The sequence below is a fragment of the Lissotriton vulgaris genome, chromosome 1_1 (assembly GCF_964263255.1).
Source record: "Lissotriton vulgaris chromosome 1_1, aLisVul1.2, whole genome shotgun sequence".
NCBI classification, from domain to species: domain Eukaryota; kingdom Metazoa; phylum Chordata; class Amphibia; order Caudata; family Salamandridae; genus Lissotriton; species Lissotriton vulgaris.
The window spans coordinates 281,576,277-281,648,365 of record NC_141685.1 but is presented as its reverse complement, the minus strand read 5'-3'; the positions used below and the strand labels follow the sequence as shown (position 1 = coordinate 281,648,365).

Here is a 72,089-nt window from a genome sequence, read left to right as displayed (position 1 = left end):
TACTCCATGTAAAGACCAGGGGCCAGACTTACAAGAACTGGCGCATCTCTGCGTATTAGCAGAGATGCGACAGCTACTTTGCGTGACAGAAAAACGAACCTTGCGCCACCATGGATGCGCCGCATTTACAATGCGGTGCACCGTGGCGCAAGGATAGACAGATGTGTGACGCATCCTTTGTCGGAAAGGCAATGCATTGTTGAAGTAAAGTCGTAAGCACGACACAACTCCAGCAATGGTCAGGAATGACTATTCCCATCATGCTGCGTCACTCCTTACACCTGCTTCAAGCAGGCGCAACGTTGTAACACAGTGGTGTCATAAAAGAGACTCAGTGAAATTTTGTAGATTTTACTGTGTCACTTTTACGAGGCTTCCTTGCGACGTAACGCCCACCCGGCATACATTACACCTTGGAGCATGTACGCCAGAGTGGTGTTTGGTTTGTTGATGACAGATCTCAAGCAGGGCGTGGTCGTAGTACTTATATTTGCATATTTTCTGTGCAATGCCATCAACTTCTTTTCTTTCGTTTTCTGAGGTAAATTGTCAATTTTAACTTCTGTTAGTACTCTCAGATCTTTCACTCCTTCCCATTTTAATCAAAGTGAATATATAAATTATGACCATAATAAAAGTAGGTGTTAGTCCTACGGCGTCAAATTACAACTTTACATGTTAAGAATTTAGCTCTTTACTATTTGTCTAGAAGGTTCCTCTTAAAGAGGAGACATCTATTGATGGTTAATGAAAGATCTGGATAAAATCTTTTGTTCTTATCTAAACTGAAATAGATTGCTGAATAGTCATACTGCATTAATTAAAATGTTATTATATTCTTTTCATTAAGAAGCGCGGTATACATTGAAATTTGTTTTGTAGATATTGCTAACTATCCGCCTGATTCATCATGCTCCCGTTTTGCGAGGCCCTAATAGCGATTCATAGCGAATCGCTATTAAGGACTCGCAAAACAGGATTCAAGTAGGAATATGCAATAAAAATGCGATTCCTTACAATTCCTTATTTGCGATTAACTAATTGCTAATCGCAAATAAGGAATAACTCGCCATTCATTCCTATGGGCCAAAAGGCCCATAGGAATGAATGGGGAGTATTCCTTATTTGCGATTAGCAATTAGCTAATCGCAAATAAGATTGCGATTTGAAGGGTGCCAGGGGTGTCCACAGGACACCCTGTAGCACCCCTCAAATGAAATTTCACACAGGTGTTGCACACACACATGTCCAAAGGACATCTGTGTGCACAACATGCTACTTAGAAAAATGCTTTTAAAAGCATTTTTCTAAGTTTTTGCTATTTACCGAGAGGTCTGACCTCTCAGTAAATAGCGGCCCGAAATTGCGAATTAGCAATTTAAAAATGGTTGATGAATTGCATTTAAGGAATCTCAAATAGAGATTCCTTAAATGTAATTCCTCGCAATTTAGCGAATTAGCAATTACCGATTTTTGCATTTGGGATGATGAATCCCAAATGCAAAAATAGCGCTCGCAAAGGGCCAGATTCTCAGAATCTGACCCTTTGCGAGCCGATTTCAGCTTGATGAATTAGGCTGTATGTTAATGAATGGGAGATGTTGCCAGTTGATTTTGTAAACACAAACGAAAACAGCCAGTCTTTTCCTTGTTTGCCGATCTTGCACAATTTTACCTTATTTTGAAAGCCTGGATCTTTTAGTCCATGTAACTTCCATTCTAGATTTGCTGCTCAATAGAATGCTTTGTGAGAAAAAGTCTCTCCAGGCATATATAAATGATTACAACAAGCTTAAAGTTAAACAAAACAGACTTGTAGAGTGTAAAGTAGTGATGAAGAAACAGTGACACTAGTGACATGGGCACTTACCTAACTGACCACAAGTTAGAGCACCTGGTACTTTTTAGGTTCCACCTGCACAGCTGTGCTTGTGAAATCTATTGTTTATATTATAACCTTAAAAAGGGCCTTTCATCCCTAGCCTCTCTTTCCTGGCTTCTGTGCTTGCCCTTTACTTTTCCTCCAATCTATTGGTTTTATCATGTTTCCTGCATTTACAAAGGCTTGTTTCTTGTCTGCTTCTCTTATCAGTTTCCGTGGCCAAAATACTTTTAACATCTGCTTTGGTGCCACTCTTTTTTCAGAAAGTCACCCTCTTTTCTGCTTTTTCGTCTTAGAAAGTATATATATAGCATCTGGAGAAAGTGATTTGCCCAGAATCATAGGATGTTGCGCTGCCGAGACACAAACAGGGATCACCAGCTCTCGAGTCAGCAGCTCTGGCCACTGCACCACATCCTCTCCACTCCTGTGTTACTTGTCAGGGAGGTCCTTTCTTTGTCCCTAGCGATGAGTGAAGAAAACAGCATTAAATTCATCACACAGTCCAATCAGATGCATTACCAATGCTTGTATTGACAGGGTCACCTAACTGGTGATGCCTGTGTTGTATGTGTGTTTTTGAACACAATTCTGCTAGGGAGGGGCAGATAAATGACATGTCCAGTAGAACATCTGTCAAAAATTGGATTATTGGTGCATTCTACAACACTTTTTTCATTATATATTGAAATGTCTGTGTCTACTGAGGGTCAAGACACTCAGGGGCATATTTACAAGCTCCTGTTTGCTGCAGGAAATTCACTTTCGGTGATGGTCCGGCGGCGCACACTGCAGGGCCATATCTACAAGGTCATGTAAAGCCACCCTACGTGGATTTTATCATGGCCTTGTAGATATGGACTGAGGCAACGAACCTAAAGTTGCTGTGTTGCTTCACCCTGCAATAAGAAGGCGTGCCATGGGCATTACGGTGGGTGTTCCCACGTAACCCCCATGGTATTGACTTACGAGAAATAAGAAAGCTGGGAATACGTCAAAAGGCTACAGGGGAGGTGTAAGTGAGGCGCAAAGAGGAGAAATACCTCTATTTCTTCTCGCTTTTCCTTTTTCTATGTGTCCTGCATTCTTCAGCACACATAGAGGAAAAACGCATCTCGTAATTGTTTTTGTGCAGGAAGGTGTCTCTTCCTGCACAAAAACAGTCATCCCTGCAATGCAGGCACCCTTGCACCATGGTGCAAGGGTGCTTGCGTTAGCACATGGCAGCCCATTGTGCAGCAGCGCTGGGAAAAGGACAGGAATGCACGTATCTCATAGATTACTGATTCTGCTGGTCCTTTTCTTTTGACTCAGGGCAGCGCATTAAGACTTTTTGCGGCGCTGCCCTAAGCGCCAAAACCTCATAAATGAGGCCGTTAATTTGAAGAGCTTGGCCACATTTATAGCTCATTGTCTAAAGTTCCTCTCAAAAATTCACCTCTCCCCCTGCCTTGCGTCTCCCGCCTCCAATAAAACATTAAGCGGTATATTTACATGGAACGAAATTGAGAGCTGCGTTAGCATTCTTGGTTTAATACCACGCTCCGCCACTTTTGGAAATGCACGACCAAGGTATTTACAACAATACTCTGCAGCCCTATGTTTCCGCACACCCTGCCACAAATTACAGCTGCCTAGCCCCAATGCAGGCACCCTTGGACATAGTGCAAAGGTGACTGCTATGGGGGAATGATTGCTTATGTGCAGAAAGGGATACCTTTCTGCACATAACCAATCATGCATGGCGTTTTGTTGTTTTTATATGTGCTGCATAATTCAGCACACATAGAAACATCATAAAACGAGGTGATGTAAAGCATTTCTGCTCATTACTCCATGTAAAGACTAGGGGCCAGACTTACAAGAACTGGCGCATCTCTGCGTATTAGCAGAGATGCGACAGCTACTTTGCGTGACAGAAAAACTAACCTTGCGCCACCATGGATGCGCCGAATTTACAATGCTGTGCACCGCAGCGCAAGGATAGACAGATGTGTGACGCATCCTTTGTCGGAAAGGCAATGCATTGTTGAAGTAAAGTCGTAAGCACGACACAACTCCAGCAATGGTCAGGAATGACTATTCCCATAATGCTGCGTCACTCCTTACACCTGCTTCAAGCAGGCGCAAGGTTGTGATGCAGTGGTGTCATAAAAGAGACTCAGTGAAATTTTGTAGATTTTACTGTGTCACTTTTACGAGGCTTCCTTGCGACGGAACGCCCACCCGGCATACATTACACCTTGGCGCATGTACGCCAGAGTGGTGTTTGGTTTGTTGATGACAGATCTCAAGCAGGGCGTGGTCGTAGTACTTATATTTGCATATTTTCTGTGCAATGCCATCAACTTCTTTTCTTTAGTTTTCTGAGGTAAATTGTCAATTTTAACTTCTGTTAGTACTCTCAGATCTTTCACTCCTTCCCATTTTAATCAAAGTGAATATATAAATTATGACCATAATAAAAGTAGGTGTTACTTAGTCCTACGGCGTAAAATTACAACTTTACATGTTAAGAATTTAGGGGCATATTATCAACAACTAGCGATAATTTTTGTCTCTAACTTGTTTAGAGACAAAAATTATCGCCGCACAACGGCGATTTTTATTGCAGATAAACCTTGCTATTAACAAGGTTTATCGCAAATGCGATAAAAAACGGCCGAAATGCATGAATATCGCTGAAAAGTCAGCGATATTCATGCATTATCGAGCAAATGCTCTTAGCCATGTTATCCACCTCCCATTGGATAACGTGGCTAAGAACTGCTCAGAGCAGGTGTTACCTTTTGGAGATATTCGTGCTTAGCGCGAATATCTCCAAAAGTTGGCAATAGGAGATAGAGATGTTAGGGACTGTTTCCAGTCGCTAACATCTTGGCACGCCCACTTTGCATGTCATTAGTGATAAATATTACTGACATGCAAAGCAAGGCCCAAGATGGTTGCTATCTCCTATTAGCTGTCACTAACTGGTGTTAGCGACAGCTTGGTAATAGGGAGATAATTTTATCTCCGCTTTCTTGGCTTTTAAAGCCAAAAAAGCGGAGATAAACCCCCTTGATAATATGCCCCATAGCTCTTTACTATTTGTCTAGAAGGTTCCTCTTACAGAGGAGCCACCTATTCATGGTTAATGAAAGATCTGGAAAAAAACTTTTGTTCTTATCTAAACTGAAATGGATTGCTGAATAGTCATATTGCATTAATCAAATGTTATTATATTCTTTTCATTAAGAAGCGCGGTATACATTGAAATTTGTTTTGTAGATATTGCTAACTATGTTAATAAATGGGAGATGTTGCCAGTTGATTTTGTAAACACAAACGAAAACAGCCAGTCTTGTCCTTGTTTGCCGATCTTGCACAATTTTACCTTATTTTGAAAGCCTGGATTTTTTTAGTCCATGTAACTTCCATTCTAGATTTGCTGCTCAATCGAATGCTTTGTGAGAAAATGTCTCTCCAGGCATAAATAAATGATTACAACAAGCTTAAAGTTCAACAAAACAGACTTGTAGAGTGTAAAGTAGTGGGCCCTGGGCCCACTCGTTGAAGAAACAGTGACACTAGTGACATGGGTACTTACCTAACTGACCACAAGTTAGAGCACCTGGTACTTTTTAGGTTCCACCTGCACAGCTGTGCTTGTGAAATCTATTGTTTATATTATAACCTTAAAAAGGGCTTTCATCCCTAGCCTCTCTTTCCTGGATTCTGTGCTTGCCTCTTACATTTCCTCCAATCGATTGGTTTTATCATGTTTCCTGCATTTACAAAGGCTTGTTCCTTGTCTGCTTCTCTTATCAGTTTCCGTGGCCAAAATATTTTTAACATCTGTTTTGGTGCCACTCTTTTTTTCAGAAAGTCACACTCTTTTCTGCTTTTTCGTCTTAGAAAGTATATCTATAGCATCTGGAGAAAGTGATTTGCAGGGGAACCACTTGCTGCTCGAAACGCCACGGACCCTTGGATCACGGACCTCTGCTGATTCCCGCCTGCTGACCGCTGCTGCTCGCCGGACCCGCTGCGCGGGTCCCGCTTCGCGGTTTGCAGAGTGTGGACTTCGCCTGGGGCCAGAGGGACACCGGCAGGGCTGCGAGGGTAGAGCGGGTGGACTCGGAGTTCCAGGAGTCCCCGCGCGCCCGTGTCAGCTGGGCTCCTCTCCCTGCCGGCCGCGCCCCCTCCTCAGCTGTACTTAATCACCTCCCTCTCTAACATCAGAGGGAACCACTTGCTGCTCGAAACGCCACGGACCCTTGGATCACGGACCTCTGCTGATTCCCGCCTGCTGACCGCTGCTGCTCGCCGGACCCGCTGCGCGGGTCCCGCTTCGCGGTTTGCAGAGTGTGGACTTCGCCTGGGGCCAGAGGGACACCGGCAGGGCTGCGAGGGTAGAGCGGGTGGACTCGGAGTTCCAGGAGTCCCCGCGCGCCCGTGTCAGCTGGGCTCCTCTCCCTGCCGGCCGCGCCCCCTCCTCAGCTGTACTTAATCACCTCCCTCTCTAACATCAGAGGGAACCACTTGCTGCTCGAAACGCCACGGACCCTTGGATCACGGACCTCTGCTGATTCCCGCCTGCTGACCGCTGCTGCTCGCCGGACCCGCTGCGCGGGTCCCGCTTCGCGGTTTGCAGAGTGTGGACTTCGCCTGGGGCCAGAGGGACACCGGCAGGGCTGCGAGGGTAGAGCGGGTGGACTCGGAGTTCCAGGAGTCCCCGCGCGCCCGTGTCAGCTGGGCTCCTCTCCCTGCCGGCCGCGCCCCCTCCTCAGCTGTACTTAATCACCTCCCTCTCTAACATCAGAGGGAACCACTTGCTGCTCGAAACGCCACGGACCCTTGGATCACGGACCTCTGCTGATTCCCGCCTGCTGACCGCTGCTGCTCGCCGGACCCGCTGCGCGGGTCCCGCTTCGCGGTTTGCAGAGTGTGGACTTCGCCTGGGGCCAGAGGGACACCGGCAGGGCTGCGAGGGTAGAGCGGGTGGACTCGGAGTTCCAGGAGTCCCCGCGCGCCCGTGTCAGCTGGGCTCCTCTCCCTGCCGGCCACGCCCCCTAGGTCACCCTAGTTTACTTTAAAAGGAGCTGTGTTCCCCGCTGCGCGGGAGCGCGCGGGAGGGCGCCGGGAGAAGCCCGGGACAAGGGCGGGACCGTCCTAGGCCGTCCGAGGCCGGAGGAGGCCGGGCTGGGCCCCCCCTCTTGATATCTTCCTGCACCTGAAATTAGGATATGCATACGCCCCCCCCACGGGAGACTCCCGTCAGGGAGGGAGCCTCCTGCTCTAGGACACTGGACAATTATTTTAAAGCCAACAAAGGTGACACTGACTCGGAATGTTCACTCGAGCAACGTAGGGTGGAGCGTAGGCGATCCATTGAATCCATGAAAAACAGGCCATTGTCAGACATCACCCCCCACCCCACTACCCAGGAAGTAGGCGCGCTATCCTTTAGCTTAGATATATCTACAATGGAGGACTTCCCTGCTTTATTAAGGGAAGATGCTACGACCCAAGGGTTACCATCTGAAAAAATCATAGAGTCAGCCTCCCTAGAGATCTCCCACACTCCCGTGGATCTGATAACCCAAATCCAACCAGCACTAATGGCCAATAAAAATAAGCCCAAATTAAAAGTTATGGCTGAGATACATAGGCCCCCACCCAGTAAACGGGCACGGAAAACAGCGGGGGGACGGGGGAAATCTAAAACATCACATCTGGACTTTGGCAAGAGTAAGACTAACTCTATTACATTGACTACGAACACGGAGCTAGCCCCTCCACCCAAGCTCTTAAAGCCCAGTACAACCCCCATCTCCAAAGAGTTAGAGGCTAATACACCGAATACTAACCACCCTCTCTTTGCAAAGGGGAGCATTGAATTTTTACTCCGCTCCCTCCTGCAGCCTATCACGGATAGTCTCAAAAAAATTGAGATCAGGCTCACCTTACTAGAGACTTCTCTTACCACTCTTAACTCCCTAGTAAGTAAACAGACAAAACCAGCGGGAACCCAGTTCCTGGGCGGGGGATCCACTTCAACAGAAACTGCAGCTAATGTTAGCAAAGCCCCACTTAAAAGCAAGCCACCAGCAGCCCCTTTGCAACCTCTTATGTCTGTGCAACTCCAAGTACAGCATAATAATCCAGGCAACAGACCCATTGATCCAGCGGTTTTAGCTCCACATAGCTCACAAACGGAGCCCACTGGAACAGACCAAGACCGGGTCATTGATCTTCCACCAACACCAGGCTGCCCAACTCTTAGACCACGAAGGCCAGATCTCCCACCCGAGGCCAATAGATTAGTGGTGGTCTTAGCAGGTGCCCCCCATCTAAGATTAGGAGAACATGAGGACTATCAATCCCTCAAGAAGAAGGTAATTAAATGGCTAAACTGGAACCGACCCCTGCCCTCTCACTTTAACAATGAAATCATTATGGTGAGGAGGGTGCCATGGCTGGGGAAGACCAGGAAAACCATAGTGGGGGATTGCATCATGGTAACCTTTAAAGATCCAGGCACGGTTCGACACATCTGTGAAGGAATGAACCGATCCCTCGATTCCACGATACAAACCCTCCCAGTATCCTTTTTCTTTCCTCCTATCCCTAGGCACCAGGTTCAAACTTATGACAAATGGACAAGGGTGGACTATGGATACAACCATAAAGGCTCTATCCATCGCCCATACCACCAACCACCGGATACACCCTTTTGCGACTTCAATCGCTTTAACTGTCTTAATGGGCTAGATGGGGTCGACTGACTGACCACCAGTAGTTCCACGCCAGGGGAACCGGACTTTCGTGGCCCTTCGGACCCCCAGATGAGGTCCCCCGTTGCAATCCCTGGCCCACCAAATGACCCATTCACCCCAGAACATGGCCAAACTGAGTTATTTAATTCTGCCACTGATGGAGAAGCTACTGAAGAACGAATAGCTGTAGTTCCCCCCCCCAAGGGAAAGGGGGAGTCTGGATCCCGGGACTCACATGTTCCCCCTGCCGTAACACTCCCAACCACAGAACATTTGAGGATAATCTCCTGGAACATTGCGGGATTAACTAATAAGCTGGAAGATCCCACATGGGGAAATTACATAGAAACTGGCGACGTATGTATGTTCCAGGAAACCTGGGCCAGAGAGGACTGTGAGTATCCAGGGTATGCATCCTTCTATATCCCAGCCAGGTGGGAAGGCAAAGGCCGACCGTCAGGGGGTCTTACGACATGGGTAGCTGCACATCTGGGTTGTGTGGCTACAAGGCTCCCATGCGGCTCCGATGATATCCTCGCGGTCACACTGACATGGCCAAACAAAGTCACCCTCCTTCTGGTCAATATCTATTCCAGGCCCATGGGAAAGGCAAAAGAATCACCGGCTTTTATTGAACTGTCAAACTTTTTATCTGAACTGCCAATTGATTCCTTCTACGTGGTGGGTGGAGACTTTAACTCCCACTTTGAGCCACTTCCCGGGCTCCAGGAAGGTTTTTTATCAGAAGAAGAGGAGAGGTGGGCTGTACCAGGGGCTGATGTGACACCACCGAAAGCTTGGACCCCGTTAGCATTACAAATCATGGCTCTCACGCTAAGGTATGGTCTTAGAGCGTGCAATGGGCGAACTACCTCGGACATACCAGGCAAAACCACCTATAATCGTCTAGGAAGGGAGTCGCACCTAGACTATATTTTGATCCAACTGTCGAGGTGGCCATTAATACAGGATTTCAGGGTTACCGTTAGGGGGGATAGTGACCATAATGCACTCGAGTTAGACCTCGCCCACCCAGCACCGCAGGGTCTAGCGACCCAAGAGGTAGGGAACCATCTCTCTCTCCTTATAGATAACACCAAGAGAAGAATTAAGTGGGAGCAGATGGTCACAAACAAGGATAAAATCCCTCAGCTTTACAAAGAGATCACCCCAATCCTAGAAATTGTTGGGGCCCTCGATAGTGTGGCTAACCAAACGGACATAAGGTGTAAATTGTCTGACGCCCACAAAGAACTCATAAAAGCGGTGGTACCCCATCTGACGTGTAAAACACAAAAGTCAAAAGCGAGGCCCATAGGCAAAACACAATGGTACAACAAAGCCTGCAGACGAGCTAAAACAGAACTGCTTGGAGTTATTAAGGAGGGCATGGGAGGGGACCACCTTAAGCAGTGTAGACAAGCCTACAAGAAACTTCTCATACAAGCTAGGATAGAATGGGAGGAAAATCAGTGGGAAGTGCTCACAAAGGCCCTAGCAGTTCAAGACCAACGACTGTTCTGGAGAATAGTGAATGGAGGATCAGGGAGTCTTCGTTCGGCAGTGGAGCCTAACATAGCGCCGGGAGTGTGGCAGGCCCACTTCGAGTCGCTATATAGTGCCGAACCTGGAGAAATTCCTGCGAGAATTGAAACAGTGAGCCAGGGCTTGCAGGCGGACCAAATAACACTGAGTGAGGTAACAGCTGCAATCTCAGGCTTGGCTGCGGGGAAGGCGCCGGGGCTGGACGGCCTGCCGGGAGACCTGTACAAGCAGGAGCCCACCGTCTGGGCACCTTACCTCGTAACCCTTTTTAATGGTGTCCTTAGTGGGATGGAAATCCCTAGTACTTGGCTGGGGGCTGAGGTGGTCCCGATTTTTAAAAAGGGATCCCCCCTGCTCCCAGCCAACTACAGACCAATTAGCCTGATAGATGTAGCACAGAAGCTGTTTGGAAGGGTCCTCCTGAACAGGCTACAGGAATGGATTGAGGAGGTGGGCGCCCTCAGCCCATACCAAGCAGGTTTCAGGAAAGGGATATCAACTGTGGACCAAGTTTTCAGACTAAATCTGATTTACTGGAGGACAGCAAGGTTTGAAGGCGGTAGTTTGTACACGATTTTCGTGGACTTAAAAGCCGCCTTCGACCTTGTGCCGAGGGGCAAACTTTGGGCCATTCTAGCAGAGATGGGCGTTCCACCAGATATCCTACTGACTCTGCAGAGGCTGCATCACAATAATTATGCCCAGGTGAGATGTGGGAGGTCGGGAGAGCTAACAGACAGATTCCCCGTGGGCAGAGGGGTGAGACAGGGATGTGTGCTGGCGCCGACCCTGTTTTGCCTCTTCGTCAACGGGGTAATCGCCCATCTAAATGCCACCGACCACACAGATGCCCCCAAACTGAATGGCAATGGTGTACCCGCAATAATGTTTGCGGACGATACACTATTGGTATCCAAAACATCCATGGGCATTCAAAAGATACTGGACGCATTTGTGACCTTCTGCCAGGATAGAGGGTTGGAAATCAATGCCTCAAAAACGAAATACATGGTATTGAACCCAAAAACCAAGCAGCGCCCAAACCCCCTACTGGGTCCAGCAAGACTGGAACGAGTTGACACGTTCGAATACCTCGGCGTGACACTATCCGAAAACATGACCTGGGAGAGCCATCAAACCAGGGCAAACCTCAAGTTAGTTCAAACTACTGGGGGAATTTCCCGAATGATGACTGGTGCAACCTACCGCCCTCTGGGGGCCCTAATTCAGATATATAAAGCACAGGCAAGGGGAGCTATTTTATACGGGGCTGAATTGTGGGGGCACATCCCATGTCGGAATTTGTCACATACAGAAAATAGGTTTTTAAGGCAAATTACCGCACTTCCTCCCAGTACACCCCTTCTCCCCCTGAGGCTTGATTTAGGGCTACGACCTCTTGCCGACGAGATAAGCTTAAGACCCATTGCCTTCTGGCGCAGGCTATGGAGCAGCGATAATCTCGCCGACTATAGGGCGGAACTAGTCGAATTATTGAAACATCCAAAGGTGCTCAGTATCCCCTGGGTCCAAAACATCCAGTCAGTTTGCATTGATATGGGGCTCCCTGAATTGTGGACTGAACCAGCACATACAGCACCAAGAATTTCCAAGACACATTTGGCGAAGCTGTACCACGAGCATAAAAGGGTAAGGATCATAGCTACCCAGACGGAGGGGTCCCTAACCTCTACATTCTTGCAAACCAAGGATTTGTATGCATTCGAGAAAACTTTGGACCCTGTTTTCCCCATACTTTCCAGGAAGCTATTCCTCCAGTGGAGATACAGCACACTCCCACTACGGTCCTTTTGCAGCACATGGTCTAAAACCCCGTCCACCAAATTCTGTCCTGTTTGTGCCGACAAAGAGGAGAACGACTTGCACGTGATCTTCTTTTGCCCAGCATACAGGGCAGCAAGAAAATACTGGCTACTGCCTTTGATTAAAAATCTGGGTGGAAGAGAATATGGACCAATGTATAGGATCTTGAAAAGTGATGCCTCCGGCCCTATTGTATTCGCACTCTCCAAATTTTTTATGAATGTGTGGCACACGCGTAGTCGTCTTTTAAAATCTGTTGGGTAAGAGTGCAGAATTGCTACATCCTTTTTTAAACAATCATCTGTATTGTCTGGCTTTGATTTTAAATTTACGCTTTGATGGTTTATGATTGTGTCACAATTTATGCGAATGTATTGTACATGTTTCTTTTATGACCGCATGGTCGAAATAAAGATTTGAAATGAATGATTTGCCCAGAATCATAGGATGTTGCGCTGCCGAGACGCAAACAGGGATCAACAGCTCTCGAGTCAGCAGCTCTGGCCACTGCAGCACATCCTCTCCACTCATGTGTTACTTGTCAGGGAGGTCCTTTCTTTGTCCCTAGCGATGAGTGAAGAAAACAGCATTAAATTCATCACACAGTCCAAACAGATGCAATACCAATGCTTGTATTGACAGGGTCACCTGACTGGTGATGCCTGTGTTGTATGTGTGTGTTTGAAGACAATTCTGCTAGAGAGGGGCAGATAAATGACATGTCCAGCAGAACATCTGTCAGAAATTGGATTAATGGTGCATTCTACAACACTTGTTTCATTATATATTGAAATGTCTGTGTCTACTTAGGGTCAAGACACTCAGGGGCATATTTACAAGCTCCTGTTAGCTGCCGGAAATTCACTTTCGGTCACGGTCCGGCGGCTCACACTGCAGGGCCATATCTACAAGGTCATTTAAAGCCACCCTACGTGGATTTTATCATGGCCTAGTAGATATGGACTGAGGCAACGCAGCTAAAGTTGCTGTGTTGCTTCACCCTGCAATAAGAAGGCGTGCCATGGGCATTATGGTGGGTGTTCCCACGTAACACCCATGGTATTGACTTACAAGAATTAATAAACCTGGGAATACGTCAAAAGGCTACACCTCCTAGGGGAGGTGTAAGTGGGAGGCAAAGAGGAGAAATATCTTAATTACTTCTCGCTTTTCCTTTTTCTATGTGTGCTGCATTCTGCAGCACACATAGAGGAAAAACGCCTCTCGTAATTGTTTTTGTGCAGGAAGGTGTCTCTTCCTGCACAAAAACAGTCCTCCCTGCAAAGCAGGCACCCTTGCACCATGGTGCAAGGGTGCTTGCGTTAGCACATGGCAGCCCATTGTGGAGCAGCGCAGGGAAAAGGACAAGAATGCACTTATCTCATAGATTACTGATTCTGCTGGTCCTTTTCTTTTGACTCAGGGCAGCGCATTAAGATTTTTTGCGGCGCTGCCTTAAGCGCCAAAACCTCATAAATGAGGCCGTTAATTTGAAGAGCTTGGCCACATTTTATAGCTCATTGTCTAAAGTTCCCCTCAAAATTCTCCTCTCCCCCTGCCTTGCGTCTCACGCCTCCACTAAAACATTAAGCGGTATATTTACATGGATAGAAATTGAGAGCGGCGTTAGCATTCTTGGTTTAATGCCACGCTCCGCCACTTTTGGAAACGCACGACCAAGGTATTTGCAACAATACTCTGCAGCCCTGTGTTTCCACCTGCCCTGCCACAAATTACAGCTGCCTAGCCCCAACGCAGGCACCCTTGGACATAGTGCAAAGGTGACTGCTATGGGGGAAGGATTGCTTATGTGCAGAAAGGGATACCTTTCTGCACATAAACAATCATGCATGGCGTTTTGTTGTTTTTATATGTGCTGCATAAAACAGCACACATAGAAACATCAAAAACGAGGTGATATAAAGCATTTCTGCTCATTACTCCATGTAAAGACCAGGGGCCAGACTTACAAGAACTGGCGCATCTCTGCGTATTAGCAGAGATACAACAGTTACTTTGCGTGACAGAAAAACTAACCTTGCGCCACCATGGATGCGCCGCATTTACAATGCGATGCACCGTGGCGCAAGGATAGACAGATGTGTGACGCATCCTTTGTCGGAAAGGCAATGCATTGTTGAAGTCAAGTCGTAAGCACGACACAACTCCAGCAATGGTCAGTATGGCCGGGATGCCCGTCACCCCCTCCCAACACAATCCCCAAGGATGGGAAGTCGGACGCAGTTCTGAACTTTTGGAAGGCGGGAGGGAGTCACCCTCCCGGCCGTATTTATTAAAATATGAAACAAAATTTAAAACATTAAATAAAAGTTTCATAATCATGTACAATTTTCATTTATTACATTTCGATGAAGACATGTTCTTTGGCTAACCTTAACAAATCTCTAATACAAAGGTTTCCTAGCCGAGTCTAACATCCTGCAAATGCATACATTCTAAATTAAAATTGTACATCCTAGCATTAAGGGCCAACGGCAAGGTCTTAACCGGTGTCAGATCCCTACTACCAAAACTCTCGCCCTCGCGGTGTGAGTGGCGGCCGCGCAGAGGACTGTACCGTCCTTGCCAACTCTAATTTCCCTTGTCTTGTCGGGGGCCCCCCTTTCCGCTCGACGCCATCTTAAAGGTCGTCCGAGCACCCGTGTGAGGTATCTGTAGGAAGGACAGCGTGGACTCCCCCCCCCCACCCCCACACTCTCTATCACATCCGCCGTCGCGGATATCCGGGCCCCGGGAAATTCGTAGGAGGGGCATATAGCCGCCTCCACCCCTGGAAGGGGCCTATGGCCGTCTCCCCTTAGGCGACCCATCCTTAGTGGGTGCCGCCTCCCAGTGGGAGGGGCCAATGGCCGCCTCCCCCCCGGGCGCTCCCATCCATAGTGGGTGGCGCCCCCCTCTAGGGACCTTGAAATTACTGCTCACTGATCATGACCTTACCGCCCGACCAAAAAATAAATACGACATTTGTTCACCTACTAAGGGAGAAAATATCATCCTCTCTAATTGTATCCAGCTGTTTACTCCTAAAAGAAAAAGCCGTAGCCTACGGCCAGAAGTCACATGCTCAATCTAGACATTCATTTTCTTCTATACGGAGGGAAAAAAGAGGTTATCATAGCAAAACTTTATTGCAAAACCAAACATTGCCATCAGGGGCTGGTGGGTGGGTCAAAATTGCTCCTTGTTCCGTCGAGGGCTCACGAGCAACGAGTGGGTGCAGCCTTCCAAGCACAGGAACAAGAGGACGCTTCTTCGGATTCCCGCTCTATTTATTCTTCTTCGGGAGGGCGTGTACCCTCCCCCGGTACGCCTACTGGGCGAGGCTATTAGTGTCGGTGTCTAGGACAACCCCTCTTGGGCGAGAATAGCCGCTACCCCAGCTACGCCGCTTCGGGCATACCAGCCAAGACACGCCTCCCGCCCAAAATGGTTTCCCGGGAGGATCGGGGCACCCTACCATACGTTCAGGGGGACCGAGTGGTCGCCCCTTTCCATATGGCCGGGATGCCCGTCACCCCCTCCCAACACAATCCCCAAGGATGGGAAGTCGGACGCAGTTCTGAACTTTTGGAAGGCGGGAGGGAGTCACCCTCCCGGCCGTATTTATTAAAATATGAAACAAAATTTAAAACATTAAATAAAAGTTTCATAATCATGTACAATTTTCATTTATTACATTTCGATGAAGACATGTTCTTTGGCTAACCTTAACAAATAATAATAATAATAATAAAAGAGCTTATAGAGCGCCCAGTAACGCCATCGCGGCGTGTCCCCGCGCTAAGAGCTACTAACGACCACCATAACAGAGCTTCTATCCCTATCCAGTGTAGAGTAGTGTTTTGAGCTTTGCCCTGAACAATGCTTCACTGCTCTCCAATCTCAAGGCAGGAGGAAGTTTGTTCCAGTGTTGAGCTGCTTGGAACGCAAAAGATCGTCCACCCATTCTGGCCTTCCTTATCCTAGGAACTGTCAGCAGCCCAGTACCCTCCGACTGGAGGGTCCTTGTTGGTTCGTAGCGGCTGACTAGGTCCCTAAGGTAGGTGGCCGACCTGCCCCAGACGATTCGGTGACAGAAGAGGAGGCATTTGAACAGCACCCGTTTCTTCACTGGCAACCAGTGAAGCGCATCCAGAGCCTTCTGAGAATTAGCTCTCCTGGGTCTTCTTAACACCAGTCTAGCGGCGGAATTCTGGATGACTTGCAGGCGGCCAAGGCTGCCCTCGTTGGACCCTAGGAACAAAATGTTTCCATAGCCCAACCGAGAGGTCACCAATGCCTGCGTCAGTGTCCTTCTGGCCGCTAGGGGTAGTAGGTCTAAAGTTTTGTTTAGGGTCTTCAGTACCCCAAAACATTTGCCCACAAGACGCCTTATATGGCCATCACAGGAGAGGGTGGGGTTGATCCAGACTCCTAGATTCTTAGCCTCCTCACAAGGTATGGGAGTAGGGCCAAGGCACGAAGGCCTCTAATACAAAGGTTTCCTAGCCGAGTCTAACATCCTGCAAATGCATACATTCTAAATTAAAATTGTACATCCTAGCATTAAGGGCCAACGGCAAGGTCTTAACCGGTGTCAGATCCCTACTACCAAAACTCTCGCCCTCGCGGTGTGAGTGGCGGCCGCGCAGAGGACTGTACCCTCCTTGCCAACTCTAATTTCCCTTGTCTTGTCGGGGGCCCCCCTTTCCGCTCGACGCCATCTTAAAGGTCGTCCGAGCACCCGTGTGAGGTATCTGTAGGAAGGACAGCGTGGACTCCCCCCCACACCCCCACACTCTCTATCACATCCGCCGTCGCGGATATCCGGGCCCCAGGAAATTCGTAGGAGGGGCATATAGCCGCCTCCTCCCCTGGAAGGGGCCTATGGCCGTCTCCCCTTAGGCGATCCATCCTTAGTGGGTGCCGCCTCCCAGTGGGAGGGGCCAATGGCCGCCTCCCCCCGGGCGCTCCCATCCATAGTGGGTGGCGCCCCCCTCTAGGGACCTTGAAATTACTGCTCACCGATCATGACCTTACCGCCACAGGCCGGATAGTTGACCGGCTATCCGGCCCCCCCAAACTCCTCCTAAAGGTCATGCTTCCTCAAACCCCTTAGCCATGCTATGAAGTCTCCTATGAGTAAAACATTTCCCTCCCGGGACAGGTGAACCCCATCATTCAGATACATGTGATCACCCCGAATACACCCATGAGGAATGCTATGCAACTGCGCAGAGCGAAACAATCTACCAATTTTGTTGTTAACCTTCTTCACCGAATGGTTCAGTGCTGACACTGAAAGGCCCCCCCGCCATACCTTTCTGGGAATCATGTGGGACCAGGCAATCGTGCACCCCGGGATTCTTTTTGCCAACCAGCTAACGGCAGAAAAAACTTGCTCGAGTAATACTCGTCTACCCAGTGTCACCAAGTCATTGCCCCCCAGGTGTACTATGACTACAGATGGCGGTGACCTCTGCCGCCCTAAGAGACCCTCAACAAAAGATTCGAATTGGTCAATACAGAGCCCGCCCCTTCCGTGGAAGGCCACTCTGTACCCGTATTCCCCAGCTGCGCGAGTCGCGTCACCTGCTTTGAATACGTCCCCGGCCCGCCTCACGTATGAGTGGCCCACGACCCAAACCACTCTCTCCTCAGACGGTGATCCATGACCGCCGGTCCCCTGGTACTGGGTCGACTACAAATTACGCCCCCCATGACATGCTCGCGAAACTGTAAACAAACAGAAGACAAGAAGCGTGAGTGTATGTCACTTGACTTCACAATATGTGCAATCGCACATACCTTTTGAAACAATTCAAGGACCATCGTCCCAACTGTTTCACTTCTTCAGCACTCTGACCCCTGGCTGTAGCCTCAGTAGCAGCCCCTATCCTAAAGGAGTGGGTCCCGAAATCGCACGGGTCCATGCCCGCCGCAGCGATTGTCAGTGCTAACACCCTCTGGAACTGAAACTTCGTCAGTGGGGTGCCATCGATGTGCCTCATCAAACTCCACCCCCTTGTATCCGCCCTCAGTGCCAAGTATTCCTCTATACACATTATCGGGCACGTGGGGGACCCTCGCATGCGCTGGACAACAACACTGTTTCCCATAGCTCCCTGGTCAGTTTTGGACCTAGCTATCGTGATTACCATCGAATCACCCCTAATTAGGATGTGATCCCTGCACAAGCCCCCCTCCACATCTTTCTTATTCCTTGCGACCAGTTCGCTCACCCGCATAGCCCCATGGAACGCTAATGCGAAGGCTGCCCGGAATAGAACTGCTTCGAAATGGGAGGAGCATGTCGTGACTAGTGTCGCCATGAGTAGGGACAACCTTTCTAAGCCAATCGGGCGCCTCTCGTCTTGCCTGCGACCCTCGAGGCGCTGCCAGCCGCGCAGGGCTTTTTTCGCCGAAAAGGAACCTGTTGGGTCTTTGATGCCATGCACCTGTGCCATGAACGAGATGGCCGCCCTGTGTCTATTGGCCGTTGCCGCTGATCGGCCTTCCATGTGCAGTGCTACCAGGAACCCTAGGAAGGAATCCTCCTGACCCCAGTTATGATTCCCTGTCGGACCCAAAAATGCACAATAGGAACGAAACGCTCCTTCGTATGCCTTCCTCGTCCTGGGGGCTAAGCTTGCTGCCACGAGGTCTTGTAATCCGGGGCACCGATTAGCCAGAGTGCTTCGGGGAATGGTGCCGCCGCTAGGTCCGCTGTAGGTAGATAACCCCTGAACGCCTGCATATGTGAACGAGAGAGTGCATCAGCCGCATGATTCAGTACACCCGGCACATGTTTCGCCCTGAACTGTACATTCAGTCTCATGCAAAGCAGCACAACTTCCTTCAACAATCTCAATATCCATTTGCAGCGTGCAGCCTGACTGTTAATGCATTCGACGACAGTCATATTATCAGACCAAAATACCACAGAGCGGTCTCTAAACTCGTCTGGCCATGCCATCAGAGCAACAAAAATAGGGAATAGTTCAAGGAACCCTATGTTACCTGTGAGACCGCTGGTGTGCCACCACGTCGGCCATGTTTGCGCCGACCATCGATTACCAAAGATGGCGCCAAATCCCACGCTCCCCGCCGAGTCAGTCCACAAACCCAGCTCGTCCGAAGACGCTGGCGGCTTGTTCCACACTACTCGACCGTTGAAGTCCGCCAGAAATGCCAACCAAATGCGCATATCCTGGCGAACCTCTGCAGACAGTCTCGTGCGGTGGTGTCCTTCCTTGAGACCAACCATAGCTTGTGCAATAGAGCGTGAAAAAGGGGCGGGCCATTGGTATAACTCTTAAGGCAAAGTTAAGCTGACCCACTGCTTGCTGTAACTGGTGCAGGGTCACTTTCTCCTTACTAAGACAAAGTTCCAGGGAAGCCCTAAATTTAGATACCTTTCCCACTGGCAAACGGAAACATCCCTCCACAGAATCGAGCTCAATTCCCAGAAACTCCAGTGAAGTAGATGGTCTAACCGTCTTACCTGGTGCCAATGGGACTCCAAACTCCCTCATGAGGATGCAAAAGTACTGTAGCGCCTGCGCACATGTCGTGTCGCCGGCAGCTCCCAAGAACAGAAAGTCATCTAGGTAATGCATAACAAGCCTATGCCCTGTGGTCTCGGTGAATGCCCACTCTAAAAAACAGCTGAGTTTTTCAAAATAGGCACATGAAATGGAGCAACCCATCGGCATGCATTTATCCATGTAATACCGTCCTTGGAACGTAAAACCTAACAAACGCTGATCCTGTGGGTGTACCGGGAGCAACCGGAACGCTGATTCGATATCTGATTTCGCCATCAGCGCCCCGGGGCCCAGGCGATTTAACATGGTGACGGCATCATCGAATGATGCGTACCGCACCGAACAAACTTCTGGGTCAATAGCATCGTTTACCGAGAAACCCCTTGGAGCAGACAGATCATGGATCAGCCTAAATTCCCCCGGGTCCTTCTTGGGGACGACCCCTAATGGGGAACAGATGAAACCCGCTACTGGCGGGCGCTGAAAAGGCCCAGCCACCTGGCCCAGGCTCACTTCTTTAGCAATTTTCCTCTCCACCACACCTGGATTATGCTGTGCCGAAAGCTGGTTTTTACAAAAAGGTTCCCCATGAAAATCCCCCGTCGGGATGTGGAAGCCATATAAGAATCCCTTCCTCAACACCCCAGCAGAGACATAATCAGGGTATTTGTTCAACCAAGGAGTCATAGCCACGAGATCAACGGGCGTAGGCAATTGTACATAATGATCCACCTCAGTCTTGCTTGGACCCTCCTTTACCTCCCGACCCGCCATTCTTCGATCTGCATGAATTCTCCGGGTGAGAGGAATTTCCACAACCCGCACACACATGCTTGAACCTACATGTACCTCGCGGTCTGTTACAGTTGCCTCTATTGAACCCCAACAGACCCCTCGCTTTCCACCATTCCCACCGGTTTTCGGCTGGTGATCACTGCCGGCGCCTGCACGAAAGGGCACCGCGGGCTTTTGGCGGGAAACTCCCGACCCATTCCCACCTGGCGAGGATGTCCCTGCCGACCCAGGCAGGAGCTGCTTATGCCAAGAGATAGAATCGAGGCAATCCCATGTCAGAGAGGAATCATACTCTTTCGCTTTACGAAATTTCATGTCGTAACCTTTCCAGTCATCCCCCTCATACATTTCATAAAAATCCATTATACGAGCCTGATAACAAGACAGTTCGGTCAATACCTCGGGCTTACGTTCACCAATAATCGCAGTAAACATTGCAAAGGCCTTTGCCCAATTCGTTATCGTCTCCTCCACCCTGAACTCCGCCATTTTGGCGCGCCAGACGCTCGGGTGCCACAAATCTTTCTGTGTTTTAGCATACTCCATCTCGCGATGGTCAGTCAACAATGAAAACATATTGACATACTTGTCTGCCCATATCAATTCTTTCGTGGCCAACGGGATATGTTGAACCACCCTCTCCCGTCTTGAGGGTAATGAGCCCTCCCCCGCCACTGGCAAAGCGAGCTTACCCGGTTCGGTCGTTGTTCTCGCCGTTTTCTCGAGCCCAGCCGCCGGTCCATCCGGTGTCACCTGTGGGGGAACAAGAGGGAGATTCACCTTCGCGGCATCTCGCGACTGCTGCAACTGCTGGATTAGTAATTTGGCCTCTTCGGCCGTGTCTCCGGGCGCCGTAGCACCCCCTGCCTTTTTGTTGAGCCATGCGGCCAACTGGGTGGCCAATTCAGGAGGCATATCCTCATCGGTTGGGGCGTAATCACAACCAGAATCGGTTGACCCGCGTCTGGGATTGGTACTGGGTCATCGGCTGGTACTGCAGGGATAACTGGGGGCACCTCAGGGACCGGAACCTCCCCTGCAACCGCCCTCCTCTTGACCCGTTTCCCTCTACCCTCGGGAACGACTCCCGGCAATGCCGGGCCTATTACCTTCTTCGGGTTACCAGGCTTGTTCATTGCGGCCAGTTGTTTCTTGATGCCCGCCATATCCCGACCAAGCGCTGGGACTTGTCCGATGCTTCGTTCCATTCTCGCCATTCTGTTCACCAACATGCGAAGCACTTTGTCTGTCTCGGAACCCTTTCCTGCCTTCTTGCCCGACATCGTTTCGATTATCCGCTCCGAGTCGATCAACACGGTCCTAAATCCTTCGCTTCGAAGTCACTGAAAGAGAAACACAAAAATTACAAGTTCTCAAAATTGCTCCTTGTTCCGTCGAGGGCTCACGAGCAACGAGTGGGTGCAGCCTTCCAAGCACAGGAACAAGAGGACGCTTCTTCGGATTCCCGCTCTATTTATTCTTCTTCGGGAGGGCGTGTACCCTCCCCCGGTACGCCTACCGGGCGTGGCCATCGGTGTAGGTGTCTAGGACAACCCCTCTTGGGCGGGAAAAGGGTCGCCCCTTTCCAGAATGCCTATTCCCATCATGCTGAGTCACTCCTTACACCTGCTTCAAGCAGGCGCAACGTTGTGACGCAGTGGCGTCATGAAAGTGACTCTGTGAAATTTTGTAGATTTTACTGTGTCACTTTTACGAGGCTTCCTTGTGACGGAACGCCCACCCGGCATACATTACACCTTGGAGCATGTACGCCAGAGTGGTGTTTGGTCTGTTGATGACAGATCTCAAGCAGGGTGTGGTCGTAGTACTTATATTTGCATATTTTCTGTGCAATGCCATCAACTTCTTTTCTTTATTTTTCTGAGGTAAAGTGTCAATTTTAACTTCTGTTAGTACTCTCCGATCTTTCACTCCTTCCCATTTTAATCAAAGTGAATATATAAATTATGACCATAATAAAAGTAGGTGTTACTTAGTCCTACGGCGTCAAATTACAGCTTTACATGTTAAGGATTTAGCTCTTTACTATTTGTCTAGAAGGTTCCTCTTAAAGAGGAGCCACCTATTCATGGTTAATGAAACATCTGGATAAAAACTTTTGTTCTTATCTGAACTGAAATGGATTGCTGAATAGTCATATTGCATTAATTAAATGTTATTATATTCTTTTCATTAAGAAGCGCGGTATACATTGAAATTTGTTTTGTAGATATTGCTAACTATGTTAATAAATGGGAGATATTGCCGGTTGATTTTGTAAACACAAACGAAAACAGCCAGTCTTGTCCTTGTTTGCCGATCTTGCACAATTTTACCTTATTTTGAAAGCCTGGATTTTTTTAGTCCATGTAACTTCCATTCTAGATTTGCTGCTCAATAGAATGCTTTGTGAGAAAATGTCTCTCCAGGCATAAATAAATGATTACAACAAGCTTAAAGTTAAACAAAACAGACTTGTAGAGTGTAAAGTAGTGGGCCCTGGGCCCACTCGTTGAAGAAACAGTGACACTAGTGACATGGGTACTTACCTAACTGACCACAAGTTAGAGCACCTGGTACTTTTTAGGTTTCACCTGCACAGCTGTGCTTGTGAAATCTATTGTTTATATTATAACCTTAAAAAGGGCCTTTCATCCCTAGCCTCTCTTTCCTAGCTTCTGTGCTTGCCCTGTACTTTTCCTCCAATCTATTGGTTTTATCATGTTTCCTGCATTTACAAAGGCTTGTTCCTTGTCTGCTTCTCTTATCAGTTTCCGTGGCCAAAATACTTTTAACATCTGCTTTGGTGCCACTCTTTTTTCAGAAAGTCACCCTCTTTTCTGATTTTTCGTCTTAGAAAGTATATATATAGCATCTGGAGAAAGTGATTTGCCCAGAATGATAGGATGTTGCGCTGCCGAGACACAAACAGGGATCACCAGCTCTCAAGTCAGCAGCTCTGGCCACTGCACCACATCCTCTCCACTCCTGTGTTACTTGTCAGGGAGGTCCTTTCTTTGTCCCTAGCAATGAGTGAAGAAAACAGCATTAAATTCATCACACAGTCCAAACAGATGCATTACCAATGCTTGTATTGACAGGGTCACCTGACTGGTGACGCCTGTGTTGTATGTGTGTGTTTGAAGACAATTCTGCTAGGGAGGGGCAGATAAATGACATGTCCAGCAGAACATCTGTCAGAAATTGGATTAATGGTGCATTCTACAGCACTTGTTTCATTATATATTGAAAGGTCTGTGTCTACTGAGGGTCAAGACACTAAGGGGCATATTTACAAGCTCCTGTTAGCTGCCGGAAATTCACTTTCGGTGACGGTCCGGCGGCTCACACTGCAGGGCCATATCTACAAGGTCATTTAAAGCCACCCTACGTGGATTTTATCATGGCCTAGTAGATATGGACTGAGGCAATGCAGCTAAAGTTGCTGTGTTGCTTCACCCTGCAATAAGAAGGCGTGCCATGGGCATTATGGTGGGTGTTCCCACGTATCACCCATGGTATTGACTTACAAGAATTAATAAACCTGGGAATACGTCAAAAGGCTACACCTCCTAGGGGAGGTGTAAGTGAGATGCAAAGAGGAGAAATACCTTAATTTCTTCTCGCTTTTCCTTTTTCTATGTGTGCTGCGTTCTTCAGCACACATGGAGGAAAAACGCCTCTCGTAATTGTTTTTGTGCAGGAAGGTGTCGCTTCCTGCATAAAAACAGTCATCCCTGCAATGCAGGCACCCTTGCACCATGGTGCAAGGGTGCTTGCGTTAGCACATGGCAGCCCATTGTGCAGCAGCGCAGGGAAAAGGACAGGAATGCACTTATCTCATAGATTACTGATTCTGCTGGTCCTTTTCTTTTGACTCAGGGCAGCGCATTAAGATTTTTTGCGGCGTCGCCCTAAGCGCCAAAACCTCATAAATGAGGCCGTTAATTTGAAGAGCTTGGCCACATTTTATAGCTCATTGTCTAAAGTTCCCCTCAAAATTCTCCTCTCCCCCGGCCTTGCCTCTCACACCTCCACTAAAACATTAAGCGGTATATTTACATGGAAAGAAATTGAGAGCGGCGTTAGCATTCTTGGTTTAATGCCACGCTCCGCCACTTTTGGAAATGCACGACCAAGGTATTTACAACAATACTCTGCAGCCCTGTGTTTCCGCACACCCTGCCACAAATTACAGCTGCCTAGCCCAAATGCAGGCACCCTTGGACATAGTGCAAAGGTGACTGCTATGGGGGAATGATTGCTTATGTGTAGAAAGGGATACCTTTCTGCACATAAACAGTCATGCATGGCGTTTTGTTGTTTTTATATGTGCTGCATAATTCAGCACACATAGAAACATCATAAAACGAGGTGATGTAAAGCATTTCTGCTCATTTCTCCATGTAAAGACCAGGGGCCAGACTTACAAGAACTGGCGCATCTCTGCGTATTAGCAGAGATGCGACAGCTACTTTGCGTGACAGAAAAACTAACCTTGCACCACCATGGATGCGCCGCATTTACAATGCGGTGCACCGTGGCGCAAGGATAGACAGATGTGTGACGCATCCTTTGTCGGAAAGGCAATGCATTGTTGAAGTAAAGTCGTAAGCACGACACAACTCCAACAATGGTCAGGAATGACTATTCCCATCATGCTGCATCACTCCTTACACCTGCTTCAAGCAGGCGCAACGTTGTGACGCAGTGGTGTCATAAAAGAGACTCAGTGAAATTTTGTAGATTTTACTGTGTCACTTTTACGAGGCTTCCTTGCGACGGAACGCCCACCCGGCATACATTACACCTTGGAGCATGTATGCCAGAGTGGTGTTTGGTTTGTTGATGACAGATCTCAAGCAGGGCGTGGTCGTAGTACTTATATTTGCATATTTTCTGTGCAATGCCATCAACTTCTTTTCTTTAGTTTTCTGAGGTAAATTGTCAATTTTAACTTCTGTTAGTACTCTCAGATCTTTCACTCCTTCCCATTTTAATCAAAGTGAATATATAAATTATGACCATAATAAAAGTAGGTGTTACTTAGTCCTACGGCGTCAAATTACAACTTTACATGTTAAGAATTTAGCTCTTTACTGTTTGTCCAGAAGGTTCCTCTTAAAGAGGAGCCATCTATTCATGGTTAATGAAACATCTGGATAAAAACTTTTGTTCTTATCTAAATTGAAATGGGTTGCTGAATAGTCATATTGCATTAATTAAATGTTATTATATTCTTTTCATTAAAAAGCGCGGTATACGTTGAAATTTGTTTTGTAGATATTGCTAACTATGTTAATAAATGGGAGATGTTGCCAGTTGATTTTGTAAACACAAACGAAAACAGCCAGTCTTGTCCTTGTTTGCCGATCTTGCACAATTTTACCTTATTTTGAAAGCCTGGATTTTTTAGTCCATGTAACTTCCATTCTAGATTTGCTGCTCAATAGAATGCTTCGTGAGAAAATGTCTCTCCAGGCATATATAAATGATAACAACAAGCTTAAAGTTAAACAAAACAGACTTGTAGAGTGTAAAGTAGTGGGCCCTGGGCCCACTCATTGAAGGAACAGTGACACTAGTGACATGGGTACTTACCTAACTGACCACAAGTTAGAGCACCTGGTACTTTTTAGGTTTCACCTGCACAGCTGTGCTTGTGAAATCTATTGTTTATATTATAACCTTAAAAAGGGCCTTTCATCCCTAGCCTCTCTTTCCTGGCTTCTGTGCTTGCCCTTTACTTTTCCTCCAATCTATTGGTTTTATCATGTTTCCTGCATTTACAAAGGCTTGTTCCTTGTCTGCTTCTCTTATCAGTTTCCGTGGCCAAAATACTTTTAACATCTGCTTTGGTGCCACTCTTTTTTCAGAAAGTCACCCTCGTTTTGCTTTTTCGTCTCAGAAAGTATATATATAGCATCTAGAGAAAGTGATTTGCCCAGAATCATAGGATGTTGCGCTGCCGAGACGCAAACAGGGATCACCAGCTCTCGAGTCAGCAGCTCTGGCCACTGCACCACATCCTCTCCACTCCTGTGTTACTTGTCAGGGAGGTCCTTTCTTTGTCCCTAGCGATGAGTGAAGAAAACAGCATTAAATTCATCACACAGTCCAAACAGATGCATTACCAATGCTTGTATTGACAGGGTCACCTGACTGGTGACGCCTGTGTTGTATGTGTGTGTTTGAAGACAATTCTGCTAGGGAGGGGCAGATAAATGACATGTCCAGCAGAACATCTGTCAGAAATTGGATTAATGGTGCATTCTACAACACTTGTTTCATTATATATTGAAATGTCTGTGTCTAATGAGGGTCAAGACACTCAGGGGCATATTTACAAGCTCCTGTTAGCTGCCGAAAATTCACTTTCGGTGACGGTCCGGCGGCTCACACTGCAGGGCCATATCTACAAGGTCATTTAAAGCCACCCTACGTGGATTTTATCATGGCCTAGTAGATATGGACTGAGGCAACGCAGCTAACGTTGCTGTGTTGCTTCACCCTGCAATAAGAAGGCGTGCCATGGGCATTATGGTGGGTGTTCCCACGTAACACCCATGGTATTGACTTACAAGAATTAATAAACCTGGGAATACGTCAAAAGGCTACACCTCCTAGGGGAGGTGTAAGTGAGAGGCAAAGAGGAGAAATATCTTAATTACTTCTCGCTTTTCCTTTTTCTATGTGTGCTTCATTCTGCAGCACACATAGAGGAAAAACGCCTCTCGTAATTGTTTTTGTGCAGGAAGGTGTCTCTTCCTGCACAAAAACAGTCATCCCTGCAATGGAGGCACCCTTGCACCATGGTGCAAGGGTGCTTGCGTTATCTCATGGCAGCCCATTGTGCGGCAGTGCGGAGAAAAGGACAGGAATGCACGTATCTCATAGATTACTGATTCTGCAGGTCCTTTTCTTTTGACTCAGGGCAGCGCATTAGGACTTTTTGCGGCGCTGCCCTAAGCGCCAAAACCTCATAAATGAGGCCAATAATTTGAAGACCTTGGCCACATTTTATAGCTCATTGTATAAAGTTCCCCTCAAAATTCTCCTCTCCCCCTGCCTTGCGTCTCCCGCCTCCAATAAAACATTAAGCGGTATATTTACATGGAAAGAAATTGAGAGCGGCGTTAGCATTCTTGGTTTAATGCCACGCTCCGCCACTTTTGGAAATGCACGACCAAGGTATTTACAACAATACTCTGCAGCCCTGTGTTTCCGCACACCCTGCCACAAATTACAGCTGCCTACCCCCAACGCAGGCACCCTTGGACATAGTGCAAAGGTGACTGCTATGGGGGAATGATTGCTTATGTGTAGAAAGGGATACCTTTCTGCACATAAACAATCATGCATGGCGTTTTGTTGTTTTTATATGTGCAGCATAATTCAGCACACATAGAAACATCATAAAACGAGGTGATGTAAAGCATTTCTCCTCATTACTCCATGTAAAGACCAGGGGCCAGACTTACAAGAACTGGCGCATCTCTGCGTATTAGCAGAGATGCGACAGCTACTTTGCGTGACAGAAAAACTAACCTTGCGCCACCATGGATGCGCCGCATTTACAATGCGGTGCACCGTGGCGCAAGGATAGACAGATGTGTGACGCATCTTTTGTCGGAAAGGCAATGCATTGTTGAAGTAAAGTCGTAAGCACGACACAACTCCAGCAATGGTCAGGAATGACTATTCCCATCATGCTGCGTCACTCCTTACACCTGCTTCAAGCAGGCGCAACGTTGTGACGCAGTGGTGTCATAAAAGAGACTCAGTGAAATTTTGTAGATTTTACTGTGTCACTTTTACGAGGCTTCCTTGCGACGGAACGCCCACCCAGCATACATTACACCTTGGAGCATGTACGCCAGAGTGGTGTTTGGTTTGTTGATGACAGATCTCAAGCAGGGCGTGGTCGTAGTACTTATATTTGCATATTTTCTGTGCAATGCCATCAACTTCTTTTCTTTAGTTTTCTGAGGTAAATTGTCAATTTTAACTTCTGTTAGTACTCTCAGATCTTTCACTACTTCCCATTTTAATCAAAGTGAATATATAAATTATGACCATAATAAAAGTAGGTGTTACTTAGTCCTACGGCGTCAAATTACAACTTTACATGTTACGAATTTAGCTCTTTACTATTTGTCTAGAAGGTTCCTCCTAAAGAGGAGCCAACAATTGACGGTTAATGAAAGATCTGGATAAAATCTTTTGTTCTTATCTAAACTGAAATGGATTGCTGAATAGTCATATTGCATTAATTAAATGTTATTATATTCTTTTAATTAAGAAGCGCGGTATACATTGAAATTTGTTTTGTAGATATTGCTAACTATGTTAATAAATGGGAGATGTTGCCAGTTGATTTTGTAAACACAAACGAAAATAGCCAGTCTTGTCCTTGTTTGCCGATCTTGCACAATTTTACCTTATTTTGAAAGCCTGGATTTTTTTAGTCCATGTAACTTCCATTCTAGATTTGCTGCTCAATAGAATGCTTTGTGAAAAAATGTCTCTCCAGGCATATATAAATGATTACAGCAAGCTTAAAGTTAAATAAAACAGACTTGTAGAGTGTAAAGTAGTGGGCCCTGGGCCCACTCGTTGACGAAACAGTGACACTAGTGACATGGGTACTTACCTAACTGACCACAAGTTAGAGCACCTGGTACTTTTTAGGTTCCACCTGCACAGCTGTGCTTGTGAAATCTATTGTTTATATTATAACCTTAAAAAGGGCATTTCATCCCTAGCCTCTCTTTCCTGGCTTCTGTGCTTGCCACTTACTTTTCCTCCAATCTATTGGTTTTATCATGTTTCCTGCATTTACAAAGGCTTGTTCCTTGTCTGCTTCTCTTATCAGTTTCCGTGGCCAAAATACTTTTAACATCTGCTTTGGTGCCACTCCTTTTTCAGAAAGTCACCCTCTTTTCTGCTTTTTCGTCTTAGAAAGTATATATATAGCATCTGGAGAAAGTGATTTGCCCAGAATCATAGGATGTTGCGCTGCCGAGACACAAACAGGGATCACCAGCTCTCGAGTCAGCAGCTCTGGCCACTGCACCACATCCTCTCCACTCCTGTGTTACTTGTCAGGGAGGTCCTTTCTTTGTCCCTAGCGATGAGTGAAGAAAACAGCATTAAATTCATCACACAGTCCAAACAGATGCATTACCAATGCTTGTATTGACAGGGTCACCTGACTGGTGACGCCTGTGTTGTATGTGTGTGTTTGAAGACAATTCTGCTAGGGAGGGGCAGATAAATGACATGTCCAGCAGAACATCTGTCAGAAATTGGATTAATGGTGCATTCTACAACACTTGTTTCATTATATATTGAAATGTCTGTGTCTACTGAGGGTCAAGACACTAAGGGGCATATTTACAAGCTCCTGTTAGCTGCCGGAAATTCACTTTCGGTGACGGTCCGGCGGCTCACACTGCAGGGCCATATCTACAAGGTCATTTAAAGCCACCCTACGTGGATTTTATCATGGCCTAGTAGATATGGACTGAGGCAATTCAGCTAAAGTTGCTGTGTTGCTTCACCCTGCAATAAGAAGGCGTGCCATGGGCATTATGGTGGGTGTTCCCACGTATCACCCATAATATTGGCTTACATGAATTAATAAACCTGGGAATACGTCAAAAGGCTACACCTCCTAGGGGAGGTGTAAGTGAGATGCAAAGAGGAGAAATACCTTAATTTCTTCTCGCTTTTCCTTTTTCTATGTGTGCTGAATTCAGCACACATAGAGGAAAAACGCCTCTCGTAATTGTTTTTGTGCATGAAGGTGTCGCTTCCTGCACAAAAACAGTCATCCCTGCAATGCAGGCACCCTTGCACCATGGTGCAAGGGTGCTTGCGTTAGCACATGGCAGCCCATTGTGCAGCAGCGCAGGGAAAAGGACAGGAATGCACTTATATCATAGATTACTGATTCAGCTGGTCCTTTTCTTTTGACTCAGGGCAGCGCATTAAGATTTTTTGCGGCGTCGCCCTAAGCGCCAAAACCTCATAAATGAGGCCGTTAATTTGAAGAGCTTGGCCACATTTTATAGCTCATTGTCTAAAGTTCCCCTCAAAATTCTCCTCTCCCCCTGCCTTGCCTCTCACACCTCCACTAAAACATTAAGCGGTATATTTACATGGAAAGAAAATGAGAGCGGCGTTAGCATTCTTGGTTTAATGCCACTCTCCGCCACTTTTGGAAATGCACGACCAAGGTATTTACAACAATACTCTGCAGCCCTGTGTTTCCGCACACCCTGCCGCAAATTACAGCTGCCTAGCCCCAATGCAGGCACCCTTGGACATAGTGCAAAGGTGACTGCTATGGGGGAATGATTGCTTATGTGTAGAAAGGGATACCTTTCTGCACATAAACAATCATGCATGGCGTTTTGTTGTTTTTATATGTGCTGCATAATTCAGCACACATAGAAACATCATAAAACGAGGTGATGTAAAGCATTTCTGCTCATTACTCCATGTAAAGACCAGGGGCCAGACTTACAAGAACTGGCGCATCTCTGCGTATTAGCAGAGATGCAACAGCTACTTTGCGTGACAGAAAAACTAACCTTGCGCCACCATGGATGCGCCGCATTTACAATGCGGTGCACCGTGGCTCAAGGATAGACAGATGTGTGACGCATCCTTTGTCGGAAAGGCAATGCATTGTTGAAGTAAAGTCGTAAGCACGACACAACTCCAGCAATGGTCAGGAATGACTATTCCCATCATGCTGCATCACTCCTTACACCTGCTTCAAGCAGGCGCAACGTTGTGACGCAGTGGTGTCATAAAAGAGACTCAGTGAAATTTTGTAGATTTTACTGTGTCACTTTTACGAGGCTTCCTTGCGACGGAACGCCCACTCGGCATACATTACACCTTGGAGCATGTATGCCAGAGTGGTGTTTGGTTTGTTGATGACAGATCTCAAGCAGGGCGTGGTCGTAGTACTTATATTTGCATATTTTCTGCGCAATGCCATCAACTTCTTTTCTTTAGTTTTCTGAGGTAAATTGTCAATTTTAACTTCTGTTAGTACTCGCAGATCTTTCACTCCTTCCCATTTTAATCAAAGTGAATATATAAATTATGACCATAATAAAAGTAGGTGTTACTTAGTCCTACGGCGTCAAATTACAACTTTACATGTTAAGAATTTTGCTCTTTACTATTTGTCCAGAAGGTTCCTCTTAAAGAGGAGCCACCTATTCATGGTTAATGAAACATCTGGATAAAAACTTTTGTTCTTATCTAAACTGAAATGGGTTGCTGAATAGTCATATTTCATTAATTAAATGTTATTATATTCTTTTCATTAAGAAGCGCGGTATACATTGAAATTTGTTTTGTAGATATTGCTAACTATGTTAATAAATGGGAGATGTTGCCAGTTGATTTTGTAAACACAAACGAAAACAGCCAGTCTTGTCCTTGTTTGCCGATCTTGCACAATTTTACCTTATTTTGAAAGCCTGGATTTTTTAGTCCATGTAACTTCCATTCTAGATTTGCTGCTCAATAGAATGCTTTGTGAGAAAATGTCTCTCCAGGCATATATAAATGATTACAACAAGCTTAAAGTTAAACAAAACAGACTTGTAGAGTGTAAAGTAGTGGGCCCTGGGCCCACTCGTTGAAGGAACAGTGACACTAGTGACATGGGTACTTACCTAACTGACCACAAGTTAGAGCACCTGGTACTTTTTAGGTTTCACCTGCACAGCTGTGCTTGTGAAATCTATTGTTTATATTATAACCTTAATAAGGGCATTTCATCCCTAGCCTCTCTTTCCTGGCTTCTGTGCTTGCCACTTACTTTTCCTCCAATCTATTGGTTTTATCATGTTTCCTGCATTTACAAAGGCTTGTTCCTTGTCTGCTTCTCTTATCAGTTTCCGTGGCCAAAATACTTTTAACATCTGCTTTGGTGCCACTCTTTTTTCAGAAAGTCACCCTCTTTTCTGCTTTTTCGTCTTAGAAAGTATATATATAGCATCTGGAGAAAGTGATTTGCCCAGAATCATAGGATGTTGCGCTGCCGAGACGCAAACAGGGATCACCAGCTCTCGAGTCAGCAGCTCTGGCCACTGCACCACATCCTCTCCACTCCTGTGTTACTTGTCAGGGAGGTCCTTTCTTTGTCCCTAGCGATGAGTGAAGAAAACAGCATTAAATTCATCACACAGTCCAAACAGATGCATTACCAATGCTTGTATTGACAGGGTCACCTGACTGGTGACGCCTGTATTGTATGTGTGTGTTCGAAGACAATTCTGCTAGAGAGGGGCAGATAAATGACATGTCCCGCAGAACATCTGTCAAAATAGGATTAATGGTGCATTCTACAACACTTGTTTCATTATATATTGAAATGTCTGTGTCTACTGAGGGTCAAGACACTCAGGGGCATATTTACAAGCTCCTGTTAGCTGCCGGAAATTCACTTTCGGTCACGGTCCGGCGGCTCACACTGCAGGGCCATATCTACAAGGTCATTTAAAGCCACCCTACGTGGATTTTATCATGGCCTAGTAGATATGGACTGAGGCAACGCAGCTAAAGTTGCTGTGTTGCTTCACCCTGCAATAAGAAGGCGTGCCATGGGCATTATGGTGGGTGTTCCCACGTATCACCCATGGTATTGACTTACAAGAATTAATAAACCTGGGAATACGTCAAAAGGCTACACCTCCTAGCGGAGGTGTAAGTGAGACGCAAAGAGGAGAAATACCATAATTACTTCTCGCTTTTCCTTTTTCTATGTGTGCTTCATTCTGCAGCACACATAGAGGAAAAACGCCTCTCGTAATTGTTTTTGTGCAGGAAGGTGTCACTTCCTGCACAAAAACAGTCATCCCTGCAATGGAGGCACCCTTGCACCATGGTGCAAGGGTGCTTGCGTTATCTCATGGCAGCCCATTGTGCGGCAGTGCGGAGAAAAGGACAGGAATGCACGTATCTCATAGATTTCTGATTCTGCTGGTCCTTTTCTTTTGACTCAGGGCAGCGCATTAGGACTTTTTGCGGCGCTGCCCTAAGCGCCAAAACCTCATAAATGAGGCCAATAATTTGAAGACCTTGGCCACATTTTATAGCTCATTGTCTAAAGTTCCTCTCAAAATTCTCCTCTCCCCCTGCCTTGCGTCTCCCGCCTCCAATAAAACATTAAGCGGTATATTTACATGGAAAGAAATTGAGAGCGGCGTTAGCATTCTTGGTTTAATGCCACGCTCCGCCACTTTTGGAAATGCACGACCAAGGTATTTACAACAATACTCTGCAGCCCTGTGTTTCCGCCAACCCTGCCACAAATTACAGCTGCCTAGCCCCAATGCAGGCACCCTTGGACATAGTGCAAAGGTGACTGCTATGGGGGAATGATTGCTTATGTGTAGAAAGAGATACCTTTCTGCACATAAACAATCATGCATGGCGTTTTGTTGTTTTTATATGTGCAGCATAATTCAGCACACATAGAAACATCATAAAACGAGGTGATGTAAAGCATTTCTCCTCATTACTCCATGTAAAGACCAGGGGCCAGACTTACAAGAACTGGCGCATCTCTGCGTATTAGCAGAGATGCGACAGCTACTTTGCGTGACAGAAAAACTAACCTTGCGCCACCATGGATGCGCCGCATTTACAATGCGGTGCACCGTGGCGCAAGGATAGACAGATGTGTGACGCATCCTTTGTCGGAAAGGCAATGCATTGTTGAAGTAAAGTCGTAAGCACGACACAACTCCAGCAATGGTCAGGAATGACTATTCCCATCATGCTGCGTCACTCCTTACACCTGCTTCAAGCAGGCGCAACGTTGTGACGCAGTGGTGTCATAAAAGAGACTCAGTGAAATTTTGTAGATTTTACTGTGTCACTTTTACGAGGCATCCTTGCGACGGAACGCCCACCCAGCATACATTACACCTTGGAGCATGTACGCCAGAGTGGTGTTTGGTTTGTTGATGACAGATCTCAAGCAAGGCGTGGTCGTAGTACTTATATTTGCATATTTTCTGTGCAATGCCATCAACGTCTTTTCTTTAGTTTTCTGAGGTAAATTGTCAATTTTAACTTCTGTTAGTACTCTCAGATCTTTCACTCCTTCCCATTTTAATCAAAGTGAATATATAAATTATGACCATAATAAAAGTAGGTGTTACTTAGTCCTACGGCGTAAAATTACAACTTTACATGTTAAGAATTTAGCTCTTTACTATTTGTCTAGAAGGTTCCTCTTACAGAGGAGCCACCTATTCATGGTTAATGAAAGATCTGGATAAAAACTTTTGTTCTTATCTAAACTGAAATGGATTGCTGAATAGTCATATTGCATTAAGTAAATGTTATTATATTCTTTTCATTAAGAAGCGCGGTATACATTGAAATTTGTTATGTAGACATTGCTAACTATGTTAATAAATGGGAGATGCTGCCAGTTGATTTTGTAAACACAAACGAAAACAGCCAGTCTTGTCCTTGTTTGCCGATCTTACACAATTTTACCTTATTTTGAAAGCCTGGATTTTTTTAGTCCATGTAACTTCCATTCTAGATTTGCTGCTCAATAGAATGCTTTGTGAGAAAATGTCTCTCCAGGCATAAATAAATGATTACAACAAGCTTAAAGTTCAACAAAACAGACTTGTAGAGTGTAAAGTAGTGGGCCCTGGGCCCACTCGTTGAAGAAACAGTGACACTAGTGACATGGGTACTTACCTAACTGACCACAAGTTAGAGCACCTGGTACTTTTTAGGTTCCACCTGCACAGCTGTGCTTGTGAAATCTATTGTTTATATTATAACCTTAAAAAGGGCCTTTCATCCCTAGCCTCTCTTTCCTGGCTTCTGTGCTTGCCTCTTACTTTTCCTCCAATCTATTGGTTTTATCATGTTTTCTGCATTTACAAAGGCTTGTTCCTTGTCTGCTTCTCTTATCAGTTTCTGTGGCCAAAATATTTGTAACATCTGCTTTGGTGCCACTCTTTTTTTCAGAAAGTCACACTCTTTTCTGCGTTTTAGTCTTAGAAAGTATATATATAGCATCTGGAGAAAGTGATTTGCCCAGAATCATAGGATGTTGCGCTGCCGAGACGCAAACAGGGATCAACAGCTCTCGAGTCAGCAGCTCTGGCCACTGCACCACATCCTCTCCACTCCCGTGTTACTTGTCAGGGAGGTCCTTTCTTTGTCCCTTGCGATGAGTGAAGAAAACAGCATTAAATTCATTACACAGTCCAAACAGATGCATTACCAATGCTTGTATTGACAGGGTCACCTGACTGGTGATGCCTGTGTTGTATGTGTGTGTTTGAAGACAATTCTGCTAGAGAGGGGCAGATAAATGACATGTCCAGCAGAACATCTGTCAGAAATTGGATTAATGGTGCATTCTACAACACTTGTTTCATTATATATTGAAATGTCTGTGTCTACTGAGGGTCAAGACACTCAGGGGCATATTTACAAGCTCCTGTTAGCTGCCGGAAATTCACTTTCGGTCACGGTCCGGCGGCTCACACTGCAGGGCCATATCTACAAGGTCATTTAAAGCCACCCTACGTGGATTTTATCATGGCCTAGTAGATATGGACTGAGGCAATGCAGCTAAAGTTGCTGTGTTGCTTCACCATGCAATAAGAAGGCGTGCCATGGGCATTATGGTGGGTGTTCCCACGTATCACCCATGGTATTGACTTACAAGAATTAATAAACCTGGGAATACGTCAAAAGGCTACACCTCCTAGGGGAGGTGTAAGTGAGACACAAAGAGGAGAAATACCTTAATTTCTTCTCGCTTTTCCTTTTTCTATGTGTGCTGCATTCAGCAGCGCACATAGAGGAAAAACGCCTCTCGTAATTGTTTTTGTGCAGGAAGGTGTCTGTTCCTGCACAAAAACAGTCATCCCTGCAAAGCAGGCACCCTTGCACCATGGTGTAAGGGTGCTTGCGTTAGCACATGGCAGCCCATTGTGCAGCAGCGCAGGGAAAAGGACAGGAATGCACTGATCTCATAGATTACTGATTCTGCTGGTCCTTTTCTTTTGACTCAGGGCAGCGCATTAAAAAAAAAACCTCATAAATGAGGCCGTTAATTTGAAGAGCTTGGCCACATTTTATAGCTCATTGTCTAAAGTTCCCCTCAAAATTCTCCTCTCCCCCTGCCTTGCGTCTCACGCCTCCACTAAAACATTAAGCGGTATATTTACATGGATAGAAATTGAGAGCGGCGTTAGCATTCTTGGTTTAATACCACGCTCCGCCACTTTTGGAAACGCACGACCAAGGTATTTACAACAATACTCTGCAGCCCTGTGTTTCCACCTGCCCTGCCACAAATTACAGCTGCCTAGCCCCAACGCAGGCACCCTTGGACATAGTGCAAAGGTGACTGCTATGGGGGAATGATTGCTTATGTGCAGAAAGGGATACCTTTCTGCACATAAACAATCATGCATGGCGTTTTGTTGTTTTTATATGTGTTGCATAAAACAGCACACGCAGAAACATCAAAAACGAGGTGATATAAAGCATTTCTGCTCATTACTCCATGTAAAGACCAGGGGCAGACTTACAAGAACTGGCGCATCTCTGTATATTAGCAGAGATGAGCCAGTTACTTTGCGTGACAGAAAAACTAACCTTGCGCCACCATGGATGCGCCGCATTTACAATGCGGTCCACCGTGGTGCAAGGATAGACAGATGTGTGATGCATCCTTGGTCGGAAAGGCAATGCATTGTTGGAGTCAAGTCGTAAGCACGACACAACTCCAGCAATGGTCAGGAATGCATATTCCCATCATGCTGCGCCACTCCTTACACCTGCTTCAAGCAGGCGCAACGTTGTGACGCAGTGGCGTCATAAAAGTGACTCTGTGAAATTGTGTAGATTTTACTGTGTCACTTTTACCAGGCTTCCTTGCGACGGAACGCCCACCCGGCATACATTACACCTTGGCGCATGTACGCCAGAGTGGTGTTTGGTTTGTTGATGAGAGATCTCAAGCAGGTCGTGGTCGTAGTACTTATATTTGCATATTTTCTGTGCAATGCCATCAACTTTTTTTCTTTATTTTTCTGTGTTAAATTGTCAATTTTAACTTCTGTTAGTACTCTCAGATCTTTCACTCCTTCCCATTTTAATCAAAGTGAATATATGCATTTTGACCATGATAAAAGTAGGTGTTACTTAGTCCTACGGCGTGAAATTACAACTTTATATGTTAAGAATTTACAGCCTGATTCATCAAAGGGCCGTTTTGCGAGTCAGTAATAGCGATTCATAAGGAATCGCTATTAGTGACTTGCAAAACGGTATTCATGTAGGAATCGCAAAATAAAGTGCGATTCCTACATATTCCTTATTTGCGATTAGCTAATTGCTAATCGCAAATAAGGAATAACTCCCCATTCATTCCTATGGGCCAAAAGGCTCATAGGAATGAACGGGGAGTATTCCTTATTTGCGATTAACAATTAGCTAATCGCAAATAAGATAGCGATTTAAAGGGTGCCAGGGGTGTCCAAAGGACACCCTGTAGCACCCCTTAAATGCAAATTTAAACAGGTGTTGCGCACACACATGTCCAAAGGACATGTATGTGTGCAACATGCAACTTAGAAAAATGCTTTTAAAAGCATTTTTCTAAGTTTTCGCTATTTACCTCGAGGTTTGACCTCGCGGTAAATAGCGGCCGAAATTTGCGATTTCGCAATTTTAAAATGTTTCAAGAATAGCATTTAAGGAATCTCTAATAGAGATTCCTTAAAGGCTATTCCTCGCAAATTTGCGAGTTTCTAAATAGCGATTTTTGCATTTGGGATGATGAATCCCAAATGCAAAAATTGCACTCGCAAAGGGCCAGATTCTCAGAATCTGGCCCTTTGCGAGCACATATATGAATGATGAATCAGGCTGTTAGCTCTTTACTATTTGTCTAGAAGGTTCCTCTTAAAGAGGAGCCACCTATTCATGGTTAATGAAAGATCTGGATAAAAACTTTTGTTCTTATCTAAACTGAAATGGATTGCTGAATAATCATATTGCATTAATTAAATGTTATTATATTCCTTTCATTAAGAAGCGCGGTATACATTGAAATTTCTTTTGTAGATATTGCTAACTTTGTTAATAAATGGGAAATGTTGCCAGTTGATTTTGTAAACACAAACGAAAACAGCCAGTCTCGTCCTTGTTTGCCGAAATTGCACAATTTTACCTTATTTTGAAAGCCTGGATTTTTTTTGTCCATGTAACCTCCATTCTAGATTTGCTGCTCAATAGAATGCTTTCTGAGAAGTTGTCTCTCCAGGCATCAATAAATGATTACAACAAGCTTAAAGTTAAACAAAACAGACTTGCAGAGTGTAAAGTAGTGGGCCACGGGCCCACTCGTTGAAGAAACAGTGACACTAGTGACATGGGTACTTACCTAACTGACCACAAGTTAGAGCACCTGGTACTTTTTAGGTTCCACCTGTACAGCTGTGCTTGTGAAATCTACTGTTTATATTATAACCTTAAAAAGGGCCTTTCATCCATAGCCTCTCTTTCCTGGCTTCTGTGCTTGTCACTTACTTTTCCTCCAATCTATTCGTTTTATCATGTTTCTTGCATTTACAAAGGCTTGTTTCTTGTCTGCTTCTCTTATCAGTTTACGTGGCCAAAAAACTTTAAACATCTGCTTTGGTGCCACTCTTTTTTCAGAAAGTCACCCTCATTTCTGCTTTTTCGGCTTAGAACATATATATAGCATCTGGAGAAAGTGATTTGCCCAGAATCATAGGATGTTGCGCTGCCGAGACGCAAACAGGGATCCCCAGCTCTCGAGTCAGCAGCTCTGGCCACTGCACCACATCCTCTCCACTCCCGTGTTACTTGTCAGGGAGGTCCTTCCTGTGTCCCTAGCGATGAGTGATGAAAACAGCATTACATTCATCACACAGTCCAATCAGATGCATTACCAATGCTTGTATTGACAGGGTCACCTAACTGGTGATGCCTGTGTTGTATGTGTGTGTTTGAAGACAATTCTGCTAGGGAGGGGCAGATAAATGACATGTCCAGCAGAACATCTGTCAAAAATTGGATTATTGGTGCATTCTACAACACTTTTTTCATTATATATTGAAATGTCTGTGTCTACTGAGGGTCAAGACACTCAGGGGCATATTTACAAGCTCCTGTTTGCTGCAGGAAATTCACTTTCGGTGATGGTCCGGCGGCGCACACTGCAGGGCCATATCTACAAGGTCATGTAAAGCCACCCTACGTGGATTTTATCATGGCCTTGTAGATATGGACTGAGGCAACGAACCTAAAGTTGCTGTGTTGCTTCAACCTGCAATAAGGAGGCGTGCCATGGGCATTACGGTGGTGTTCCCACGTAACCCCCATGGTATTGACTTACGAGAAATAAGAAACCTGGGAATACGTCAAAAGGCTACAGGGGAGGTGTAAGTGAGACGCAAAGAGGAGAAATACCTATATTTCTTCTCGCTTTTCCTTGTTCTATGTGTGCTGCATTCTGCAGCACACATAGAGGAAAAACGCCTCTCGTAATTGTTTTTGTGCAGGAAGGTGTCTCTTCCTGCACAAAAACAGTCATCCCTGCAATGCAGGCACCCTTGCACCATGGTGCAAGGGTGCTTGCGTTAGCACATGGCAGCCCATTGTGCGGCAGCACGGGGAAAAGGACAGGAATGCACGTATCTCATAGATTACTGATTCTGCTGGTCCTTTTCTTTTGACTCAGGGCAGCGCATTAAGACTTTTTGCGGCGCTGCCCTAAGCGCCAAAACCTCATAAATGAGGCTAATAATTTGAAGAGCTTGGCCACATTTTATAGCTCATTGTCTAAAGTTCCTCTCAAAATTCTCCTCTCCCCCTGCCTTGCGTCTCCCGCCTCCAATAAAACATTAAGCGGTATATTTACAAGGAAAGAAATTGAGAGCGGCGTTAGCATTCTTGGTTTAATGCCATGCTCCACCACTTTTGGAAACGCACGACCAAGGTATTTACAACAATACTCTTCAGCCCTGTGTTTCCGCACACCCTGCCACAAATTACAGCTGCCTAGCCCCAATGCAGGCACCCTTGGACATAGTGCAAAGGTGACTGCTATGGGGGAATGATTGCTTATGTGTAGAAAGGGATACCTTTCTGCACATAAACAATCATGCATGGCGTCTTGTTGTTTTTATATGTGCTGCATAATTCAGCACACATAGAAACATCATAAAACGAGGTGATGTAAAGCATTTCTGCTCATTACTCCATGTAAAGACCAGGGGCCAGACTTACAAGAACTGGTGCATCTCTGCGTATTAGCAGAGATGCGACAGCTACTTTGCGTGACAGAAAAACTAACCTTGCGCCACCATGGATGCGCCGCATTTACAATGCGGTGCACCGTGGCGCAAGGATAGACAAATGTGTGACGCATCCTTTGTCGGAAAGGCAATGCATTGTTGAAGTAAAGTTGTAAGCACGACACAACTCCAGCAATGGTCAGGAATGACTATTCCCATCATGCTGCGTCACTCCTTACACCTGCTTCAAGCAGGCGCAACGTTGTGACGCAGTGGTGTCATAAAAGAGACTCAGTGAAATTTTGTAGATTTTACTGTGTCAATTTTACGAGGCTTCCTTGCGACGGAACGCCTACCCGGCATACATTACACCTTGGAGCATGTACGCCAGAGTGGTGTTTGGTTTGTTGATGACAGATCTCAAGCAGGGCGTGGTCGTAGTACTTATATTTGCATATTTTCTGCGCAATGCCATCAACTTCTTTTCTTTAGTTTTCTGAGGTAAATTGTCAATTTTAACTTCTGTTAGTACTCTCAGATCTTTCACTTCTTCCCATTTTAATCAAAGTGAATATATAAATTATGACCATAATAAAAGTAGGTGTTACTTAGTCCTACGGCGTGAAATTACAACTTTACATGTTAAGAATTTAGCTCTTTACTATTTGTCTAGAAAGTTCCACTTAAAGAGAAGCCATCTATTCATGGTTAATGAAAGATCTGGATAAAGACTTTTGTTCGTATCTAAACTGAAATGGATTGCTGAAAAGTCATATTGCATTAATTAAATGTTATTATATTCTTTTCCTTAAGAAGCGCGGTATACATTGAAATTTGTTTTGTAGATATTGCTAACTATGTTATTAAATGGGAGATGTTGCCAGTTGATTTTGTTTACACAAACGAAAACAGCCAGTCTTGTCCCTGTTTGCCGATCTTGCACAATTTTACCTTATTTTGAAAGCCTGGATTTTTATAGTCCATGTAACTTCTATTCTAGATTTGCTGCTCAATAGAAGGCTTTGTGAGAAAATGTCTCTCCAGACATAAATAAATGATTACAACAAGCTTTAAGTTAAACAAAACAGACTTGTAGAGTGTAAAGTAGTGGGCCCTGGGCCCACTCGTTGAAGAAACAGTGACACTAGTGACATGGGTACTTACCTAACTGACCACAAGTTAGAGCACCTGGTACTTTTTAGGTTCCACCTGCACACCTGTGCTTGTGAAATCTATTGTTTATATTATAACCTTAAAAAGGGCCTTTTATCCCTAGCCTCTCTTTCCTGGCTTCTGTGCTTGCCACTTACTTTTCCTCCAATCTATTGGTTTTATCATGTTTCCTGCATTTACAAAGGCTTGTTCCTTGTCTGCTTCTCTTATCAGTTTCTGTGGCCAAAATACTTTTAACATCTGCTTTGGTGCCACTCTTTTTTCAGACAGTCAACCTCTTTTCTGCTTTTTCGTCTTAGAAAGTATATATATCGCATCTGGAGAAAGTGATTTGCCCAGAATGATAGGATGTTGCGCTGCCGAGACGCAAACAGGGATCAACAGCTCTCGAGTCAGCAGCTCTGGCCACTGCACCACATCCTCTCCACTCCCGTGTTACTTGTCAGGGAGGTCCTTTCTTTGTCCCTAGCAGAGATGCAACAGCTACTTTGCGTGACAGAAAAACTAACCTTGCGCCACCATGGATGCGCCGCATTTACAATGCGGTGCACCGCGGCGCAAGGATAGACAGATGTGTGACGCATCCTTTGTCGGAAAGGCAATGCATTGTTGAAGTAAAGTCGTAAGCACGACACAACTCCAGCAATGGTCAGGAATGACTATTCCCATCATGCTGCGTCACTCCTTACACCTGCTTCAAGCAGGCGCCACGTTGTGACTCAGTGAAATTTTGTAGATTTTACTGTGTCACTTTCACGAGGCTTCCTTGCGACGGAACGCCCACCCGGCATACATTACACCTTGGACCATGTACGCCAGAGTGGTGTTTGGTTTGTTGATGACCGATCTCAAGCAGGGCGTGGTCGTAGTACTTATATTTGCATATTTTCTGTGCAATGCCATCAACTTCTTTTCTTTAGTTTTCTGAGGTAAATTTAACTTCTGTTAGTACTCTCAGATCTTTCACTCCTTCCCATTTTAATCAAAGTGAATATATAAATTATGACCATAATAAAAGTAGGTGTTACTTAGTCCTACGGCGCCAAATTACAACTTTACATGTTAAGAATTTAGCTCTTTACTATTTGTCTAGAAGGTTCCTCTTAAAGAGGAGCCACCTATTCATTGTTAAGGAAAGATCTGGATAAAAACTTTTGTTCTTATCTAAACTGAAATGGATTGCTGAATAGTCATATTGCATTAATTAAATGTTATTATCCGCCATATTCATGAAAATCGGCATTTGCGATTCTGTAATAGCGAAAAAAAGCGAATCGCTATTCAGAATTTGCAAATCCGAATTCATGAAGAATTGCGATAAAAAAAAGCGTTTTGCACGCGATCGCAAATTCCGTTAGCGATTACCGATAATCGCAGAAAAATCGCTATTTTCGGCTACCCGCGCCGGGATTGCGACCTCGCAAATAGCGATATTGCTATTTGCGATATCGCTATTTGCGAGATCGCAAACTCGTGAGATCGGGAAAACGGGAAGTCGCATTTCGAGCCCAGTGATGACATCACAACCAGGAAGCTGCCAGTTCCCACCCCCATTCTCCACAGTGAGGCTGACTGAGAGGGAGCAAGTTGGAGAGCTGCTGCAATACAGGAGAGAACTACAGAACCACAACTCTTCTACAATGTCTGAGGAACCTGTACCTGGCACCAGCAGCTCGTCTGGGTGCAAAAGGAAACTAAAATTTTCCGAGCAGGAGCTAGAACACCTGATAGAGGGGGTGGTGGCAAACCATGAGAAACTGTTTGGAAAAGATTCCAGGAGGGTCCCTGAACAAGAGAAACGCAGGATATGGCAGGGGATTGCCTCCACTGTGAACTCCGTGGGAGTGGCGGACAGGTCCCTAGAGGAGTTAAAGAAACGCTGGTATGACCTCCGAGGCCGTGCCAAGGAGAAGGTGGCGGCGCGCCTTGGAGAGTCGTCGGGCACTGAAGGAGGTGGACCAACTGTCCCACCCAATACTGCCATGGAGGACCAGGTGGAGGACACCCTGGAGAAGGAGGCCTGTATAGGATTCACACAACTCGACTCATCCCGCACCACCCAGGACACCCAAGGTAAGTGGCATGCGACTGCGACCCTGCCCCCTATGAATGTCCATGACCAAATAGGCTCCCCTAATGTCCCATAGGCATGCCATAGTTGCACTTCAAGGAATGTCCTGATGCATTGTGGGAGATGTAGTCTGGCCACAATGTTGTAGTACCACAATGCAGCCAGACAGGTCCCAAAGCACACAAAGCCACAGCCATTCAGGGAATGTCACCCAGCATGCATGTAGCAACTGCACGTCTGCCAGATACATGCAACTAATGATCCACCACTTACCCCCACAGGTGGCGAAAGCAGCGATAGTGAAAGGCTGCAAATTGATGAGGAGGTCCAGGAGGAGGAGGTGCCACCACCAACCCAGGCACCAGCCCCTGCCGCTGCATCAACACCAGCAGCCAGATCCACCTGCAGTGTCCCCCCTGCGACTGGTGCAGCACCCACAGCCGCTGCCAGGCCAGCTACCATTGTGCCTCCTGCTACCGCTGCACCACCTAGAGCCGCAGCCAGGGCAGCTACCATTGTGCCCCCTGCATCTGGCACACCAGCAACACCAGCTGTCACACCCCCTGCATCTGACGCACCAGCAACACCAGCTGTCACACCCCCAGCAGCTGTCGCCACAACATCCGGGCCCGCGCCAGTTGCCACACAGCAGCCAGCCACAGACTCAGGCCAGCAGGGCAGGCGTGGCAGGTCACGCCAGCACTCCACTCCAGCAAGCAGTTGGGCCAATGAACAGGGACTGGCGCGTCTCAGCGTTGAAAGACGCATGTTGCGGATACACCAGCGCCAGGCACGACAGCAAGGAGCTATTCAGCTGCAGCTCCATATGATAGGGCGTAATGTGGCCACAGTTGCAGGCCACATGGACGGCATGAGGGCGGCCATGGCAGGTGTGGGGGAGCGCTTAGACAACATGACTGCAGCCATGGCAGGTGTGGGTGAGGGAATGGCCCGCATGGCTGCAGCCATGGAGGCCAACACCGCTGCCATGTCCACACAGCGCAGTGCAGCACGCCGCCGCCACCGTCAACTTATGAGCCGGCTGGCCTCATACAGCAGGGCAAATTATGTAGCTGCAAATGCTACTTCTCTGTTGGGGCGGCGCTCCCTGACACAGCAGCACCAACTAGTCCAGTGCAGTGAGGACATGACCAGGGTCCTGGAGCACCTCACCACGGCCGTCATGGCACTACACCCTCCAGCAATACCATCCACTGTGGGGGGTGATGATGCTAGTGAGGGGGCGAGCAGCGTCAGCAGCCACTCAGCCTCACAAATCCCACCACACAGCCGCAGCACCAGGCCCACGCCAGGTCCTGAAGGCCCGGAGGAGGATGCCCCTCAGAGGCGCTTGGGCGCAACGCGCAGTAGGCGCACCTGAGAACTTCAGACTTTCATTGGCACAGGCTGACGTTAAGCCTGCCATGTTCTAATACACAGCAGTATGCTGTAATACTGTTAGTGGGAGTTATTTGTACTGGAACCTTATTTATTTTTTGTGAATTGAACAAATACATTTATTTTGCTACACACATTAGCGTTGTGTCATCATTACATTTTGCATGCATTGTTCATTTGTGGGGTGATGGAAGAGGTTGTACTAGAAACTGTTCACTGTGATGTGGTTGCGACGTCTGTGCCCTTCTGCTGGGTTCTCCCCATGTGCATGGCGCTCATGTGCAGGTGGCCGGTTGTCCCCCTCAGATTCACTGCCAGAGATGTCAACCGGTATCCGGCGCTTGGTTGCAATGTTATGTAGTATTGCGCAGACAGCCACAATGCGGCAGCACATTGCAGGACTGTAATACATGGCCCCACCTGTCTTGTGCAGTATGCGGAACCTGCTCTTGAGCAGGCCAAATGTCCTTTCTATGCAATTCCTTGTCCGTATGTGTGCAATATTGTAGCGCCGTTGCTGGGGTGTAGCAGGGTTGAGGTATGGGGTCAGGAGGTATTCACGGAGGGCGTAGCCACTGTCACCTGAATGAGAGGAGCAGATGGTGATTGCCTGTGCTGCGCTGTTACATCTTAGCAATGTGACATTTTCAACAAAGTGTACTTACCAAGTAGGTGTCCTTCCCCAAACTCTCCCCTGACCAGTCGTGTGTGGAGGCCGCTGTGCCGGAATATGAAGGAGTCATGGGTACTCCCTGGGTACTGTGCGACAATGTCAGTGATGTATGTCTTAGCATTGCAGACCATCTGGATGTTGAGGGAGTGGTAGGACTTTCTATTGCGGAACATATACTCCATGGCAGCTGGTGGGCAGATGGCGACGTGGGTACAGTCTATGCATCCGAGCACATGTGGAAAATGGGCTACATTGTAGAATTGTAGCTTGGTCATGTCCAATTCCTGTTGGCTGGCGGGGAATTTGATGTGACGGTGTAGCTGGGTGAGCATGGCGTCAACAAAAGTGTGGAGGCAGCGTGACATGGTAGGCTGGGATATCCCCCCAGCAGCCGCTACTATCCCCTGGAAACTCCCGGCGGCCAGGAGGTGCAGGCTACACAATACCTGCACATGTGTAGGCACCGCATTGGTACGGCTTGTTGGGTGCTGCATCAGGGGGTCAAGGTCCTGTATTAGCTGCATTATCATTTCCCCATTCAGCCTGTATTTAGCATATATCTGCTCTCTGGTTTGGCCCAGCAAGGTGACCCGCTAGCGGAATATCCTGTCCTGGATCCTGCGTCTCCTCCATGCTAATCACTGTAGCCTTCGACGCCTCACCACCATGTACATTCCTGGCATTGTGGGACGCCTAATGCTGCTGATGATGATGGTCCTTATGTGTGATTGGTCAGGTCAGAACCTGTTGGTGATTGGACAACGGTTTTTTGAAAGTTTTTTTTGCATGGCTTTTATGGTTACCACCTGCTTTGAGTTGTCCCTATTTTGCGCGGTGCAAAAAGCGATTTCTGGGTTTTTCGCTATTAGCGATTTTTCTTGAATACCGATTGCGATCATATAGCGAATTCGCTATTATTTTCGCAGAATCCGTGGTTTCTCGCATTTTCCGATTCGCTAATGCTCACCTGCCGGGATTCTGCAAATATAATAGCGAATTCGCTATTCTGTGTTTGCGAATTCGCTATTTTGATGTTGAATGCCGATTACGGAAATTGCGCCCGCATTTGCATTTTCGCAGCGATTGCGGGCGCAATTTTACTTCATGAATCAGGCTGTATATTCCTTTCATTAAGAAGCGCGGTATACATTGAAATTTGTTTTGTAGATATTGCTAACTATGTTAATAAATGGGAGATGTTGCCAGTTGATTTTGTAAACACAAACGAAAACAGCTAGTCTCCTCCTTGTTTGCCGATCTTGCACAATTTTACCTTATTTTGAAAGCCTGGATTTTTTAAGTCCATGTAACTTCCATTCTAGATTTGCTGCTCAATAGAATGCTTTGTGAGAAAATGTCTCTCCAGGCATAAATAAGTGATTACAACAAGCTTAAAGTTAAACAAAACAGACTTGTAGAGTGTAAAGTTGTGGGCCCTGGGCCCACTCGTTGAAGAAACAGTGACACTAGTGACATGGGTACTTACCTAACTGACCACAAGTTAGAGCACCTGGTACTTTTTAGGTTCCACCTGCAAAGCTGTGCTTGTGAAATCTATTGTTTATATTATAACCTTAAAAAGGGCCTTTCATCCCTAGCCTCTCTTTCCTGGCTTCTGTGCTTGCCACTTACTTTTCCTCCAATCTATTGGTTTTATCATGTTTCCTGCATTTACAAAGGCTTGTTCCTAGTCTGCTTCTCTTATCAGTTTCTGTGGCCAAAATACTTTTAACATCTGCTTTGGTGCCACTCTTTTTTCAGAAAGTCACCCTCATTTCTGCTTTTTCGTCTTAGAAAGTATATATATAGCATCTGGAGAAAGTGATTTGCCCAGAATCATAGGATGTTGCGCTGCTGAGACGCAAACAGGGATCACCAGCTCTCGAGTCAGCAGCTCTGGCCACTGCACCACATCCTCTCCACTCCCGTGTTACTTGTCAGGGAGGTCCTTTCTTTGTCCCTAGCGATGAGTGAAGAAAACAGCATTAAATTCATCACACAGTCCAAACAGATGCATTACCAATGCTTGTATTGACAGGGTCACCTGACTGGTGACGCCTGTGTTGTATGTGTGTGTTTGAAGACAATTCTGCTAGGGAGGGGCAGATAAATGACATGTCCAGCAGAACATCTGTCAGAAATTGGATTAAAAGTGCATTCTACAACACTTGTTTCATTATATATTGAAATGTTTGTGTCTACTGAGGGTCAAGACCCTCAGGGGCATATTTACAAGCTCCTGTTAGCTGCCGGAAATTCACTTTCGGTCACGGTCCGGCGGCTCACACTGCAGGGCCATATCTACAAGGTCATTTAAAGCCACCCTACGTGGATTTTATCATGGCCTTGTAGATATGGACTGAGGCAACGCAGCTAAAGTTGCTGTGTTGCTTCACCCTGCAATAAGAAGGCGTGCCATGGGCATTATGGTGGGTGTTCCCACGTATCACCCATGGTATTGACTTACCAGAATTAATAAACCTGGGAATACGTCAAAAGGCTACACCTCCTAGGGGAGGTGTAAGTGAGACGCAAAGAGGAGAAATACCTTAATTTCTTCTCGCTTTTCCTTTTTCTATGTGTACTGCATTCTTCAGCACACATAGAGGAAAAACGCCTCTCGTAATTGTTTTTGTGCAGGAAGGTGTCTCTTCCTGCACAAAAACAGTCATCCCTGCAATGCAGGCACCCTTGCACCATGGTGCAAGGGTGCTTGCGTTAGCACATGGCAGCCCATTGTGCAGCAGCGCAGGGAAAAGGACAGGAATGCACGTATCTCATAGATTACTGATTCTGCTGGTCCTTTTCTTTTGACTCAGGGCAGCGCATTAAGATTTTTTGCGGCGCTGCCCTAAGCGCCAAAACCTCATAAATGAGGCCGTTAATTTGAAGAGCTTGGCCACATTTTATAGCTCATTGTCTAAAGTTCCCCTCAAAATTCTCCTCTCCCCCTGCCTTGCCTCTCACGCCTCCACTAAAACATTAAGCGGTATATTTACATGGAAAGAAATTGAGAGCGGCGTTAGCATTCTTGGTTTAATGCCACGCTCCGCCACTTTTGGAAATGCACGACCAAGGTATTTACAACAATACTCTGCAGCCCTGTGTTTCCGCACACCCTGCCACAAATTACAGCTGCCTAGCCCCAATGCAGGCACCCTTGGACATAGTGCAAAGGTGACTGCTATGGGGGAATGATTGCTTATGTGTAGAAAGGGATACCTTTCTGCTCATAAACAATCATGCATGGCGTTTTGTTGTTTTTATATGTGCTGCATAATTAAGCACACATAGAAACATCATAAAACGAGGTGATGTAAAGCATTTCTGCTCATTACTCCATGTAAAGACCAGGGGCCAGACTTACAAGAACTGGCGCATCTCTGCGTATTAGCAGAGATGCGACAGCTACTTTGCGTAACAGAAAAACTAACCTTGCGCCACCATGGATGCGCCGCATTTACAATGCGGTGAACCGTGGCGCAAGGATAGACAGATGTGTGACGCATCCTTTGTCGGAAAGGCAATGCATTGTTTTGTTTTTTTTCAAAGAAATTTTTATTGTTGCTCTGGACGTATCATCTGAGAATATATGAGGACACAGGCTGGCGTCAACATTCAGCCAGTATCCGTCAATACTGCAACTTTTCTTTTGCTCATCAGGATTATGCATATATCAAAAATGACAGTACATTGTTAAACCAAAGCTAATGACGAACGTCAATAAATAAGAAAAAACATCCCCTGAAAAAACAGCTCCTGCTATGCCCACCCCCCCTCGTCTCAAAGTCCGTCTTCCCTTTGTTGTCAGAGTTACATCCCCCGGAGAAAAAACAGGGTCCCACAGTAAGACATTTGGCAGGCCCAACCCCCGTCTCCACATTTGGGTGCATATCAAACATCAAGTATCACAAAGGTCCCCTTCAGACCCCCCGTGTATTCACTCTAGTCCGTGGTACTGCCTCCACTTAGTCCATACTCTCCGGAACTTTTTGGGGCAACCCCTAGCTTTATATGTCACTCTCTCGGCCGCCATGTAGAGGTCAAGCCCTCTCCTCCATTCCTCTAAGTCAGGCGGTTCGGCCACTCCCCACCGCCGAGCAATGTCTCTCTTGGCCACCACCAACGCCAGCACTAGGAATATGATCAGGGGGCGGGCCAAGTCGACTTCGGTCGTCAGCCCCAGCAGAGCTAGTTTTGGGTCACGTGGTAACGGGGTTCCCAGGACCTCCTCCAGTTCCTCGAATACATCCTCCCAGTATTTCTGTATGACTGCACTGCCCCAAAGTATGTGGTAGAAGCTCCCCTCTGGTTGGCGGCATCTAAGGCATGCAGTGTCCATGACCCTCCCCATTTTGTATAGTCGCACCCTGTCGTAGTAAGCTCTATGCAACACCTTCAACTGTATGAGATGGAGTCTGGACTTAATCGCCACCTCACAAGGGTGCATAAGAACCATCTCCCAGTCCAGGTCTTCCATCTCCCCCGTGTCCGCCTCCCATTTGTTTCTCAGGTCCTGTAGGGTTCCCAGTGTATTGTTGGTTAGCGTTCGGTACGTGAGGGACACCGCTCCCCTCCTTATTTGCTCTTGCAATAACCTACCCTCTAAAGGGGCGTATTCTGGGATGTCCGCCAGAGCGATGTTCTGTGCCCTCCATGCGTGTCTTAGCCGTGTGTATCTGTAATACTGGGTGTTATGTAAGCAAAAGTCTCCCTGCAAGGCTTGGAATGTTTTCAGTTCCCCCCTAGCAATCACGTCTCCAATAGTCGAAATGCCGATGTCATCCCACTGCCTAAAGCCCGACAGTTTATGAAGTTCACCCAGCCACGTACAGTGCCATAGTGGTGTCTGCCGGGTGGGCCGTTTGTCCCATCCCATGCGTTTAGTCGCTCTAACCCATGCGGTCAACGTGATTCTGGTAGCCGGCAGAAGGTGCTTCCCCCTTGGACCTCCGTATAAGTAGTGTAGAACGTTCGTGCGAGACCATTTTGATTGTTCTAGTGCATGAGTGGGGTGATCTATTGCTGCATGCAACCATTCATTTATCAGGGTAAGGTGTTCCGCCCAATAGTACGCCTCCAGATTGGGAAGGGAGATCCCACCATTGTACTGGTGGCGCTGCAGCATGGCCAAGGCTATTCTCGGGTGTTTCCCCAACCATAAGAATGTTCGTAAATCCGCGTGGATTTTAGGCAAGGTCGTAGGAGGGAGTGGGTAATATTCATTCTGCAGCGCATAGAGGAATTTTGGGAGCAGAACCATTTTATATAGTGCTGCGTGCCCTAGTAGGGTGAGCGGGAGCTGTCTCCACCGGTCCATTTCCAATTTCGCACTTGCCATAATGCGGGCCACGTTATTATTAAGTGAAAGCGTCTCGTCTAATGTTATGTACACCCCCAGATACTGGAATCCCTCTGTGGTGTGAATGAGGAGTTCCGGCAGGCAATCCCTGCGCTCTCGGCCCTGTGGGTCATATAGTATCTATTTATGCCAATTAATAGTATGACCCGCTCTTGCTCCGAAGTCATCTAACTCTTGGAACAGGACCGGGATCGTGGCCTCCGGCTCCGTCACAAACAGCAGGACGTCGTCCGCGTACAACGAGATTTTTTCCTGGGTAGCTTCCGAGTCTCCCCAGGTAAACCCCCTAATACCCTGATTCTGTCGGATCCGGATCGCTAGTATTTCTATCGTTAAGGTGAATAGAAGGGGGGACAGTGGGCACCCCTGGCGTGTTCCCCTATTGATGTGGAATTCGCGTGACAGCCGACCATTGACCCTCACTCGTGCCTTAGGGGTGGCGTATAAGAGTCTAATCCATTGTAAGAACTTAGGGCCAAAGCCGAACCTCCGGAGCGTCTCAAACAGGAAGGGCCAGTGTACTGCATCGAAGGCCTTTTCTGCATCCAAGGAGAGGAACCAATGGGGCTTGCCCCTCTCTCGGACTTCCTGCAACCAGTTATGAGTGCGGCGGAGGTTTAATTTGGTCGCCCTGTCCGGCAGGAACCCAGATTGGTCCGCGTGCACTAATTCAGGAATCACCCCCCGCAGACGTCTGGCAAGGACAGTGGCCAGAATCTTCGTCTCCATATTGAGGAGAGAGATCGGGCGGTAGGAGGCACACAGGGCTCTGGGTTTACCCTCCTTATGTATAGGGACAATCGTGGCCGTGGCAAAGTCAGGTGGTAGGCTTGCCTTTTGGAGTGCCTCAACAAAGAGCTTTTTAATATGGCGTTGCAGCAGGTCCGCTGTACGTTTGAAGAATTCCGCCGGGAAGCCGGTGGGTCCCGGCGTCTTCCCCGGTTTCAGGGATGTAATTGCCTCCGCAATTTCCTCCAGTGTGACCTCGGCTTCCAGGCCCGCAGCGTCCTCCTGGGACAGTGTCGGGACCTCCATGTCACCTAGATAGTGGCTGGCTTCAGCCTCGCCCCCCAAGTCTCTAGCTCTATAGAAATCCTCATAGTACGTGGCAAAGGCCTCTGCTATGGCCTCGTCCGTACAGGCAGATCTGTTCCCCGCCACTTCAATTCTGTCTACCCAGCGTGTCGCCCTCTCTCTCTTGCTCAGCCATGCCAAAAGTCTACCAGATTTATCACCCACGTCGTATAGGCGGTGGAGTGTCGCCAGTGCCTGTGTGCGTGCTTCCCCCGTGACAAGTTCTCTATAGTGCCTTTGTGTGTCAAGCAATTTCCTGAGTATTTTTTCTTCCTTCCCATGGTGATATTCTGCTTCAAGGGCTAAGATCGAGACCTCCTCATTCGTGACCTCATGGTGCAATTCCTTCCTGGCCGCCCCCCGTCTGCTGTTTATGCGGTCTCTAAGAACTGGCTTAAGTGCTTCCCAGAGTGTGATCCCTGACTCCACTGAACCCTCGTTCTCTGCTACATACACCTTTATGTCTGCTCTAATCCCCTTCAATAGCTCCGGTGTTTGCAGGTCCCACGCCGAGAGGCGCCATTCCCCAGTCTGTCTCCCCCTCCCACGTCCCAGGTGTACCGATAGGGGGGAGTGGTCCGAGATTCCCCGCGCCTTATATTCCGCTATGTCATTGACCGTGATTTCCTGCCTAGAGGTGAATATGTAATCCAGCCTGGAAAAGACCTTGTGGGCCCCGGAGTAGAAGGAGTAGGCCTCCTGTGTAGGGTGGAGCCATCGCCAAATATCTGTGAGGCCCAAAGTGTGCATCTGTCGAGCCAGCGCCGTGTCGTGTCCCGCCGTATGTGAGGTCCCCGATCTGTCCCTTGTGGTGCACATTACATCATTGAAGTCTCCCCCCACTATCTGGATCATATCTGCCGTGTCCAGAAGGATAGCAGTGACCGCCACGAGGGTGCGCGCCTGGAGCTTCGGGGGGGCATAGACTGAGACTATCGTGTACCTGCGCCTCCTCCACGTGCCCTGTACTCCTGCATACGTCCCCTGTGGGTCCAACCATGTACGAGTGATAGCGAATGGTGTAGATTTTGTAACGAGGATTGCAGCCCCCCTGGAGTCCGCCGTGTAACCCGAGTGCGCAAGCACCACATGCCTGCCCCTTGCTATAAAGGCGCCCTGGGTGCCTCTTAGGTGGGTTTCTTGGAGTAATATAATGTCCGGCGCCAGTCTTTTGAGCTATGCATTGACTAGGCCCCGTTTGATCTTTGACCCCAGGCCATTCACATTCCAAGACAATATTGTGACGCCTGTGTCACTCGTGTGGGTGTGATCTAGTGGATCTGCCATTGTGTGTTCCCTTCATATTCCCAGGTAGGGTTCCCGAGGTGGTGTGGTGTAAGGTGCGTAGTGGCATGGAGTCGCTGTTTCTCAACTTGTTCCCCCCTCCCGTCCCAACTCCCCTGTTCCCCCAACTCACAATTGCAAAAAAAACATGTTCTCCCCACCTCCCCCACCCCACCTCCCTCCCCTTCCAGTCGCTCCCTTTCCAGGGACCTAACCATCCGCAGCAGAAGGTCTGTCGCCCTCCCACCTTTCCCTCCCATCACACCCCCAACAACTCAAAGAACAAGAAAAACAACATAGAAAGGCGTGCCAATTAGCGTGCTCCCGTTACCGGGCTGCTATCTCAATGTTCCCCGGAAGTCCGTGTTCATGGTTGTGAGTCTTGGGTGTCCGCCACGGGCCCCAGTCCCGATGAGTCCTGTTCCATTAGCTGTATCTAGGTAACCAGGGGGTGGACCGATCCGGCCCGACTGTCCTCTCCGTCTCCCCCGGAGTCATGGTCCTCCGAATCTCCATTTTCGTCGCCCTCCGATCGGACACCATTTTGAAGGCTGCTGAACCTGGAGCCCGAAGAGTTATTATTGTTCAGGGATGTCGATCTGCCCCCTCTCCTCCCGCTAGTGGCGCGGGTCTGGTAGGGTGTTGCTGGTTTACTTCCCTTGAATTTTCCGGATCGTCGTCTTCGTGGTTTTGGATGTTCCCATCGCGCCCTTTCCCTCAGCGATTGGTCTATGGCGTCTCTGCCCGCTGCTTCACTACTGTTCAAAATGGGGCGTTCCTCTAGCCATTGCCAAGCGCCCTCCGGGCAAGTGAAGAAGATGGTCTTATCTTTATAGATGATTTTAAGTTTCGCCGGGAAAAGGAGCATGTAGTCCAATTTCAAGGCCCGTAGTTTCAGCTTTACTGAGTCGAAGGATCGGCGTTGTTTGGACACCTCCTGGCTATAGTCTGGGAAAATCATAATCGTGGCATTTTCAAACCGGATCTCCCCTAGCTTCCTGGCTTCTCTGAGGATTAAGTCTCTGTCAGCATAGTTGAGGAATCTCGCTATGACCGGCCTCGGTCTCGCGCCCTCCGGCGGTTTGGCCAGTAGCGCCCTGTGGGCCCTCTCAATCACGAAACAGGTGGATAACTGAGCCGCAGGGAAGGTATTCTTGAGCCAGGCATGGAGGAAGGAGGCCATGTCCCTCCCTTCAAGGCCCTCTCTAAAGCCCACAAAGCGGAGGTTGTTGCGGCGGGACCTATTTTCTGCATCGTCCACCTTCCATTGCAAGTGGCGGTGTGAGGCCTGGAGCTCTGCCATGTCCTTCTTTAGCGCTACGATCGACTACTCGTTATCTGTGACTCTGTTCTCGGCCACTGTTACTCTTTCTGTTAAATTGCGAAAGTCCTGTCGTAGGAGCGTTATCTCAGAGCCTACTTCTCCAATTTTTACCTCCAAAGCCGCCCTTGATTCCTGGATGTCGCTTCTAGATGCCTGGATGGCTGCCAGGAGCATTGCCGTTTCTCTGAGCGGTCCAGGCGTATCCGGTCGCTGGTCCATATTCGGTCTCGATGTTGCAAAGTTGTCCATAGGGCCTTGCTTCGTCAGTTTAGGGATCGGATCTCGTTTCCCCATGGCTGCCACCACTATAGGATCAGCTGCGGTTCCGTTGTGGTCCCTATTGAAGTCCGCGACTTGTTGTAGTCGCGCGCCTGTAACTCCGGCGCTTGTTCCAGGCACGTCGACACTTTTTCCGGGTGTAGCCGCTAGCCGGGTGTAGCTCTGTGGGGAGTGTCGATTGACCGCTGCCCTGCACCTCAAGTCCCCCCGTTGAAACTTCTCGTCCCGTCACCTCCCCGTCACCGAGGCAGCTTCTATGGCAACTGGTGTTCTGGGTGTCGTTCCCACCCCGGTGCTTGGAGTGGCCGAGGCGTACTCTCCCGCCCAAGGGGGGTCGCGGTGGGGTGTCCGTTGGGGATTCACTCCTCTCGCTGCCCACTGCGTGGTGTTCTGTGCCTGGCCCTCGATGTCCAGAGCCTGCCCCCAGGCCCACTCCTCCGCTCTCCCCCCAGCAGTAGGTAGGGGTGCTGGACCTTGTTGTATGCAGACGCGGTCACCCCTCGTGGACCGCGGCCGTCGGCGTCTGCTGTCCTCCGCCGTCTGTCTCCGTACCCCGGGGGGCTTCACTGCAGCGCGGTAGCACGAGCTAGGCGGATCGGGAGCCGGGGGGGGAGGGGAAGGTGCCGCAATCACGGCGGCTGGCACAGGCTCGAACCCGGTGAAGATCACCGGCCCCACCACAGAGTCCTTCCCCGGATGGTCTCACCTCCAGGACGTCGTAACCCCCCACGTGGGCGAGGGAGCTGCTCCGCACCGGTTGGTCGTGCTCCGCACAGTCGGGCGGGGAAGAAGGCAGGTCCAGATTACTCCCGCACTCAACCCCCGGTCACTGCCCACCGCCGGTAACCACTCCGCCGAGGTCACTCACCGGCTCCGGTTGGCGGCGGGCGCCATCTTGGTAAAGGCAGTCGGGGGAGCCGACCCCGAAGTCTCGGCACCGCAAAGGCTGCACTCTGCCGCCCAAGGACGCGGATCCGTCCCTCAAACGTTCCACTGCTCTGCCAGGCTCATCTCAGTCACCCAGTCGGGAGCTCGCGGTCCTCTCCGCTCTCCCGCAGCACCGCCTATGCCGCCGCCGCCATCTTGCTTAATGCGGGCGCACCCGGTCCGTTGCCGATTACGGCCGGGAACTGGAGAACCACGGCACTGTCGGTGCCACAAAGCCTGCCTCAGATGCAGCAAGCTTGTATGCACTGCCTGGTGCGATATTTTGTCCGGGATAGGGTTTAAAACGTCGGATCAGATGGCAGCCCGGCCGGAGCTCCGGCTAGACACGTCTTAGCCGGGCATGCTGCAAGCCACGCCCCCCCGGCAATGCATTGTTGAAGTAAAGTCGTAAGCACGACACAACTCCAGCAATGGTCAGGAATGACTATTCCCATCATGCTGCGTCACTCCTTACACCTGCTTCAAGCAGGCGCAACGTTGTGACGCAGTGGTGTCATAAAAGAGACTCAGTGAAATTTTGTAGATTTTACTGTGTCACTTTTACGAGGCTTCCTTGCGACGGAACGCCCACCCGGCATACATTACACCTTGGAGCATGTACGCCAGAGTGGTGTTTGGTTTGTTGATGACAGATCTCAAGCAGGGCGTGGTCGTAGTACTTATATTTGCATATTTTCTGTGCAATGCCATCAACTTCTTTTCTTTAGTTTTCTGAGGTAAATTGTCAATTTTAACTTCTGTTAGTACTCTCAGATCTTTCACTCCTTCCCATTTTAATCAAAGTGAATATATAAATTATGACCATAATAAAAGTAGGTGTTACTTAGTCCTACGGCGTCAAATTACAACTTTACGTGTTAAGAATTTAGCTCTTTACTATTTGTGTAGAAGGTTCCTCTTAAAGAGGAGCCACCTATTCATTGTTAATGAAAGATCGGGATAAAAACTTTTGTTCTTATCTAAACTGAAATGAATTGCTGAATAGTCATATTGCATTAATTAAATGTTATTATATTCTTTTCATTAAGAAGCGCGGTATACATTGAAATTTGTTTTGTAGATGTTGCTAACTATGTTAATAAATGGGAGATGTTGCCAGTTGATTTTGTAAACAGAAACAAAAACAGCCAGTCTTGTCCTTGTTTGCCGATGTTGCACAATTTTACCTTATTTTGAAAGCCTGGATTTTTTTAGTCCATGTAACTTCCATTCTAGATTTGCTGCTCAATAGAATGCTTTGTGAGAAAATGTCTCTCCAGGCATATATAAATGATTACAACAAGCTTAAAGTTAAACAAAACAGACTTGTAGAGTGTAAAGTAGTGGGCCCTGGGCCCACTCGTTGAAGAAACAGTGACACTAGTGACATGGGTCCTTACCTTACTGACCATAAGTTAGAGCACCTGGTACTTTTTAGGTTCCACCTGCACAGCTGTGCTTGTGAAATCTATTGTTTATATTATAACCTTAAAAAGGGCCTTTCATCCCTAGCCTCTCTTTCCTGGCTTCTGTGCTTGCCACTTACGTTTCCTCCAATCTATTGGTTTTATCATGTTTCCTGCATTTACAAAGGCTTGTTCCTTGTCTGCTTCTCTTATCAGTTTCAGTGGCCAAAATACTTTAACATCTGCTTTGGTGCACTCTTTTTTCAGAAAGACACCCTCTTTTCTGCTTTTTCATCTTAGAAAGTATATATATAGCATCTGGAGAAAGTGATTTGCCCAGAATCATAGGATGTTGCGCTGCCGAGACGCAAACAGGGATCAACAGCTCTCGAGTCAGCAGCTCTGGCCACTGCACCACATCCTCTCCACTCCCGTGTTACTTGTCAGGGAGGTCCTTTCTTTGTCCCTAGCGATGAGTGAAGAAAACAGCATTAAATTCATCACACAGTCCAAACAGATGCATTACCAATGCTTGTATTGACAGGGTCACCTGACTGGTGACGCCTGTGTTGTATGTGTGTGTTTGAAGACAATTCTGCTAGGGAGGGGCAGATAAATGACATGTCCAGCAGAACATCTGTCAGAAATTGGATTAATGGTGCATTCTACAACACTTGTTTCATTATATATTGAAATGTCTGTGTCTACTGAGGGTCAAGACACTCAGGGGCATATTTACAAGCTCCTGTTAGCTGCCGGAAATTCCCTTTCGGTCACGGTCCGGCGGCTCACACTGCAGGGCCATATCTACAAGGTCATTTAAAGCCACCCCACGTGGATTTTATCATGGCCTAGTAGATATGGACTGAGGCAATGCAGCTAAAGTTGCTGTGTTGCTTCACCCTGCAATAAGAAGGCGTGCCATGGGCATTATGGTGGGTGTTCCCACGTATCACCCATGGTATTGACTTACAAGAATTAATAAACCTGGGAATACCTCAAAAGGCTACACCTCCTAGGGGAGGTGTAAGTGAGACGCAAAGAGGAGAAATACCTTAAATTCTTCCCGCTTTTCCTTTTTCTATGTGTGCTGCATTCTGCAGCACACATAGAGGAAAAACGCCTCTCGTAATTGTTTTTGTGCAGGAAGGTGTCTCTTCCTGCACAAAAACAGTCATCCCTGCAACGCAGGCACCCTTGCACCATGGTGCAAGGGTGCTTGCGTTAGCACATGGCAGCCCATTGTGCAGCAGCGCAGGGAAAAGGACAGGAATGAACGTATCTCATAGATTACTGATTCTGCAGGTCCTTTTCTTTTGACTCAGGGCAGCGCATTAAGAATTTTTGCGGCGCTGCCCTAAGCGCCAAAACCTCATAAATGAGGACAATAATTTGAAGACCTTGGCCACATTTTATAGCTCATTGTCTAAAGTTCCTCTCGAAATTCTACTCTCCCCCTGCCTTGCGTCTCCCGCCTCCACTAAAACATTAAGCCGTATATTTACATGGATAGAAATTGAGAGCGGCGTTAGCATTCTTGGTCTAATGCCACGCTCCGCCACTTTTGGAAATGCACGACCAAGGTATTTACAACAATACTCTGCAGCCCTGTGTTTCCGCACACCCTGCCACAAATTACAGCTGCCTAGCCCCAACGCAGGCACCCTTGGACATAGTGCAAAGGTGACTGCTATGGGGGAATGATTGCTTATGTGTAGAAAGGGATACCTTTCTGACCATAAACAATCATACATGGCGTTTTGTTGTTTTTATATGTGCTGCATAAAACAGCACACATGGAAACATCATAAAACGAGGTGATGTAAAGCATTTCTGCTCATTACTCCATGTAAAGACCAGGGGCGAGACTTACAAGAACTGGCGCATCTCTGCGTATTAGCAGAGATGCGACAGCTACTTTGCGTGACAGAAAAACTAACCTTGCGCCACCATGGATGCGCCGCATTTACAATGCGGTGCACCGTGACGCAAGGATAGACAGATGTGTGACGCATCCTTTGTCGGAAAGGCAATGCATTGTTGAAGTAAAGTCGTAAGCACGACACAACTCCAGCAATGGTCAGGAATGACTATTCCCATCATGCTGCGTCACTCCTTACACTTGCTTCAAGCAGGCGCAACGTTGTGACGCAGTGGTGTCATAAAAGAGACTCAGTGAAATTTTGTGGAATTTTACTGTGTCACTTTTACGAGGCTTCCTTGCGACGTAACGCCCACCCGGCATACATTACACCTTGGCGCATGTACGCCAGAGTGGTGTTTGGTTTGTTGATGACAGATCTCAAGCAGGGCGTGGTGGTAGTACTTATATTTGCATATTTTCTGCGCAATGCCATCAACTTCTTTTCTTTAGTTTTCTGAGGTAAATTGTCAATTTTAACTTCTGTTAGTACTCTCAGATCTTTCACTCCTTCCCATTTTAATCAAAGTGAATATATAAATAGTGACCATAATAAAAGTAGGTGTTACTTAGTCCTACGGCGTGAAATTACAACTTTACATGTTAAGAATTTAGCTCTTTACTATTTGTATAGAAGGTTCCTTTTAAAGAGGAGCCACCTATTCATGGTTAATGAAAGATCTGGATAAAAACTTTTGTTCTTAACTAATTTGAAATGGATTGCTGAATAGTCATATTGCATTAATTAAATGTTAATATACTCTTTTCATTAAGAAGCGGAGTATACATTGAAGTTTGTTTTGTAGATATTGCTAACTATGTTAATGAATGGGAGATGTTGCCAGTTGATTTTGTAAACACAAACGAAAACAGCCAGTTTTGTCCTTGTTTGCCGATCTTGCATAATTTTACCTTATTTTGAAAGCCTGGATTTTTTTAGTCCATGTAACCTCCATTCTAGATTTGCTGCTCAATAGAATGCTTTATGAGAAGTTGTCTCTCCAGGCATCAATAAATGATTACAACAAGCTTAAAGTTAAACAAACAGACTTGCACAGTGTAAAGAAGTGGGCCCTGGGCCCACTCGTTGAAGAAACAGTGACACTAGTGACATGGGTACTTACCTAACTGACCACAAGTTAGAGCACCTGGTACTTTTTAGGTTCCACCTGCATAGCTGTGCTGGTGAAGTCTATTACTTATATTATAACCTTAAAAAGGGCCTTTCATCCCTAGTCTCTCTTTCCTGGCTTCTGTGCTTGCCACTTACCTTTCCTCCAATCTATTGGTTTTATCATGTTTCCTGCATTTACAAAGGCTTGTTCCTTGTCTGCTTCTCTTATCAGTTTCCGTGGCCAAAATACTTTTAACATTTGCTTTGGTGCCACTCTTTTTTCAGAAAGTCACCCTCTTTTCTGCTTTTTTGTCTTGGAAAATATATATAGCATCTGGAGAAAGTGATTTGCCCAGAATCATAGGGTGTTGCGCTGCCGAGACGCAAACAGGGATCACCAGCTCTCCAGTCAGCAGCTCTGGCCACTGCACCACATCCTCTCCACTCCCGTGTTACTGTCAGGGAGGTCCTTCCTTTGTCCCTAGCGATGAGTGATCAAAACGGCATTAAATTCATCACACAGTCCAAACAGATGCATTACCACGCTTGTATTGACAGGGTCACCTGACTGGTGACGCCTGTGTTGTATGTGTTGTATGTGTGTGTTTGAAGACAATTCTGCTAGGGAGGGGCAGATAAATAACATGTCCAGCAGAACATCTGTCATAAAGTGGATTAATGATGCATTCTACAACACTTTTTTCATTATATATTGAAATGTCTGTGTCTACTGAGGGTCAAGACACTCAGGGGCATATTTACAAGCTCCTGTTTGCTGCAGGAAATTCACTTTCGGTCACGGTCCGGCGGCTCACACTGCAGGGCCATATCTACAAGGTCATTTAAAGCCACCCTACATGGATTTTATCATGGCCTTGTAGATATGGACTGAGGCAACGCAGCTAAAGTTGCTGTGTTGCTTCACCCTGCAATAAGAAGGCGTGCCATGGGCATTATGCTGGGTGTTCCCACGTATCACCCATGGTATTGACTTACAAGAATTAATAAACCTGGGAATACGTCAAAAGGCTACACCTCCTAGGGGAGGTGTAAGTGAGACGCAAAGAGGAGAAATACCTTAATTTCTTCTCGCTTTTCTTTTTTCTATGTGTGCTGGATTCTGCAGCACATATAGAGGAAAAACACCTCTCATAATTGTTTTTGTGCAGGAAGGTGTCTCTTCCAGCACAAAAACAGTCATCCCTGCAATGCAGGCACCCTTGCACCATGGTGCAAGGGTGCTTGCGTTAGCACATGGCAGCCCATTGTGCAGCAGCGCAGGGAAAAGGACCGGAATGCACGTATCTCATAGATTACTGATTCTGCTGGTCATTTTCTTTTGACTCAGGGCAGCGCATTAAGATTTTTTGCGGCGCTGCCCTAAGCGCCAAAACCTCATAAATGAAGCCACTAATTTGAAGAGCTTGGCCACATTTTATAGCTCATTGTCTAAAGTTCCCCCTAAAATTCTCCTCCCCCGTGCCTTGCGTCTCGCGCCTCCACTAAAACATTAAGCGGTATATGTACATGGATAGAAATTGAGAGCGGCGTTAGCATTCTTGGTATAATACCACGCTCCGGCACTTTTGGAAACGCACGACCAAGGTATTTGCAACAATACTCTGCAGCCCTGTGTTTCGGCATGCCCTGCCACAAATTACAGCAGCCTAGCCCCAACGCAGGCACCCTTGGACATAGTGCAAAGGTAACTGCTATGGGGCAATGATTGCTTATGTGCAGAAAGGGATACCTTTCTGCACATAAACAATCATACATGGCGTTTTGTTGTTTTTATATGTGCTGCATAAAACAGCACACATAGAAACATCAAAAACGAGGTGATATAAAGCATTTCTGCTCATTACTCCATGTAAAGACCTGGGGCCAGACTAACAAGAACTGGCACATCTCTGCATATTAGCAGAGATAAGCCAGTTACTTTGCGTGACAGAAAAACTAACCTTGCGCCACCATGGATGCGCAGCATTTACAATGCGGTGCACCGTGGCGCAAGGATTGACAGATGTGTGACGCATCCTTTGTACGAAAGGCAATGCATTGTTGAAATCAAGTCGTAAGCATGACACAACTCCAGCAATGGTCAGGAATGCCTATTCCCATCATGCTGCGTCACTTCTTACACCTGCTTCAAGCAGGCACAACGTTGTGATGCAGTGGCGTCATAAAAGTGACTCAGTGAAATTTTGTAGATTTTACTGTGTCACTTTTACGAGGCTTCCTTGCGACGGAACGCCCACTCGGCATACATTACACCTTGGCGCATGTACGCCAGAGTGGTGTTTGGTTTGTTGATGACAGATCTCAAGCAGGGTGTGGTCGTAGTACTTATATTTGCATATTTTCTGTGCAATGCCATCAACTTCTTTTCTTTATTTTTCTGTGTTAAATCGTCAATTTTAACTTATGTTAGTACTCTCAGATCTTTCACTCCTTCCCATTTTAATCAAAGTGAATATATAAATTTTGACCATAATAAAAGTAGGTGTTACTTAGTCCTACGGCGTGAAATTACAACTTTACATGTTAAGAATTTAGCTCTTTATTATTTGTCTAGAAGGTTCCTCTTACAGAGGAGCCACCTATTCATGGTTAATGAAAGATCTAGAAAAAAACTTTTGTTCTTATCTAAACTGAAATGGATTGCTGAATAGTCATATTGCATTAATTAAATGTTCTTATATTCTTTTCATTAAGAAGCGCAGTATACATTGAAATTTGTTTTGTAGATATTGCTAACTATGTTATTAAATGGGAGGTGTTGCCAGTTGATTTTGTAAACACAAACGAAAACAGCCAGTCTTGTCCTTGTTTACCGATCTTGCACAATTTTACCTTATTTTGAAAGCCTGGATTTTTTTAGTCCATGTAACTTCCATTCTAGATTTGCTGCTCAATAGAATGCTTAGTGAGAAGTTGTCTCTCCAGGCATAAATAAATGATTACAACAAGCTTAAAGTTAAACAAAACAGACTTGCAGAGTGTAAAGTAGTGGGCCCTGGGCCCACTCGTTGAAGAAACAGTGACACTAGTGACATGGGTCCTTACCTAACTGACCACAAGTTAGAGCACCTGGTACTTTTTAGGTTCCACCAGCACAGCTGTGCTTGTGAAATCTAGTGTTTATATTATAACCTTAAAAAGGGCCTTTCATCCCTAGCCTCTCTTTCCTGGCTTCTGTGCTTGCCAATTACTTTTCCTCCAATCTATTGGTTTTATCATGTTTCCTGCATTTACAAAGGCTTGTTCCTTGTCTGCTTCTCTTATCAGTTTCCGTGGCCAAAATACTTTTAACATTTGCTTTGGTGCCACTCTTTTTTCAGAAAGTCACCCTCTTTTCTGCTTTTTTGTCTTGGAACATATATATAGCATCTGGAGAAAGTGATTTGCCCAGAATCATAGGGTGTTGCGCTGCCGAGACGCAAACAGGGATCACCAGCTCTTGAGTCAGCAGCTCTGGCCACTGCACCACATCCTCTCCACTCCCGTGTTACTTGTCAGGGAGGTCCTTCCTTTGTCCCTAGCGATGAGTGATGAAAACAGCATTAAATTCATCACACAGTCCAAACAGATGCATTACCAATGCTTGTACTGACAGGGTCACCTGACTGGTGACGCCTGTGTTGTATGTGTGTGTTTCAAGACAATTCTGCTAGGGAGGGGCAGATAAATGACATGTCCAGCAGAACATCTGTCAGAAATTGGATTAATGGTGCATTCTACAACACTTGTTTCATTATATATTGAAATGTCTGTGTCTACTGAGGGTCAAGACACTCAGGGGCATATTTACAAGCTCCTGTTAGCTGCCGGAAATTCACTTTCGGTGACGGTCCGGCGGCTCACACTGCAGGGCCATATCTACAAGGCCATTTAAAGCCACCCTACGTGGATTTTATCATGGCCTACTAGATATGGACTGAGGCAATGCAGCTAAAGTTGCTGTGTTGCTTCACACTGCAATAAGGAGGCGTGCCATGGGCATTATGGTGGGTGTTCCCACGTATCACCCATGGTATTGACTTACAAGAATTAATAAACCTGGGAATACGTCAAAAGGCTACACCTCCTAGGGGAGGTGTGTGTGAGACGCAAAGAGGAGAAATACCTTAATTTCTTCTCGCTTTTCTTTTTCTATGTGTGCTGCATTCTTCAGCACACATAGAGGAAAAACGCCTCTCGTAATTGTTTTTGTGCAGGAAGGTGTCCCTTCCTGCACAAAAACAGTCATCCCTGCAATGCAGGCACCCTTGCACCATGGTGCAAGGGTGCTTGCGTTAGCACATGGCAGCCCATTGTGCAGCAGCGCAGGGAAAAGGACAGGAATGCACTTATCTCATAGATTACTGATTCTGCTGGTCCTTTTCTTTTGACTCAGGGCAGCGCATTAAGATTTTTTGCGGCGCTGCCCTAAGCGCCAAAACCTCATAAATGAGGCCGTTAATTTGAAGAGCTTGGCCACATTTTATAGCTCATTGTCTAAAGTTCCCCTCAAAATTCTCCTCTCCTCCTGCCTTGCCTCTCACGCCTCCACTAAAACATTAAGCGGTATATTTACAAGGAAAGAAATTGAGAGCGGCGTTAGCATTCTTGGTTTAATGCCACGCTCCGCCACTTTTGGAAATGCACGACCAAGGTATTTACAACAATACTCTGCAGCCCTGTGTTTCCGCTGCCACAAATTACAGCTGCCTAGCCCCAATGCAGGCACCCTTGGACATAGTGCAAAGGTGACTGTGATGGGGGAATGATTGCTTATGTGCAGAAAGGGATACCTTTCTGCACATAAACAATCATGCATGGCGTTTTGTTGTTTTTATATATGCTGCATAATGCAGCACACATAGAAACATCAAAAAGGAGGTGATATAAAGCATTTCTGCTCATTACTCCATGTAAAGACCAGGGGCCAGACTTACAAGAACTGGCGCATCTCTGCATATTAGCAGAGATGAGCCAGATACTTTGCGTGACAGAAAAACTAACCTTGCGCCACCATGGATGCGCCGCATTTACAATGCGGTGCACCGTGGCGCAAGGATAGACAGATGTGTGACGCATACTTTGTAGGGAAGGCAATGCATTGTTGAAATCAAGTCGTAAGCACGACACAACTCCAGCAATGGTCAGGAATACCTATTCCCATCATGCTGAGTCACTCCTTACACCTGCTTCAAGCAGGCACAACGTTGTGACGCAGTGGCGTCATAAAAGTGAGTCAGTGAAATTTTGTAGATTTTACTGTGTCACTTTTACGAGGCTTCCTTGCGACGGAACGCCCACTCGGCATACATTACACCTTGGCGCATGTACGCCAGAGTGGTGTTTGGTTTGTTGATGACAGATCTCAAGCAGGGCGTGGTCATAGTACTTATATTTGCATATTTTCTGTGCAATGCCATAAACTTCTTTTCTTTATTTTTCTGAGGTAAATTGTCAATTTTAACTTCTGTTAGTACTCTCAGATCTTTCACTTCTTCCCATTTTAATCAAAGTGAATATATAAATTATGACCATAATAAAAGTAGGTGTTACTTAGTCCTACGGCGTGAAATTACAACTTTGAATGTTAAGAATTTAGCTCTTTACTATGTGTCTAGAAGGTTTCTCTTAAAGAGGAGTCACCTATTGATGGTTAATGAACGATCTGGTTAAAATCTTTTGTACTTAGCTATACTGAAACGGATTGCTGAATAGTTATATCATATTAAATAAATGTTAATATACTCTTTTCATTAAGAAGCGGAGCATACATTGAATTTTGTTTTGTAGATATTGCTAACTAAGGTATTAAATGGGAGATGTTGCCAGTTGATTTTGTAAACACAAACGAAAACAGCCAGTCGCGTCCTTGTTTGCCGATCTTGCACAATTTTACCTTATTTTGAAAGCCTGGATTTTTTTAGTCCATGTAACCTCCATTCTAGATTTGCTGCTCAATAGAATGCTTTGTGAGAAGTTGTCTCTCCAGGCATCAATAAATGATTACAACAAGCTTAAAGTTAAACAAAACAGACTTGCAGAGTGTAAAGTAGTGGGCCCTGGGCCCACTCGTTGAAGAAACAGTGGCACTAGTGACATGGGTACTTACCTAACTGACCACAAGTTAGAGCACCTGGTACTTTTTAGGTTCCACCTGCACAGCTGTGCTTGTGAAATCCATTGTTTATATTATAACCTTAAAAAGGGCCTTTCATCCCTAGCCTCTCTTTCCTGGCTTCTGTGCTTGCCACTTACTTTTCCTCCAATCTATTGGTTTTATCATGTTTTCTGCATTTACAAAGGCTTGTTTCTTGTCTGCTTCTCTTATCAGTTTCCGTGGCCAAAATACTTTTAACATCTGCTTTGGTGCCACTCTTTTTTCAGAAAGTCACCCTCTTTTCTGCTTTTTCGTCTTGGAACATATATATAGCATCTGGAGAAAGTGATTTGCCCAGAATCATAGGATGTTGCGCTGCCGAGACGCAAACAGGGATCAACAGCTCTCCCAGTCAGCAGCTCTGGCCACTGCACCACATCCTCTCCACTCCCGTGTTACTTGTCAGGGAGGTCCTTTCTTTGTCCCTAGCGATGAGTGAAGAAAACAGCATTAAATTCATCACACAGTCCAAACAGATGCATTACCAATGTTTGTATTGACAGGGTCACCTGACTGGTGACGCCTGTGTTGTATGTGTGTGTTTGAAGACAATTCTCCTAGGGAGGGGCAGATAAATGACATGTCCAGCAGAACATCTGTCAGAAATTGGATTAATGGTGCATTCTACAACACTTGTTTCATTATATATCGAAATGTCTGTGTCTACTGAGGGTCAATACACTCAGGGGCATATTTACAAGCTCCTGTTAGCTGCCGGAAATTCACTTTCGGTGACGGTCCGGCAGCTCACACTGCAGGGCCATTTCTACAAGGTCATTTAAAGCCACCCTACGTGGATTTTATCATGGCCTTGTAGATATGGACTGAGGCAACGCAGCTAAAGTTGCTGTGTTGCTTCACCCTGCAATAAGAAGGCGTGCCATGGGCATTATGGTGGGTGTTCCCAACTAACACCCATGGTATTGACTTACCAGAATTAATAAACCTGGGAATACGTCAAAAGGCTACACCTCCTAGGGGAGGTGTAAGTGAGGCGCAAAGAGGAGAAATACCTTCATTTCTTCTCGCTTTTCCTTTTTCTATGTGTGCTGCATTCTTCAGCACACATAGAGGAAAAACGCCTCTCGTAATTGTTTTTGTGCAGGATTATGTCTCTTCCTGCACAAAAACAGTCATCCCTGCAATGCAGGCACCCTTGCACCATGGTGCAAGGGTGCTTGCGTTATCTCATGGCAGCCCATTGTGCGGCAGTGCGGAGAAAAGGACAGGAATGCACGTATCTCATAGATTACTGATTCTGCAGGTCATTTTCTTTTGACTCAGGGCAGCGCATTAAGACTTTTTGCGGCGCTGCCCTAAGCGCCAAAACCTCATAAATGAGGCCAATATTTGAAGACCTTGGGCACATTTTATAGCTCATTGTCTAAAGTTCCTCTCAAAATTCTCCTCTCCCCCTGCCTTGCGTCTCACGCCTCCACTAAAACATTAAGCGGTATATTTACATGGAAAGAAATTGAGAGCGGCGTTAGCATTCTTGGTCTAATGCCACGCTCCGCCACTTTTGGAAATGCACGACCAAGGTATTTGCAACAATACTCTGCAGCCCTGTGTTTCCGCCAACCCTGCCACAAATTACAGCTGCCTAGCCCCAACGCAGGCACCCTTGGACATAGTGCAAAGGTGACTGCGATGGGGGAATGATTGCTCATGTGAAGCAAGGGATACCTTTCTGCACATAAACATTCATGCATGGCGTTTTGTTGTTTTTATATGTGCTGCATAATTCAGCACACATAGAAACATCATAAAACGAGGTGATATAAAGCATTTCTGCTCATTACTCCATGTAAAGACCAGGGGCCAGACTTACAAGAACTGGCGCATCTCTGCGTATTAGCAGAGATGCGACAGCTACTTTGCGTGACAGAAAAACTAACCTTGCGCCACCATGGATGCGCCGCATTTACAATGCGGTGCACCGTGGCGCAAGGATAGACAGATGTGTGACGCATCCTTTGTCGGAAAGGCAATGCATTGTTGAAGTAAAGTCGTAAGCACGACACAACTCCAGCAATGGTCAGGAATGACTATTCCCATCATGCTGCGTCACTCCTTACACCTGCTTCAAGCAGGCGCAACGTTGTGACGCAGTGGCGTCATAAAAGAGACTCAGTGAAATTTTGTAGATTTTACTGTGTCACTTTTACGAGGCTTCCTTGCGACGCAACGCCCACCCGGCATACATTACACCTTGGAGCATGTACGCCAGAGTGGTGTTTGGTTTGTTGATGACAGATCTCAAGCAGGGCGTGGTCGTAGTACTTATATTTGCATATTTTCTGTGCAATGCCATCAACTTCTTTTCTTTAGTTTTCTGAGGTAAATTGTCAATTTTAACTTCTGTTAGTACTCTCAGATCTTTAACTCCTTCCCATTTTAATCAAAGTGAATATATAAATTATGACCATAATAAAAGTAGGTGTTACTTAGTCCTACGGCGTGAAATTACAACTTTACAAGTTAAGAATTTAGCTCTTTACTATTTGTCTAGAAGGTTCCTCTTAAAGAGGAGCCACCTATTGATGGTTAATGAAAGATCTGGTTAAAATCTTTTGTACTTATCTAAACTGAAACGGTTTGCAGAATAGTTATATCATTTTAATTAAATGTTAATATACTCTTTTCATTAAGAAGCGGAGAATACATTGAATTTTGTTTTGTAGATATTGCTAACTATGTTAATGAATGGGAGATGTTGCCAGTTGATTTTGTAAACACAAACGAAAACAGCCAGTCTCGTCCTTGTTTGCCGATCTTGCACAATTTTACCTTATTTTGAAAGCCTGGATTTTTTTTAGTCCATGTAACCTCCATTCTAGATTTGCTGCTCAATAGAATGCTTTGTGAGAAGTTGTCTCTCCAGGCATCAATAAATGATTACAACAAGCTTAAAGTTAAACAAAACAGACTTGCAGAGTGTAAAGTAGTGGGCCCTGGGCCCACTCGTTGAAGAAACAGTGACACTAGTGACATGGGTACTTACCTAACTGACCACAAGTTAGAGCACCTGGTACTTTTTAGGTTCCACCTGCACAGCTGTGCTTGTGAAATCTATTGTTTATATTATAACCTTAAAAAGGGCCTTTCATCCCTAGCCTCTCTTTCCTGGCTTCTCTGCTTGCCACTTACTTTTCCTCCAATCTATTGGTTTTATCATGTTTCCTGCATTTACAAAGGCTTGTTCCTTGTCTGCTTCTCTTATCAGTTTCCGTGGCCAAAATACTTTTAACATCTGCTTTGGTGCCACTCTTTTTTCAGAAAGTCACCCTCTTTTCTGCTTTTTTGTCTTGGAACATATATATAGCATCTGGAGAAAGTGATTTGCCCAGAATCATAGGATGTTGCGCTGCAGAGACGCAAACAGGGATCACCAGCTCTCGAGTCAGCAGCTCTGCCCACTGCACCACATCCTCTCCGCTCCCGTGTTACTTGTCAGGGAGGTCCTTCCTTTGTCCCTAGCGATGAGTGATGAAAACAGCATTAAATTCATCACACAGTCCAAACAGATGCATTACCAATGCTTGTATTGACAGGGTCACCTGACTGGTGACGCCTGTGTTGTATGTGTGTGTTTGAAGACAATTCTGCTGGAGAGGGGCAGATAAATGACATGTCCAGCAGAACATCTGTCAGAAATTGGATTAATGGTGCATTCTACAACACTTGTTTCATTATATATTGAAATGTCTGTGTCTACTGAGGGTCAAGACACTCAGGGGCATATTTACAAGCTCCTGTTTGCTGCAGGAAATTCACTTTCGGTGACGGTCCGGCGGCGCACACTGCAGAGCCATATCTACAATGTCATTTAAAGCCACCCTACGTGGATTTTATCATGGCCTAGTAGATATGGACTGAGGCAATGCAGCTAAAGTTGCTGTGTTGCTTCACCCTGCAATAAGAAGGCGTGCCATGGGCATTATGGTGGGTGTTCCCACGTAACACCCATGGTATTGACTTACAAGAATTAATAAACCTGGGAATACGTCAAAAGGCTACACCTCCTAGGGGAGGTGTAAGTGAGACGCAAAGAGGAGAAATACCTTAATTTCTTCTCGCTTTTCCTTTTTCTATGTGTGCTGCATTCTGCAGCACACATAGAGGAAAAACGCCTCTCGTAATTGTTTTTGTGCAGCAAGGTGTCTCTTCCTGCACAAAAACAGTCATCCCTGCAATGCAGGCACCCTTGCACCATGGTGCAAGGGTGCTTGCGTTAGCTCATGGCAGCCCATTATGCGGCAGCGCGGGGAAAAGGACAGGAATGCACTTATCTCACATAGATTACTGATTCTACTGGTCCTTTTCTTTTGACTCAGGGCAGCGCATTAAGACTTTTTGCGGCGCTGCCCTAAGCGCCAAAACCTCATAAATGAGGCCAATAATTTGAAGAACGTGGCCACATTTTATAGCTCATTGTCTAAAGTTCCTCTCAAAATTCTCCTCTCCCCCTGCCTTGCGTCTCCCGCCTCCACTAAAACATTAAGCGGTATATTTACATGGAAATAAATTGAGAGCGGCGTTAGCATTCTTGGTTTAATGCCACACTCCGCCACTTTTGGAAATGCACGACCAAGGTATTTACAACAATACTCTGCAGCCCTGTGTTTCCGCCTGCCCTGCCACAAATTACAGCTGCCTAGCCCCAACGCAGGCACCCTTGGACATAGTGCAAAGGGGACTGCGCTGGGGGAATGATTGCTTATGTGCAGAAAGGGATACCTTTCTGCACATAAACAATCATGCATGGCGTTTTGTTGTTTTTATATGTGCTGCATAAAAAAGCACACATAGAAACATCAAAAACGAGGTGATATAAAGCATCGTGTTTGGAGCGGATCCCTTTCACCTTCGGGGCTGTACTGTGCCACCAGAGCGGCGGACATCTTGGGTGGGGGCTGGGGATTGGAGCGGTCTAGTTGTCACAAGGACGCTAGACCGGTATTTAAAGCGGGCAAATTAGGCGGCCGAACACTTGGAAAGTGCCTTTGGCGATTTTAGCAATTTAGAGAGGCTCTGCTAGTTTGTGGAGCGCAGCGTGCTCATCAGGAGCATTATAGCGTTTTTTAAATAATTTCCTCGTTTTATCTGCTCACTGATAATTTTTCGCTCACATTGTATTTTGGTGTAAAATGTTTACAATGTCTTAGCTACCTGCTGCATACCTGCACATAATTGTTTAAAGCACCGCGTTTGGAGCGGATCC

At 46.6% G+C, this 72,089-nt stretch overlaps 2 non-coding genes and 11 pseudogenes across 2 annotated transcripts; all 13 read left to right on the top strand.

Moving 5' to 3' along the window:
- The first annotated feature begins 680 nt into the window (after positions 1–680).
- Positions 681–735, top strand: LOC147747037 (U7 small nuclear RNA; annotated as a pseudogene).
- Positions 736–4,948: 4,213 nt separating this feature from the next.
- LOC147747036 (U7 small nuclear RNA) lies at positions 4,949–5,006 on the top strand. The gene has a single exon (XR_015300505.1). It is a non-coding gene; the product is annotated as a U7 small nuclear RNA (small nuclear RNA).
- A 17,376-nt stretch (positions 5,007–22,382) lies between these two features.
- On the top strand, positions 22,383–22,438 carry LOC147747035 (U7 small nuclear RNA). The gene has a single exon (XR_015300489.1). It is a non-coding gene; the product is annotated as a U7 small nuclear RNA (small nuclear RNA).
- A 2,998-nt stretch (positions 22,439–25,436) lies between these two features.
- Positions 25,437–25,491, top strand: LOC147747034 (U7 small nuclear RNA; annotated as a pseudogene).
- A 2,996-nt stretch (positions 25,492–28,487) lies between these two features.
- On the top strand, positions 28,488–28,542 carry LOC147747033 (U7 small nuclear RNA; annotated as a pseudogene).
- Positions 28,543–31,537: 2,995 nt separating this feature from the next.
- On the top strand, positions 31,538–31,592 carry LOC147747032 (U7 small nuclear RNA; annotated as a pseudogene).
- Positions 31,593–34,588: 2,996 nt separating this feature from the next.
- Positions 34,589–34,643, top strand: LOC147747031 (U7 small nuclear RNA; annotated as a pseudogene).
- A 3,661-nt stretch (positions 34,644–38,304) lies between these two features.
- Positions 38,305–38,358, top strand: LOC147747030 (U7 small nuclear RNA; annotated as a pseudogene).
- A 4,581-nt stretch (positions 38,359–42,939) lies between these two features.
- On the top strand, positions 42,940–42,994 carry LOC147747029 (U7 small nuclear RNA; annotated as a pseudogene).
- A 14,153-nt stretch (positions 42,995–57,147) lies between these two features.
- LOC147747028 (U7 small nuclear RNA) lies at positions 57,148–57,202 on the top strand (annotated as a pseudogene).
- Positions 57,203–60,199: 2,997 nt separating this feature from the next.
- LOC147747027 (U7 small nuclear RNA) lies at positions 60,200–60,254 on the top strand (annotated as a pseudogene).
- Positions 60,255–63,254: 3,000 nt separating this feature from the next.
- LOC147747026 (U7 small nuclear RNA) lies at positions 63,255–63,309 on the top strand (annotated as a pseudogene).
- A 6,039-nt stretch (positions 63,310–69,348) lies between these two features.
- Positions 69,349–69,403, top strand: LOC147747025 (U7 small nuclear RNA; annotated as a pseudogene).
- Positions 69,404–72,089: the final 2,686 nt, after the last annotated feature.